The 72089-nt window shown below is 37.7% G+C and overlaps 3 protein-coding genes and 1 long non-coding RNA gene across 5 annotated transcripts in view; 2 read left to right on the forward strand and 2 right to left on the reverse strand.

Moving 5' to 3' along the window:
* The window catches only part of LOC18779407 (probable LRR receptor-like serine/threonine-protein kinase At5g63710), a 7837-nt gene extending 2824 nt beyond the window's left edge, over positions 1–5013 (reverse strand). Inside the window, exons 1-10 of one of the 2 annotated variants that reach the window (XM_020562783.1) lie at positions 4634–5013; positions 3465–3631; positions 3023–3155; positions 2837–2908; positions 2359–2502; positions 2078–2137; positions 1871–1936; positions 735–805; positions 504–647; positions 1–225 (exon numbers count right to left, since the gene is read on the reverse strand). The exon at positions 1–225 is cut by the window's left edge and continues 117 nt beyond it. In XM_020562783.1, coding sequence (XP_020418372.1) covers positions 1–225; positions 504–647; positions 735–805; positions 1871–1936; positions 2078–2137; positions 2359–2502; positions 2837–2908; positions 3023–3155; positions 3465–3573 — 1024 coding nt within the window. In that variant the 5' untranslated portion in view covers positions 3574–3631; positions 4634–5013. Of the gene's footprint in view, positions 226–503; positions 648–734; positions 806–1870; positions 1937–2065; positions 2138–2358; positions 2503–2836; positions 2909–3022; positions 3156–3464; positions 3632–4633 lie in introns of both variants that reach the window. The other variant, XM_020562782.1, reaches the window with a different exon arrangement.
* On the reverse strand, positions 22356–30877 carry LOC18778660. Its single transcript, XM_007211734.2, has 12 exons — positions 30224–30877; positions 29586–29911; positions 29373–29465; positions 29176–29266; positions 27668–27761; positions 26998–27083; positions 25689–25758; positions 24308–24411; positions 23964–24080; positions 23573–23649; positions 23396–23440; positions 22356–23265 (listed from the first exon to the last, which is right to left on the reverse strand). Exons 1-12 carry the CDS (start codon positions 30587–30589, stop codon positions 22746–22748), a joined length of 1989 nt encoding a protein of 662 aa, XP_007211796.2. The 5' UTR covers positions 30590–30877; the 3' UTR covers positions 22356–22745.
* LOC109948461 lies at positions 32388–34901 on the forward strand. The gene is made up of 2 exons (XR_002271088.1): positions 32388–32983; positions 34330–34901. It is a non-coding gene; the product is annotated as an uncharacterized LOC109948461 (long non-coding RNA).
* LOC18781130 (MACPF domain-containing protein At4g24290) lies at positions 61848–68466 on the forward strand. Its single transcript, XM_020561599.1, has 7 exons — positions 61848–62506; positions 62637–62875; positions 62977–63178; positions 64175–64240; positions 64712–64904; positions 66673–66839; positions 67514–68466. The coding sequence occupies exons 1-7, from the start codon at positions 62210–62212 to the stop codon at positions 68201–68203; spliced, it is 1854 nt and encodes a 617-aa protein (XP_020417188.1). The 5' UTR covers positions 61848–62209; the 3' UTR covers positions 68204–68466.

Below are 72089 nucleotides of genomic sequence, written 5' to 3' on the forward strand. Positions count from 1 at the left end.
TGAGTTGTACTTCTCTCAAGAATGCAGCCTCTCCACCAGGACTGTTATAATCTGTAAGGCGTTTCACTGCAACCTTTACATTGTCTGAGAGGACACCTTTGTAAACTCTTCCAAAGCCCCCTTGTCCAATTATGTTGCTTTCATCGAAGTTATCTGTAGCAAGCTGAATTTCACGCCAAGAAAATCTTCTTAACTGGCCAAAGGAAATTTTGCACTCATCTTCACCTAAAATTACATTAAAATAAGAAAAGGGGGTGGAGTAGATGTTAGTTTGACAAGATTGTGTAGCTCGTGATGCGACTTCAGGCATTTGGACTTTTGAATACAGATTAAATGAATACATAAATCAAACTTGGTAAGTGATTATTTACACATCTGACTTACAAAGGGTGGGGATCGATTCTAACTTAAATAGGTTGAGATGATTTCAAATTTAAATTTCCATAATGATGCATAGTACAAACTGAAAGTGATCTCAAAAGTAAAAGGTAAGGAAAATTTACCTGTAACATCAACAAAGACATCATGTGTTAGTTTGTGCATGCGATAATATCGATAAGCGAAAAGAGCCCCAATCAAAAGAATTACTGTTACACCACAACTTGCCGAAGTTATAACCGTTCCAAGTTTTGATTTCTTGGTTGAAACTGCCAAATTTTAAAATCTTAGGTTATTCCTAGGTAATTCAAACATAGTTGGTAAACTGAAATAGTAGAGTTGTACAAAGAATAAACCTCGGAGAACAGAGCCAGAAGCACAAGGCTGCTTCAAGCTAGAACCACAAGCAAGACGTGCTCCTGTAAAACTGTAAGGATAAAACAATTAATAGCAAACCATTAAGGATAAATAATATAACTACTGGACAAGTATACAGTAAGTTGCAAATTATAGAATGTAGACGCAATGCTGAAGGAAAATATTATAATAACGGAAAGGTCATCTAGAACCAAATTACACAACATTGGAACCAAAGACGCCATTTTTTATTATAATAAGTAGGAATTTAAGCATTTGAAAAATAATATATATACATCCAAAATGACACTCGTGCTTGATGAAACTATTATAAGTGGCAGTCCAGAAGTCAGATCCTATACCTCGAACTTACTGTAATAGAAGAAGAACTAAACTCGTCTCTTAATGACCATAGCACCATTTCATGATAAAGACATTATCATACATCTTTAGTGCTGGAACTCTCTCAAACCTCTTAGTTAGAATTCTAGATTTTTAATGGGCTGGTCAGCCCAGTCCTACACCAACAGTAGGGGTGGGTGAAACCAGACTGAACCAGACCGAACCGGCTGGTTTGGTTAGGATTTTGACAAAAATTAAGGTCATACGGTTCAAAACCCAGCTCAGTTCAGCTGGTGGTTTCAATTCCTTCAGGAACAAGAGAACATAACCGAATCAATTCCCACTCTTTTTATTAATTCTACCCATATCCCTCCTATAAAATCATCTTTTTCCCCTAGCTCTAGCCATATAAACCTATCTCTCCAGTAAAGGAATTAAACAAAGTCATCCTTCGCATAACTCCTTTAGCATGCAGACAAACACAAAACAAGGATGTATTTAAAAATAATATATATTATGAGTATGATATATATATATATATATCCAATTTTCTATAACAGGGTTAACCGTAATTGCGGATAACCAAGGTCGCCCGGCCAGTGCATGTTGGTAAACTGGCCGTGCAAAATCTGGTTATCCACTAGTGTGGTTAACCATATTATAGAAACACGGATATATATAAGTAATCCCCATTAACTCTCTTACAATAAGAATTCGTAATTATTGCTGATGCCAATACATCAATACAAGGGAATATAAAAGGAAATGAGAATCAGAGTTTAATGGGATTTACTTGAATTTTGGAATTGTAAAGAATTGCATTGGAACTCTTCCGGTTAACTCATTCGATGAAAGATCCCTGCCCAAAAAAAAAAAGGAATTTATAAATGGTAAAGAATTTCACACAGTGTGCAAGCTCAGATGGGCATGCAATTATATTTAGGCAATTAGTCAAACAGCAGGATTGCGAAAAAAAGGAATTGCTTACAGTTCAGTCAACCTGCTAATATTTGAAAGTGAATCCGGAATATGTCCAGATATGTGGTTACCCCTCAATACCCTGAAGCACAGGTGAGATGATTAATTTTTCTTTTCTGGAGAACAGGAAAGTGTTCACAAGATAGTACTTTCCAATATAAACAGTTGTAGAACACTCAGATAAGACAACAGCATAAGTAACTGCTACAGATCAAGGCAATTCCCCAATACATACAAGAACATTTTACATATATAGACGAATAAGAAAGTTGGAATCTTTTAGGAAGGGAAATGCAGCCTTACAAATGCTTTAAATTGGACAGTTGACCCCAGGTATTGGGTATAGGACCTCTGAAATTATTGTTTGCAAGATTTAGATTCTGTAGATGTGTCATGTTGGCAAGATAAATGGGTAACAGGCCCGTTAGACTATTATCCTGGAAGTCCCTGCATAAATAAAGTTATTTTATCAAAATTCATGACTGGATGCAAAAAAATATATTCTTCAGAATTAAACAAACAAGAACTACAATTGAAGGCATTGGTATTATCTTCCACTTTTTTCTATGACTCAGTTGACAGTATGTAAAGTTACAATGATAAAGGGAAAACTTAAATTCTCCCTCTCTCTCTCTCTCTCTCTCTCTCTCTCTCTCTCTCTCGGTAGGTACCAGAGCACAAACCAGTGATCCAAATCAGGTTTCAGCCAATGGAAATAGTTATGTTACATTTTCTGACACCATCAGCCCCAGAATACTAACGCATCAAGAAGTTGACTTACAGGCTAGCCAAAAATTTCAGTTTAGTAATCGAAGGAGAAAGCGTTCCAGAAAATCCATTTGATGCCAGGCTCCTGCAAAGTAGTACATTCACAAACTCAATGTACTGCAATGATAAATGATTTTCAAAGATGGCGATATTAATAAAATATATATTTTTCATGATCATAAAATTTAGTTTAACTTACAGGGATATGACATTTCCATTTCTACAAGTGACATGAGACCAGCTAAAACAGGGGCTAACGAGATTATAATTCCAATCTGTTATTCGGCCACTGGAATCATTCAGTGCCCTAAGCAAATCGATCAATGCTTCACCTGCACATTATCGTAAGTGAAGAACGAAATTGTATGTAGAACCATAAATGGCTGGTGAAAAGAACTTTTGTTTATATTACAATTCTGATAAATGAAAAATGAAAAATGAAAAATTCTTGGATTTTTTCATATATGTCATTCACTTAGACTAGTTATCAAGATTGAACAATATATGACAATGCTCTTAACTAAGTAGTGAGAAAAGTATCACTTAAATCATATCCGCATTGATAATTTCAGAACCAACCTCATTTTACAACCAGAAATATATCTTGCTTAAAAACAAATAATAGTTAGATATCACCATACCTTCAACATCTGGATCTGTAGATGCAAAACTGACTCTTAGCAAAATGAGTAACATTAGCCAATTTAAGATTGGCTTTAAAAGATGCCAGCTAGAAAATGCTCCAGACATGCCTCCTGAACTACCGACGATTATTCACCCAGACACCTCTAGCCTCTTTATGGGAAGACTGCATAAATAATTAAAAAAAGCATTGTCAGTTGAGAGTAGAAGAGATTCCTGCCTGGAAAGCAAAGAAAAAAAATTTATAATTGTACAGATGGAACTTAATACATCTACTACAATGAAGGAGAGGGAAAATAAACATGTTTTTGGGGTAAAATCCACAACAGAATTAATAAAATATAAAATCAGCGCATTATGTTTTGGGGAAAATACACATTTTTTTGGGTTCATTCCTGTGACAACTACTTCTGTTCATGCTGTTGGCATTGCTTACCCTCATAACTTGTAGGGCCTTTTCTGGACCATAAGCATCTGATCAAATACTGACTTGATTTTGGACATGGAATATGATGTAACAATACGATTATGAGAATTTTATCTTTTTCTATAACTTTTATGTTATACTGATTTGGAATTTTTTGTCCATAAGTTTGCTATTATAGTAATTTGGTTTTGGACATTGATGTACTAACTATGTAATAATAGGATTGCATGATCTCCTTTCTACAAATTTGCAGTTATAGTGTTTGGGATTTTCTAAATGTTAATTCTCTGCGTGGGAGTATTTATGAGACTAGGAGTTCTTGCAGTGATCTAAACTCACTTCAAAGAAATGATGTGAACAGAATTCCAAGTAGTTCACCTCAAATTCACTTAGAAACCCAGAAAATTAGAAATCATTTTGGTATTCAACCCCTGAGATTAAAGCTTCCTCGAAGGTGAATGAAATTTTCATATACAACCTGAAAAGAAAACCCTTTTGGAATATCATTGCCTCTTCAGACAGAGTAACCTAAAACAGTCATTCTGGACACCGCCAATGTCTGTTGGCTGAAGAGGAGAATATGAGTTTTTACAACCAGACCCAGTCCCAATTTCTAATACAACCCAACCAAGATAATTGAAATATAGTTACAATATAAATAAATGAAAAACAAAACAAAACAAAACAAAACAAAATGGAACATATAAAACTAAAAAAAAGTGAAAGAAAACAAGAACTTACTAGTTTCAGCCATGGCTGTTGCAACCCACCAGGAAACAAGATAACATGGCTCAAGAAGGAGAAGAAGTTAAATAATGTGATTATTATTATTATTGTTGTGATCATGATTGATTGTGAAGATATGAATTGAGTGCTGCTGGGTTTGTGCAAGGGTCCACAAGGCACTGAGAATAAAAAATAAAAAAAATAAAAGGTGGGAAGAATGGAGAAAGAGGAATTTGGGAAGGCCAGTGGCAGAGAATAATATGAGAGAGAGCTACTTGGGGTTGGGGTTGGGGTTGGGGTTGGGTTAGGGGGGTTGTGCTGCTGTAGAGTGTGTGGAGTTTGGAATGTGGAATAAGAATCAGAATCCCACTAATTACTGGGTCACTGGGTTTTAAAGTGATAACAACCATTATCTTGTTTTCTTTTATTCAAATAACAGCCATTTGGCCTTATCAGAATGTCTTTTAGATGCAATTGCAGTGTTAAGTCACCTCGCACGATTGTTTGGTAAAGTCGTTTTTACATTTCATGGCAATGTAAAATCTGTTCAATGTTTGTGCAAGGGAAATTACCCTTATACCACAAGTCCTATATGTTCGAATGTGTCTTCCTCCGAAGATAGTGTGTCCGCCTCCTTCCAAAGTTCATCACGTAAATTAGACTAGTTTAGTATATTATCGCTTTTACTACACAGTTTTAGTTTTTTAAAGTTTAATCATGGGCTCTTGAGAGAAACCGCTCCCCAACTTCCGTTTTCTCCATCTCTCCGTCGCATCGCATCCTCTTCCCCGACCCAATTTTCCCCTCCCCATCGTTTTTCCAGTCCAACCCTCTCTCTTTATCCTTGTCCGCTCCCTTCCTCTCTGTTTGTTTTGCGTTTTTCAAGATTTCATCTATTTTAACCACCACCATTTCTATCGATTGTTTTATTGGGTTTCATCTTTTTTGGCGACACCGGCCAAGGAAATTCCTACAAGAAGTGTTGGATAAAATTGAAACTCTAAGAGTATTTGCTTGCTTAAACGTTGAACACAAAAGCTATAGCTAAAAGCTTCAAACTTGATAAATTCAACTAAATGTAAGAGTACACCTTAAATAGGAAAAACAAAGCTACTACGGCAAGTAACATGATCGTTACTTAGCAGATTTTGTGAAGCCACAATCCACGATTAAAAGCATGAAAATAAACATAGTTACCCACACTAACCATGACTCCTACAAACTAGGAATTCTCCTATAGTCCACTAATCTCCTAACCATTGGCAACAACTATTATTAAATAAATAATTTTTTAAAAAAAATCTTAACACCCTCCCTTAAACTGATTTCTACATAAAACAATTTAGTATTTAATGCTGCAGTCCTGATCTCTTGGACTACAGGGGTCCAAGAGATTTGTGGTCACTCACCGTTGGATGTAAATTCAATGGTTCACTCACTCTTGTACTCCTTTTAAGAAACTTTTTTGAACTATTATATTAATATCCAACGGTAGGTAACCACAATCTCTTGGACTCCTGTGGTCCAAGAGATCGGGACTGTTTAATGCTGATACCCTTCCATGAACAACGACATGTGAAGAGCAAACTCCAAGTCTGCTTTTGAGCTTCTCAAACAATGGCTGTTTGAGAGGTTTCGTCAGGATATCAACAGCTTGATCTTCACTCTTGCAAAACTCTAACTAAATCACATCATCTTTGTAAAGATCATGAAGAAGTGATAACGAACATCTATATGTTTGCTTCTCCCATGCATAACTGGATTCCTTGAAAGCTTTATGGCAGAAACATTGTCACAAAATATTGTTGTTAGACCTTGTTGCTGATGGCCAAGAACTTCAAGCATCTTCTCAGCCAAATGGCTAGACAAGAACACGAAGCGACTACAACAAATTCAGGTTCAGTAGTGGATAGTGTCACGATCTGCTCCATCTTTGAGGACCACGAAATAGCACCTGAACTCATCAAGAACACATGCCCATAAGTGATTTTTCAATCATCAATATCACCCACATAATCACTGTCAGTAAATCTGAAAAAACTTGGTTTTCACCTTTTTGTAAAGAACACCAAAATAAGATATTCCCTTTAAGTATCGAATGATTCTATTGGCTGCCTTGAGATGCATCTCAACAGGATTCTCCATGTAACGACTTATCATACTAACAGTATGCATGATGTTAGGCCTTGTTGAGGTCAAGTACATCAGACTTCCAACTATTTGCTTGAAGTAAGTATTGTTAATTCTCTCACCATGGGGATCTCTTGTAACTTCAAACCAATTTCAGTTGGTGTTCCAAGTAGATTGCAACTCATCATCATGAAACCTTTCAAGCACTTCAAGAACATATTTCTTTTGACAAAGAAAATTTTCAGCACCTGATTGTACTACTTCTATGCCAAGAAAGTAGTGCATCAGCCACATCAAACATCATAGACTTTTTAAACTCATCAACATAAAGAGACACAATGAGCATTTTACCTTGATCACCAACCTTAACATACAAAGTATGTTCATATGGACACTTTTGGAAGCCTTGTTTGACAAAATATGCATCTATGAGGCTGTACCAACCTCATGGTGCTTGTTTTAGCCCATAGAGTGCCTTCTTGAATCTCAAAACTTTCTCCTTTTTTCCTTCATGTACATAGCTTGGAGGTTGATCTACAAATACTTGTTCTTGCAATTCACCATGTAAAAAGGCAGACTTTACATCTAATTGAAAAATAGGCCAAGAGTTTTGGGCAGCTAAAGAGATTACTAAACGAATTGTTTCTTCCCGTGCAACAGGGGCAAACACCTCTTTATAATCAACTCCATATTCTTGTTTGTGTCCTTTAGCCACCAAATGAGCCTTGTGCTTGTCTATTTCACTTTTCTCACTCAATTTGGTTTTAAACACCCACTTCACTCCAATAGTTTTCTGACCTTTAGGCAAATTAGTCAGCTTCCATTATGATTCTTCTCAATAGAATTGATTTCAGCCTCCATTGCCTTTTGCCATTTTGTATCTTTGACTGCCTTTTCAAGGGACATAGGATCCAAATCTACAAACAAAGCAAAATGAGCAGTAGTGTCATCATCTGAGAGTTATCCACTTACATAATCAATCATCCAAGTTGGCCTCTTCCTTGGACGTTGGTTTTCGGGTGGCTGCTCATTTGCCAGTGGAATTGGTGAAGAAATGGGCAAGTGTTCATATGAGGACTACATCTGTTGTTCAGTCCTATTTTTTGTATCTTCAAAATCAGCTGGAATTAGCTTATGTTCTTTGAATTTTCCACTCCAATCCCACATCTTTTCTTCATCAAAGATCACATCTCAGTTGGTAATCACTTTCTTAGTAATTGGATTGTACAATTTGTAGGCTTTGGAGTGTTCAATAACTCCAAGAAACACACACTCCTTGCCCTTGTCATCGAGCTTTTTTCTCTTTTCATTTGGAATGTGTGCATATGCTATGCACCCAAACACTTTGAAGTGATATACGGTTGGCTTCCTTCCACTCCATGCTTCCTCAGGTGTCATAATTTTAAAAGAAAAAGTAGGACATGTGTTTAAAATATGAATGGATCACAGAACTGGTTCAGGCCAAAAGATCTTTGGAACTCTTCCCTTGACCAACAAGCTTCTAACCATGTTGAGAATGGTTTGATTTTTCCTCTCTGATACACCATTCTGCTGAGGTGTAGATGAGGCTGTGAGCTGCCTTCTTATGCCTTGTTCATCACAAAAAACCTCAAACTCCTTTGAGCAATACTCTAGGCTCCACCACGATCTGTTCGAAGGGTTCTAATCCTTCTTCTAGTTTCGTTCTCAACAAGTGCCTTGAAACTTTTGTATGCATTAAAAGCTTCTGATTTTTCCTGCAAGAAATACACCCATGCCTATCGACTAAAGTCATCGATAAAAGAAACAAAATATTTCTTTTTACCATTTGAAATTGGATTAATTGGGCCACATATGTCTGAATGCACCAAATCTAACAGATTATAAGCCCTCCACGCCTTTCCTTTTGGGAATTAATCTTGATGTTGCTTGCCAACAATGCAATCTTCACAAATTTTGGATGGTGGTGTGATCATGGGAAGGCCAGTCACCATTTACTTTTGATGAATTTTCCTTAATCCATTGAAATTCAAGTGACCATATCTAAAGTGCCATAGCGATGATGGGTCATCTTCCTTAGTCATCAAACAAGCTTGAACTGTCTTTATCTTCAGCGGAAACAATCTGTTTGTTGTTTGTTGTGAAATTATTGCAAGCGCACAATCCACACAAGTGATATAGAGATAAGTGAAGTGTCGTTCCCACAAAGACTATAATTTCCTTTTAAGTACCAATTACGATTCATTCAGAAGCTTATTTGAACAATTAATTAATGGGAGTAATTGATTTATTAAACTAAATTAAAACAAAAATGAAAAATAGCAATTTAATTAACAGTGGAAAATCAAGTTGATGAGACACTAGAGCATCCGATTTTACGATAACCAATTCCACTTAATTCTTATAGCCAATTAACCCTAATTAATACCCATGTTGACAGTTGGTCTCTCATAATTCATTCGATATCCCCTCTCGAGCTCAACCAAAAGTATTCTTAATCAACAACCCATTTTGTGTTGAGCAACGGATTTAGAAAATCAATAACCCATTAAGTTCTATGAGAACCTGCAAGAAAACTACATGAGTCATGTTAGTCCTTCTCGGGCACTCATTCAAGACATGGTATTTGTTACGAGAAGCAAACACTAAACATCTTTGGCAGATGGATTTGATCTTTGGATTCTCCACAGCAACATGTTTGTAAGCTCAAAAAGCACTGCAGCAGCAAACTCTTGGCTCTCTCTCTAATATATATTTTTGGGTGTATGAAAGTTGTATATGGTATGAGATCGTCCATGGAGAGAGCTTAGGGTGACCTTATATAGTATAAAACAACTAAACCCTACTCTAAAAAGGTATAGAAAAACTCTCCTAAAGCAAAACAAAATCCCAAACAATTAAGGAAACAAACTAGGAAAGAATCCTTCTTTGACTGGGAAACACGTCAGCCAACTTACATGCACCTTTTGGGGTCTTTTTACTTGCTATAAAATTATGGAAAAATATGAGAAATGTAGCTTAATCTCTAAGCTTTCCAAGAATATATCACATGCCACTAGGAAAAATCGAAAAAGTATTCAAATCTTCAATCTTCAGCAGTAGTGCAGTTCTGACTGGATTTCAACTTAGGCTATCTTGACTTGCATGTCTGGAGTTTTTGGCTTGGTAGAAAATTATGAAACTTTGACACAAAGATCTTCAATGTCTTAGCTTTCTTCTCCAATTGGCCTTGCACAAAATTCATTCGAAAAGTTAATTTTAAGTCGAAATCCTTCCAAGAGCACAGAATAGCTGAAAATAAGGAAAGTAAGGTAATAATGCTCTTTTTAATTTACTTTCCCTACAAAAACCAAATATAAGAGGTATAAAAATATAGAAAATAATGCACTTATCATTTTCATTTGAACAATAATGCACTTATCATTTTCATTTGAACAATGGCAATGGCACCCCTTGCTGGATCATATATTGCACATGCACCTTTTTGAATTGTTATAACAATACCCTTATCTTGTAATTGGCCAGCACTCAACCGGTTAGTCTTCAAATCAGGAACATAAAACACATTCGAAATTGTATCAACAAGTCATTTTTCGTCCTAATTTGAATATCACCTTTTCCCGTCATAATTACTGTTGAACAATCCCCAAAACTTACAGCAGTACGAAAGACTTACTACCACTTATATGGTTGCTGCAACCTGTGTCAACATACCATACATCTAGCTCAGGTTCCTCCTCGGCATGGAGGGCCATCAAACTTGATAAATTGAACTAAATGTAAGAGTACACCTTAAATAGGAAAAACAAAACTACTGCCGTAAATAACATGATCATTACTTAGCAGATTTTGTGTAGCCACAATCTACGATTAAAAGCATGAAAAATAAACACGGTTACCCACACTAACATGACACCTACAAACTAAGGATTCTCCTATAGTCTAGGTATCACTAATCTCCTAACCATAGGCAACAACTATTATTAAATAAATAATTTAAAAACAAATCTTTACAACAAGTGGTGTGGTTTTTGCCCAAAGTATGATCTATCAAAGCAGTTCTTGCCGATTTATTGTGCAAGGATACAATTTGTTGGGTGGCAGTTGCTCAATCAAGGAGTGAAAAATCTTTTTGAATGAACGTTTGATTGTTGTTTCTGGGTTTATTATCGCCGGTGTTTGGGTTCATTTTGTTGGTATAGACAATTGTTCCATCTCGCTGTGCTGTTACGCAATTTTTGGTCTGTCACGTTTTACTGTTGATTGGTTTTGTTTTATTCTTTTTTGGTGGCATTTCTCCAAGAAGTGCTATGGTTGTTGTACAAAAGCTTGATTGGTCTTGGAGCAGTTATTGATGGTTTGTTTGTGCATAGATACAGTCGTTGGTTTACATGTTTTATAACACTGATCTTCCCTCTACTTTTTCCTTTTTCTCCGGTTACTTTTCGTTCTTTCTTCCTCTTTTTCTCTTTTCTCTTCTCTCCTCATTCCTTTTCCTTCTTTCTCTTTTCGTGTTCTTTCGTCTCCTTCTTTTCTCTTCTTTCTCTTCTCTGTTTCTTTCTCTTTTTTCTTTTTCCTTTCTCTCCTTCTTCCTTCTTGTTTTTCTCTCCTTTCTTTTTCTTCTTTCTCTCCTTTTTACTTCTCTATTTTCTATCCTCTCTTTTTCCTTTTTCTTTTTCTCTCTCTTTTTTTCCTTTTTCTTTTTCTTTTGTTTTTTTCCTCCTTGTTTGTTTCTCTCTACTTCTTTTTTTTCTTTCTCTCTTTTGTCCCATGGCTGTCACGTATCATGGATTTCATTGCTGAATTTTGCAATTGTGTTCGAGTTGTTGGTCTTCACGGCCATGTCCTTCTTTAGCCCAGGGAGTTGTTTATCTTTCTTAGTATTCCTTCATTTCATTTATTTTGTAATGAGCCTTGATTTTGGTTTAGCCCAAGTGTTTTTTTTTTCCTACTTATACTTATTTTATTTTTCTTCTGTTTCAGATCCATGTTGACGTTGGCAATGCTCATTTGGTTGCAAGTTTCTGGTGCTACCAATGTTTTGTTGATGTGCAGATTGAAGGGACGTATAGGCTTCATATTCTTTCTTGTTTCCCCTTGAGTTGTTTAGGCATGAGTCTTTTTTTAAAAGATCACGCATTTGTTCCTGTCCCTCTCATGCTTGGATTTTGGATAATATTGGTTGTTTCAATACTATCTTTGTACACTCTTATGGTGCATATTTTTTTTTTAATAAAACATCTATTGCAACAACAAAAAAAAAAAAAAAAAAAAAAGAATTTGTCTTCCTCCAATAGAAGAAATTGCTGAAATACCTTCGAATTAAAAATTTATCACATTTTTTTATCAAAACAACCAATTTGACTTTTGTTAGCGATATCCTAGCTTAATTAGGAGATTTATTTTCTAGTCTATTAGGACTCTATTTCTTTCCTTTTTGTACAGATATTGTGTAATTATGATTTTATCTTATTTCCTTGTATGACCCTACTATGGTTACAACCTTGTATTCTAAATACCTCCTTTTAGAGAATGAAATACATCTGAAAATATTCTACCCATATTGTTTGACTTGGTATTAGAGCCGACTTTTTGGTGACCTGTGTGTTGTGCCCACCCGTGTTCTAGCCTTATATTTTTTTTTTCTACCTGTGCCGTATGTGCCCTCTTGGGTTTGTGTGTTGTATTGTAGTGTTCGTGCCTTTACTGTGTTCGTGCCATTCCTATCTACATGTATCTGCTGTATTTGTGCATCTATTGTGTTCCTCTATGTACTCTTCCGTGTTCATGCCTCTACTGTGTCCGTGCATGTCTTCGTGCATTTGTCGTATTTGTGCCTCTGTTTTGTTTCGTTGTGTACTCTGTCGTGATCTGTTGAGTTTCTGCTGCAATCATGGGTGATAACTCCATTGTTGGTGTGTTGCTGCTGCTTTTGCAATTTTGTGTGTTTCTGACTATATTACAAGTACTGACTCCAATACTCAGATAATTGACACGTGCTTCTGATCATATGACTTACGATGCTAAATTTTTTGATGAGTTGTCTAGTAACACCTATGACCCATACATAACTAGTGCTAATGGCTTACGATGGCACAATCTCTCTCACTCTTACTCTGTCATTGTCTCGTGCGTTACTGGTTTTCAATATCCATTGTAACTTGTTATCTGTTGGTCAATTAGTTGATACACTTAATGCTTCTACTACTTTCTATCCTAGACATTTCTCTTTTTAGGATCTCAAGATTCACTAGACGAGTGGGCATGGTAAACGGATATGGGGGTTATATTATTTGACATTGCCTTCTGCATCAGTATGTGATTGTGTACTTAATACAGTTCAAAGTTGCAATGTCAAAGACAAACAACAAATTTGGTTATGGCATCGTCACTTGGGACACCCGTCTTTTGGCTACCTTAAGTGTCTGTTTTCATCTTTATTCCGCTCTTATGATGAGTCCAGTTTTAAATGTGAGACATGTATTTTGGCCAAGAGCCATCGCACTGTGTTTCCTTTGAGTGACAGTAAAGCTGCAAAGCCTTTTGATTTTGTGCATTCTGATGTGTGGGGTCCGACCTACGTTACTGCGAACGGATTTCGTTGGTTCGTCACATTTATTGATAATTGTACCCGACTCACTTGAGTTTTCTTGCTGAAAAATAAACATGATGTTGCTTCCATCCTTCCAAAGTTTTGTACTATGGTGTCTACTCAGTTTCAGGCTCGGACCAAAGTATTCTGGACTGATAATAGAGGAGAATATGTGAATAATATTTTGGCCTACTTCTTTCGTACTCAAGGTATTATTCACCAAACGACAATCCCTTTTACTCCTCAACAAAATAGTGTGTCTGAAAGGAAGAACCGGCAATTGCCTAAAGTTGCTCGCTCATTCATATTTGATATGTCTATTGTCCATCATCTTTGGGGGCATACTGTTCTGTCTCTACCTATTTGATTAATCATACTCATAGCCGGGTTCTTGATTTCAAGACTCCGCATGATATGTTTGGTGAACATGTTTCCCCTGTATCCGTCTTCAAGTTGCCCCCTAAAGTTTTTGGTGTGTGTTTCCATGTTCATGTCTACTCTCATCAACGAAGTAAACTTGATCATGTGCTCTGCGTTGTGTATTTATTGGCTACTCTTCTACTCAAAAGGGTTATAAGTGCTATCATCCACCTACCCAGAAGGTGCATATTGTTTGTGCAAATAATCGCGCGAGAGAATATTCACTTCTCGATCCTTTTCCCTTTGATCATCTTTCTCTCTTCTCTTCGATTCCTATAAAAAAGATCGGAGTAAATAGACCACACCCGGGGGGTTGTTGGCCAAAGGTCATCCGATGTCAATGTTAGTTCGATTGAATCTAGGTGAAACAATAGCTAAAAAAAGGGTACGAAGATTTCTCTACGGTCAGAACCGGGCGGCCGGAGCTGTATGTGGGGGCTGGAGCCGTATGGAGATAAGAGAGCAATGTGGGTAGCGATAATGGGGTTGCCGCCGGCTAGGGGAGAGAGGAGAGAGAGATCTCGGGTATTTTTGTAGGGTTTTGGAGCTAGGTTTAGAAGTACCTTGAATGATGAATGAAGCCATCTATTTATAGGAATGAGTTTATTCTTTCCCCAAATTGTAGAGATTGAGTCTATTATGGATTTGATTGGTATCCAAATCTCCTAATTTGATGATGATTATATCTCCTTATTAGGATAATATCTAAATTAATGATATTATCTTATTAAATAAAGATAATGTCCTATAATTAAAATATTATCCCAAATTAATTAATTGGGCAAAGAAATTGGTTCAATTAATTAATTTAAGAGATATTCTTCTTTTCCACGTGGCATGCTATAATTAGAGACGAAAATATTTGCTCCTACAAATGCCCCCCAACTTCTGCATGGCGCTTGTGTAGCATGTAGGAGATGAACTTATTTTTCAAGCTCTCCAACTATGTCTGGGCTTTCTTCTGTGAGTTGGACTCTTTTTGCAAATTGGATTCCCAATTGGAGTGGGCTTCTAACTGATCTTGGAGTTGGGTTCCCAATTGGAGTGGGCTTTTGACTTGCCCCCTAGTCAAGGTAAGCATATCAGTATTGTGGAGGATGTCGAAGGGTCGGTAGCTGATGATACTGCAACTGAGGAGGATGATGCTCCGGAGGGCTTATCTGGTGAGGTGGCGACAAAGGCCGTGGAGCAGGCAGCTGAGGTTGCTGAGTAGGTGGCTAAATAGGATGGGGCACTGGCGCTAAGCAGGCTGCTGAGGCTACTGAGCAGGTGACTAGAGCTACTAAGCAGGTCGTTGACCAAAGGCCACCTGCTGGGATAATTGGCCTCGGTTGACCATCTTCTGTTTGTTGAATTTGGTGGGTTGGCCACTTTAGTACGGAATTTCAGTTGCTTTTTCTAAATTCAATTCACATAGTGTCTTGTGAACTACTTGAGTGTGTTTAGGTTGTGACATGTTTGGTCTACATCCGGAGGCGTGCCGATGAGAGTGGCATGTTTGGCCTACATCCAAAGACGTCTATTAGTGCGGTCCGTTTAGACTATGTCCGGAGACATGTTGATGAGTATGGCTAGTTTGGCCTACGTCCAGAGACTTGTTGATGAGGATGGCCTATTTGGCCTACATCTGGAGACGTGTTGATTAGAGTGTGGCTCGTTTGGCCTATGTCTTGAGACGTGTCGATTAGTGTGGCTCGTTTGGCCTACGTTCGGAGACGTGTTGATTAGTTTGTGGCTCGTTTGGCTTACGTCTGGAGACATGTCAATAAGTGTAGCCTGTTTAGCCTATGTTCGGAGACGTGTCAATTAGAGTGGCTCGTTTGGCCTACGTTTAGAGACGTGTCAATGAATGTTGCCCATTTGTCCTACGTATAAAGACGTGTCGATTGCTCTCGTGAACACTTTGTTGGAAAGAACAGCTCGAATTTGAATTGATGTCTATGTGACTACATTACTTTATTGAACGAAAGAGATGAGTTGCATGGGTAACATCAAAAGTATTTTGTCTTCAATGGAGGTGAGGTTGGCTTGGCCGCCTGCTTGGAGCCAAGCTGATAGGTGATGAGCTTCATGGATAGTACCCCCGAAGGTGATGGGGATTCCATTGTCTTAGAACTTCCTTCCCTTGAAAAATATTGACATGATCGTCTTCCATGACTAGGTAGCTGGTTGTGGCTTGGGAGACGAAAATCACTTGCTTGATCTTTCTCTTCTGCTCCCTGGTGGTCAACCCAGACTCTTGGAATTGGCTAGGATCGTGTTGATCCGTATAACTTTTTTCGTGGAGGCTTATTGGCAGCTGCGTCACAATCCTTGATTTGCTAGATAGCCCCCTTGCAATGAATTTCGTGCAATGGCCATCTCTGACTAGCTCTTCGAGGTGCCTTTTTCGGGCAAAACAGTCGTTTGTGTAATGACCGTGCCCTTCATGGAATGCGCAATATCTACTGGTATCCTTCTTGGCTGGGTTTCCCTTCAAAGGCGATGGTTTCTTCAACCACGGCATGTCCTTTACTTGAGCGAGGATCTGGTATATTGGGATAGTAAACTTGGTGTAGCTCTCAACTGTTGGAGCACCTCCCTGAGGCTGCGATTTGTGCTTGCCTTCATCCTTGTTGTTGAACTTGCTGTTCCTTTGGCTTGCCTGATCAGTCGGTTGATCGGCTTGCTTGGCAACCTTCTTCGCAGTGATATGGTCGTAATCTCAAAGTGTGTAGCGCTCTGCTATTGTGAAGACTTCTAGCAATGTTTACCAGGGAGAGATGGTCAGCTCTTTAAGGCAGGAAGACTTCTACCAACTCGTACTCAGTTGGCAAGCCCCCTCTTGAAGGCAAAGGATGCAACTTGGTTCATCGGACTTCTTGTGCAGGTTGAACAGGGGGTTCTTCTTGATCGTTCGATAAGAAGTGTATTCTTTGGTGTATACGTAAGCTAGCTCTTTAAAGCTATTGATCGACCCTGATAGTAGGGTGTGAAACCAATCCTGGGCTACTCCTCGTGAAGTCATGACAAATACTTTGCACATTAGCGCGTCATTGGCCTTGTAGAGGATCATAACACTTTTGAAGTGTTTCAGATGGCTCTCGGGATCGGAATCCCCTTTAAAGTATGTGAATGAAAGCGTTGAGAATTGCTTTGGGGGAGCAGCCTGCTCGATTTCTACTGTGAATGGTAAGGAGTTTGCTTGTTCCACCTCCCTACGCAGAGCATCTTCGAAACCTTCTTCGATCTTCAAATCTCGAAACTGGTTGTTTACAGGCTTTTAAACATCCTCTGCGCGCATGGATTGTGGGTCACGTGGGTAAGCTTCATGATTTGGGCGATGCTGATTGACTTCCTCGTTGGCTCATAAAGGTCGACCTTCTCAGTTGTCCCACCTAGTCTTTGTGTTGGTGGACTGTGCTTGCGAGGGATTCCATGTATATTGTCGACGGGAATTGGTTCTTCAGGAGTGGGTAGTGGATCGTCTTTCTTCACGATCCTCATTGTGAGAGTCATCAGGTTGACCTCCTTGAGGGCCTAGACTTTCATGAGTATTTCCTGCGGGCCCAGGCGAGGGCGGATATCAAGTCGCCATCCCAGCCTTTCACATGCGGTGGTCCTCAAACTCAATCTAGATGGGAGGCTTCGTCTGCTATGAGTATGGCTTGCAGATGCTTGTGACATGTCAGCAAGCTGACAACGTTATTGTCCTTCTACTTGTCTACTTACTCTTGCTCGACCTGCTTAGGACCTATCGAATTGCCCATTAGCGCTTTCGTCCATCCTTCTCTCTTCGCCCTGTTGTTCAAGGCCAAGGTTTTGAGCCAAGTTTATTTGGTTAAGGAGCTGCCTCACCAAGTCATTTTGGTCGTCCATTCTCTAAGTTAGTTGGTAAACTCTCAAATTGAGGACTACTTGACTTCGTGGACCAGGAGGAGAGAATTGTGTGGAGCCCAATTGCACATAAGCTAGGGTTTAGTTGGAGGTGTACACGGGAGCATACTTGGAGCTCAGAGGCAATGGAGGGAATGATTGAAGTTGCTCCAGGATTAGGCCAGAGTCGGTGATGGTAGTCAGTCTACCGTGATGAGTGGTTTCACCATGTTCGGCGGCAGCGCCGTGATAGTGGGCTTCGGATCCAATCGCGATGCCGCGCGGGGGATTGCTAGATCCCGTCGCATGGTGGTGTGGCAGCAAGGGCATGGCGTTGGATCCTTGAGGGTGCACGTTTGTTCCAACCATAGGTCCTTGCAAGGTAGATCCGGTTGTGGGGCTGTGACACGGTATGATGGCGGCAGGGGCCGGTGTGGTGGTCCTAACTACGGTTCCAGTAGGTGGAACAATGGTTCCAGCCACACAGGGTGGCGACTGTGGTGCTGTAGCAAGGTTTTGGGCAGTCGCGGGATCGTGGGAGGAGTGGCTTTGGGCAGTCGTGGATTGAGCCATTGCCACAGTCTTGCTCCTCGTATGTTTGCCTCCGGCCATTGTTGGTTGGAAGGCATTGATTGAATGAGAAGATGGAGGAAATAAATTCCTTTGATTTAAGAGCACACGTTGAGTATAACTCGTGCTCTCAATGAAAGCACAAAATGTTTGTACAAATAATCTCGCGGGAGAATATTCGCTTTATGATTCTTCAACCTTCAATCTTCCTTCTCTATCTTCTTAGATTCTGGTAAAAAAAACCCAGAGTAAATAGACCACACTTTGGGGGTGTTGGCCAAAAGCCCTCCAATGCCTAAGTTAGTTCGATTGAATTTAGGTGAAACAATAGCTAAAAAAGAGTACGGAGATGTCTCTAGGGTGAGAACCGGGTGGCCAGAGCCATGTGGAGAAAATATGGAGATAAGAGAGCAATGTGGGTGGTGGCAATGGGGTTGCCACCGGCAAGGGGAGAGAGGGGAGAGAGATCTCGGGTATTATTGCAGGGTTTTGGAGCTAGGTTTAGAAGCACCTTGAATGATGAATGAAGCCATCTATTTATAGGAGCCTCAGAGGCTAAGGTTTCGTAGGGAATAAAACTTTTATTAGGAAGGAGTTTATTCTTTCCCCAAATTGTAGAGATTGAGTCCATTAAGGATTTGATTGGGATCCAAATCTTCTAATTTGGTGATGATTATATCTCCTTATTAGGATAATATCTAAATTAATGATATTGTCTTATTAAATAAAGATAATGTCATATAATTAAGATATTATCCCAATTTAATTAATTGGCCAAATAAATTGGTTCAATTAATTAATTTAAGGGATATTCTTCTTTTCGGCATGGCGTGCTATAATTGGAGACGAAAATAATTGCTCTCACACATGTTACTTTGGACATGACTTTCCATCAAGAAGTGTCTTAATATGTTTCTCCCTCCTCTCCAATTCAGGGGGAGAGGGAGAATGAATTGGAGAGTCTTGGATTAGAGAATCTTAGACTTGAATTGGATAATGATGTGTTTGAAGATACTGCTCTCGTGAAGGAAACGACCGGTCGCACTGAAGCAAGCGACTGGTCGCCTATATCTAAAGATGAAACGACCGGTCGTCCTTTGGAACTCAACCGGACGCCTATATCTGGAGATGAAGCATGTGCTCTCGGTGTCAAAACGACCGGTCACACTGAAGCAAGCAACCGGTCGCCTGTATATGACAATAGTGACAGTGATTCTTGTATGGATGAACTCGATGCAATACCCCCTTCTGCCCTGCCAGTACCCCAATCCACTCATGGTAGTGAATCAAGTGCAGTAATTTTTGATGATCTATATGTGTCAACTTATTAGTTACCCCCACGAACCACTCGTGGGAAACCTAAATTACAATATTCTCCTAATATACATGCTAAGTCTAAATATCCCATTAGCCATTATGTGTCAACTCATCGTTTGTCTAAGTCATATGCATCATATTTGTGTCAATTATCTAGTGTATGTGTACCAACTAAGCTGTAAGATGCTCTTTCTGATCGCAGATGGGTGGATGCTATGAATGTTGAAATGGAAGCTTTGAACAAGAATGAAACTTGGGATTTAGTCCCTTTACCAAGAGGGAAGAAAGCTGTTGGGTGCAGATGGGTGTTTACTTTGAAGCATAAAACTAATGTTTCCATTAACCGTTACAAGGTTAGATTGGTAGCAAAAGGTTATACTCAGACCTATGAAATGGATTATTTGGAGAACTTTGCTCCAGTAGCAAAGCTCAATACTGTACGTGTGTTCTTGTCCCTGGTTGCTAATCTTGACTGGCCCTTATTATTACAGTTTGATGTAAAGAATGTGTTCCTACATGGTGACCTTAAGGAAGAAATATACATGGATCTTCCTCCTGGTATTCCTGGGACCTACAAGGAGGGCGTTATGTGTAAGTTGCGAAAATCCTTATATGGATTAAAGCAGTCTCCAAGAGCATGGTTTGGGAGGTTTGCAACATCTATGAAGAAATTTGGGTATGTGTAGAGTCACTCATATCATACTTTGTTTCTAAAGGGTCATAAAGGTAAATTAACAGCTTTAATTATTTATGTTGATGATATGATTGTAATTGGAGATGATCAGGCAGACATGCAAAATCTTCATAAGTATCTGGCTTCCGAGTTTGACATGGAATCATTGGGTGATTTGAAGTACTTTCTTGGAATTGAAGTTGCTAGATCTAAACATGGTATCTTTCTGTCCTAAAGAAAGTATGTTTTGGATTTATTTGCAGAAACTTGAATGTTGGATTGCAAACCAATTGATACCCTTAGTGAACAGAATCATAAGTTGGGGTTGTATCCTGATCAACTCCCTACTGATAAAGAGCATTATCAACAACTTGTGGGGAAATTGATTTATTTAGTTCATACACGTCCTGATATTGCATATGCAGTGAGTGTAGTGAGTCAATTTATGTATTTTCCTAGTGAAAATCATATGGGTGCTGTGATGCGTATTTTGAGGTTTTTGAAAGTAACTCCTGGTAAATGTTTTCCAAGTATGGTCATACAGATAAGGAAGGGTATACGGATTCTGAATGGGCTGATTTAGTCATTGATAGACATTCTACGTCTGGGTATTTCACATTTGTTGGTGGTAATCTTGTTATTTGGAGGAGTAAAAAGTAAAAAGTGGTGTCTCGGTCTAATGCTGAAGCTGAGTATCATGGGATGGCTCAAGGTGTGTGCAAGTTATTATGGTTGAGGAGATTGTTGAGAGATCTTAGGTTTGCGCCCCAGAAACCCATGGATTTGTATTGTGATAACAAAGCTGTAATTGCAATTGCTCATAACCCTGTGCAACATGATTGTACAAAGCAATGGAGGTTGATCGACATTTTATTAAAGAGAAGGCGGATGCTGAGATTGTTTCTTTTCCGTTTATATCATCCGAATGTCAACTAGCAGATGTACTTACAAAAGCTGTGTCTACTACTGTCTTTCTCAACTCGTGCATCTTTACTCCAACTTGAGGAGGAGTGTTAGCGAGATCCTAACTTAATTAGGAGATTTATTTCCTAGTCTATTAGGACTCTATTTCTTTCCTTTTGTATAGATATTGTGTAATTATGATTTTATCTTATTTTCTTGTATAACCCTACTAAGGTTACAACCTTATATTATAAAAACCTCATTTTGAAGAATGAAATACATCTGAAAATATTCTACCTATTTTGTTTGACTACTTTTGCCGTTAATTTTTTCGAATTTCATCTAATTTTTCTATTAAAAAAATAACATGCTTGGCATATGATCCATATTTTTCTTCATTTTAAAATTATAATTAATTAATATAAAATAATAATAATAATAATAATAATAATAATAATAATAAATGAAAAGTCCTTGAAACTTCCCCATTGAAGAAACTCCGTAGTGTGCTTATGGCAGTGGAAGTGATATCATTGATGGGCAAAATTTTGGTAGTATTATCAATTTCAGAGACTAGAGTTACTTCTTCCATGGCCAATGATCCAATATTTGGGGTTTGTTATTCCTCACATGTTCCATCATCCAATTCACACTCTCTGCGTCATAATTGGTTTGCTGGGTTTGTGTGTCACGGGCGCGCGTGTTTTTTTTTTCCCTCTTAATTTTTTGGGTAAGGGTATAATTGGATTTCAAAGATTTAAAAGTTTTGTTGGGTTAAGGCCCAGTTTGGGATTGTTGTCACTTTTATAAAAATTAAAATAAAAATAAAAATAAAAATAAAAAAGCAATCCCAAACGGAGCCTAACTCAAATGATTTTTGGGTTTGAACAGAAAAAACTATTTTCCTAATTTATGAGAAAATTAAAAGAGAGGGAAAAACAGCATCCACTAGTGCAATATGTCACACGTACATGTAAGGTATACACAATGGAGATTTACACTAACACCCCTTGAGATTTTTGACTTTTTCACAAAACTCGGAGGTTTTAGAAATTACACGAACACTTCCCTGAGATTTTAAATTGTTTTCACAAAACTCTTTTTCATTGATTTTTCATCCAAAGATTGATGATTTTATACCAAAAAATTTATCCGAATGACAAAGTTTGCCTTTGAGATTAGATTGCATATACTTCATTGAGTTTAATTTTGTCATTTGCATAAGTTTTTTTTTTTTTCAATAAAATCATTAATTTTTGGACAAACAATCAATGAAAATGGATTTTGTGAAAACAAACTGAAACCTCAAGAGCGTTTTCATGTAATTTTTGAGACCCGAAGGGGTTTGTGAAAACACAAGAAATCTCAGGGGATGTTAGTGTAAATAACTCATAAATAAATGAAGAAATAAAACTTACAAACGATGAACATGTAGTTTGCGCAAACTTAACCTTCTTCAGCTCTATACACCTCATCGAGGAAAGTAGTCACAAACAACTCACTGCAATGACACACTATAAGCATGGTGAAAATATGCACAGTAAATGTCCCTCGAAGTGGTACAATTTCAAAGGTAAATCATGCTTAGCCCATTTAATTCGATGCCGTGCACCCAATATCACCAAAATGAACGCCCTTGCCGCATGTACTACACTTCCAGTGGATTTACATCTATAACACTCTGTAATTCATCTATGTGAGTCCACTCTATCAATTACATCCAATGCTTTTTCCTTATCAATACCGAAATCAATGACAGGAACCCCAGAGGAGAGCCTACTGAACGGTAACAATTTCCTGCTTCCTCGCCTAGGTGAGTAGCTGTTACTCTTACTCAATCTGTTGTGCTCCGTCAAACTAGAGTTCACAGTGTCAAAGTCCTGACTCTTACTAATTCCTGGAATCCGTCTTCTTTTACTGACATCCTGCAGCATCTCCTGATCTTCAGTTGTTAGCACACTTGACTGAACATTGATAGGCAAGTCCTTGGGCTGCTTATTTGCCAACGGGAGGGGTGTGCCAGCTGTGGACTTGACAGGTGACCTCATGTCCCCATTATTGGCGGCAGACTTACTTTTACAAGCCAAATGGTGAAGCCACAAGACTAGTTTGAGTATACAGACTTCTGTTTTCTCCTTATTTGCATGGTGGAATGTCTCAATTCGAATCACATCAGTCTGCAAAGCTGCCTTTCGGTTCGCCCCAGAACTGCATAACCGAAAATATGGTTAACTAAAAGAACAGTAAAAACCATCAAAAACCCCAAAAGAAACAAGAAAGGAATAAAGGACAAATGATGAAAGTCAAAGTAAGAAACAAGCAGTATATTGTTACTCACCCACTACTCGCCCACTCTCCTACCCAGCCAAAACCATGATGAGCTCTGTTATTAGTTTTTGCAACCAAATCAACAAAATGATGATCAATAACAAAGAAAGTTGTAAACTACAGCTGCAAAAGAGTTTCACAAACACAAAAAGATACAGGTGTTTTGCAGAACAGCTGGCCATCTTACTTGGCTGTGTTTGTAGCAACTGGAACAAGCCAGTGTAAAGTTTTCTCCATTTCAGCTTTGATTTCTGCAATAGTGAGCTGCAGAAAACAATTTAGTCGAACAGTTTAGTGGATACAAATTCTCTTCAAAGAATGTTTTGCCACAAAACCCAAAGTACACAGCCTGTCCGCAACAATCAAAAGTCTGTAATTCACATTCTAGGTCATATTATGAAACGAGATATAGGACTATAGGGTAATGTTCTCTTGCATACAAATACTTCTGTTACCGAATTTGAACATTCAAACAAGAACAACCTGATCAATGGTCCAAATTCACAATCTGGCAAGAGAACATTTCCTTAGGAATATATTATGTATATATAGCTAAAGCTACACAAATGAAATATTACCTCTTCTTTAACATGAAAAGACTGTAATTTGGAGCGTAAAGATGATTTTATATTAGGCGGCAAGCTCTGGTATAATGTATCCCTTGTATTTGGAGGCATAGAACTTGACCGGGCTACCTAAATGCACCAAAGCAGAATCAGAAAAAATCAAATTTATGCTTTAGGGAAGACCAACAATTTCATCCCCTTGCCCAACATTGTTCCATGTTAATTTAAATGCCCTCAGGTTGAATTAGAATACGTCAAAACAACCAGAGTAACTGTTGCAACAGTATAACTTCATATTTTCATTAATATTATGTAAAATGCACAACGAGAAAAAAGAAGAGAGATAGTACACTCACAAGACTATCGATTTGGAGGACGATATTTGCATAATGTAAAGAAAGTCCAGCTGGTCCCAATCTTTGATAACTGTTCATAGGTCCCTCCACTGGTTTATGACCATCTGCATATGTAAATGAATAAGTCTCCTAATACTAGTTCGTCCAAACAACCTAACCAAATTAACTCTCTGATGGGCTTGTTTTTCCATCGAAGTAAGATGAAATTGAACCACAAACTTAACTATTAAAACAACGTAAGCAATAATTCTTTGGGCTTAACTAGATTTCAAACTTCGCTCAAACTCGATAAATATAACAAGCACAAGCTTAAGAATCATTAAGCTGAAGCAGGGTATTAAATATTGATGTCAGCGGAAGTTTGAAATAAAGAAAAAAATAGACAATACTTTCAAATTTTCTGACAGAAATATTAGGAAAAGATACTGAATAAATCTTCAAAAGTTTATTTAATCAAATTATCTACTAGGTCAATATATATATATATACATATATTGTACAATTTAAGTGCGTAATAGATTTATATGATTTAGGGTAAAATACAATACATACCGACAAGAACTGTTACCAGGATCAACAATCATACTCTCTAAAATGAATAAAGTTTTGAACTACGTCTTTCTAGCTTGTGCTACAACTTGTGTACCCTATATAATATTGGACACTTGTGTTCAAAAGAGATTGTCTTTGGCAATTGGTTTTAACATTGTTTGAATTTATCAATGTACTGCTGAGACAAACAGTATGAAACAAGGATTAATAGACTTGCAATTTTAAGAAAATGCAAACTTCCAAAAACAACATATCATAATAACCTAGCAAAAAAACGTGGCAAAAGCTATGTTAAAGTTAGAGCATGCAACGCAAAACCAATTGCAAATGGGTGGAGATGCCCAGGATATTATGTCTTGTGGTGCAAGGCTTGAAATACTCAATGTGAGATTTATATTCTCAGCACGCCTCCTCACATATGGCCTGGCTGAACCAAACACATGGATCAACTATATCAGGTGATGTGATGCACACATGTGTGGCCAAACAAGGTCTAACATAAGGATGAATTGTGCGCTCTGATACCATGTTAAAACTAAGAGCATCCAACCAAAACCAATTGGCAAGCCAGGATATTGTATATTGTGGTGCAAGGATTGACATACCGGAGTTGGAATTTGTATTCTGAACAAGCTAAAATAGAAATTGGGATTACACAGTAGTAGCAATTCTTACATATGAATACTCTAAATCTTATATATGATCGTGAATTACATGCTAAAGTACTTAGAAATGCTATTGGAGCCTTAAACAATATACTGTTCAAAGATGAAGATGAATCATGTAACAAGGCTATATGCATAGTTTAAGACCTTTAACAGATACATACCAGCACTACCAAAGGCAGCATGTATCTCTAGATGTAAGAAGTGGACGATATCAACAAGCTTCTCTATCACCTGTATTTCAAAATGTTAGATTTTACAGAGTATAAACTGTTACTTGTATGCTATTCCTTGTTTCCTTACTCAATGTAGTAGTGAAATAGAAACCAAAAACAAAAACAAAAATAACATCATATGGCAAAGCGATATTAACAATGCAGTGCCAAAAAAGATGAAACCAAAAACCCAATGGCCACATATTTGATCTTTTCAGGCAGACGGAACTTTTGGATATGTGCTAAGATTCCAATTTATAATCATTCAACTATCTTTAGTATAGCTTTTTTCTCATTTGTTCTATGCTCTGGAATGCAATTAGCAGTCAAAATTTATGGTACACAGTATATCTGCGTTTACCTAAAAGGGGGGAAATAGTCTCCCCAGAAAAAGAAATGTTAACAGATAAGCAATATTCTTCTGGGAAAATTGCATAATACTGCCTAAAATTGTGGGCCTCATTTGGTGGCTCAGATTTGTCCCTGGATACTCTTTTGGATATGTGCTAAGATTTCCAATTTATGATTCAACTATCTTTAGTAGAACTTTTTTGTCATTTGTAATGTGCTCTGAAATGCAATTAGCAGTCAAAATTTATGGCGCAAAGTATATCTGAGTTTACCTAAAAGGGGGGACAGAGTCTCCCCAGAACAAGAAATATTAACAGATAAGTCATACTCTTTTGGGAAAATTGCACGAATACCACCTAAAATATGTGGTATGCCCAATTTCCACCCTCAAAAGATAAATGACTGTTAGATCCAAACTCTGAATTTTGTCACAATACATCACCTCGGTCCGTTTCTATTGACATTTTTGTTAAATCAAGCCATGTGCCGCACATGTCAGCTTTTGTTGAAAGAATACTTCATCAATGTCATTTAAATTTAAATAAAGGAAAAACAAAATAAAAACATATACACAGTACAAAACAAAAGGCCTAAGCCCAGCTCATACTGTCTACTCTGGGGATTAGAGTACTAAATAATTTTTTCATTTCTGACAAATAAAAGAAATATCTTAGGAAGTACACTCATATTTTCCTTGTCATATATATTTATTACCAAAGGATAAATTATCAATATCATTTTAGCATTGCACAGATTGAAACTTTTAAAGATAGTAGACAGTGCATAATAGGAAAGCAGCAATATATAAATGCAATAACGGGAAAAGACAGGTCACGGAAAACTAAAGATAGACAAAATAAAAATCAGTGTCTAAAATAGCAATTAAATGAAGTTTTTCCATGGTTACCTCTTCCAAACTTTTGGACCAAAGCGACTTTTTCTTTAAAGTTTTAACCACTTTCCTTTGGCTTTTTAGTTCTGCCCTCAAGTCACCTATGAGATGAACAGAAAAATTTTAAAAATTAATATGCCTTGCTTAAGTGACTCTGCTACAATAATCAATATTGAAAACAATGACCACTCATCAGAGCCTAAATCATGACTTTCACATGCACACAGAAAGTAGCACATGGTGATAGAATCTAGGGTCTCAAGTATAAGATTCATCTCTCTTTTACATATTGCACATAATACAAAGAAAACAAATCCACTAGTCACTTTTGCGCTCAAAGTAAATGGAAAGACAGAAATAGGAGACAACAAAATATGTGAAAAGAAATAAATTTTACCTCTGTTCAAGACCTTAATGACAATGGGCCAACAAAGACATTTACTTATTTTAGGCTGCTTATAAGAATAAAATTTACTTTTCTAATGTAGTATTTTGGGAATTTAATTTTTCAGGTTTAATTATAATGTCTTGCAGTATTTTGTCATTTTTGGCATTCTACTGTTTTGGAATGCCTTTCTAACTGATTTTAACTCCTCAAAATGATCTATACATCTAGTCAGTTCTGCAACAGTTCAACCTGTACAAATAAATGTCCAAAAGATAAGAATAGGAAGCATTTCATCACCTCTTTGAGTAGAAAGTGAATTATCCTCCTCCTGGCACTTGCGATCATAGTCTTGTTCGAAACGGTCCAATGAATGAAACTCATGGTATAATTCCTGCATTTAAAGCATATTGATGTTTTGCTTTTCAGAAATCAAATAACATAAAATTGAACACCAAGCTCAATGTTGGATACAGTATTTGAGGATGAAAAGGAAGAAACATTCTTAAAGTACTCATTTATTAATTAGAATAAAAAACCCCATACCTCAAATGACCTTTACAGATGCTCTAATATCTCACTATTAGTGAGTAAAAACATCTAAAACTGGTTTCTCTTAATTTGAGCTAATTGATAGTTACAAACCATCAGATTCTTAACTTAAGAAATTAGATTATTAGCAGCCAACACTCACGACAGGGCAACAAACATAAATATGCCCTTTAAGTGCAAGGGTTGTGGCATCTTACAAACAATGACTAGTGATGATGAACTAGTTTCTGACCAGACGGCAGCCGCGGATGGCTGAATGAAAGAAGAGCATCTTTCAAGAGAAAGGAAATAAACATTTCTTGGAAAGTAGGGCAACATGTATTTATGTTTTTTTTCTCTATAAGAAACCAACATTTTACTGATAGAATGAGAGGAATATACGTGAAAGATTGGCGAGAGGTCAATCAAATATAACTTAAGATCCTCGAACAAGAAAAATATATTACACGGTACAGAACTCCCCCAAATGAAGAAGAATTAAATGAAAAGGAAAGTCTTTAGAATGCTGAACTGCATGAAAAGCTAAAAATTTAAACCCATCCCAAAGTAACTCCATTTCCTCCTCTGAACCCTCAAAAACCCCTTATTTATTTCCAACCAAACAATCCAAAACCTCTAAAAATACAGCCCAAATTTGCCTATTGAAACTGCAATGTAAAATATATGGTCAGCGTTCTCACCCTCCTATTTACACGACACACCCCAATGTGAAGATAAGCATGCAAAGGCTCTCCTTCTTTGATCAAGTCGCCCTCCTATGTCCCCTTATTGTTTCACAAACTTTTGTTTTTCCTTGCATCCTGTTAAATGTTTTCATGTTTAATTATCATAGACTGGTTTGTTGCATTTACTTGAGTTGGTTCACCTTTACTCAAATTAGTACATTGGTTGGTTTTCAGTATCTTTTTTTTCCCATTTTTATTTAGTGATTTTACAAACATATGTAAAATATGCTATAATTATTTATAAAAACAAATAAATATAACAATCAAAACCAAAATTCAAATCCAAAAACCAAAAACAAAAGAAAAGAGGTTGTAAATGGCATATTTGCTCATTCCCTTGCAAAGCAAGCCCTCCATCAATAGCTCATTAAATCATCCAAACGATTACAGAAATGCAAACTATTTTTCTCTATTTATTGGATTGCTCTAGTGATGTATGTAACTTTAATAACTCAACAAATCAACTTCCATTCTGCAGCTCATAAAGGAAATACAAATTGCTCTGTCCTGGTGAAACAAGATGATACTTACAGCAGTACACTGGACTAAAGTCATGAGTTGCTGAATTATCGAGTTTGCATCATCCGTCAGATGCTTCTGAGGAGTAAGTTGCCTGCTGATTCTGTAGAACAAATTAGATGTCACCAAGTAATAACATGGCTCATGGATATGGCATTCCATAAAAGAAGTAAGGTGCCACAAAAGATAATGTGAGGCAAGTATATTACTTGTCAAAATATCGGTCCAAGTTGTGCCACTGGGGATCTTTGCAGCGATTTCCAAATCGAACCACTTCCCCCGAAAAAATTTGTAATTCTTCCCTATAAATGAAGGGTAAAGTTCTATTATAAGGTAGAATAAGGAAATAAAAAATCATTTGAAGCTGACTCATTTGCAGGACAAAATGAGATGGTAAGTATTTGGCACTATTCAGTATCCACCTTTTGTCAGCTGCAACAATCCTTAACAGTTCATCCATATCTTTCGACACTAAATGCTGCACACCTTCTGAAGGAAGCACCACTTCTTTCAAATGCCTAATACTTCTTTTTGAAAGGGATTGCATAAGATTGGAACCCTTAACGATAGTGTTGGCAATCTCAAACGATATAATTGCGATTTCGTTGCCTTTGGCAGGTGCTGCAGCAACGAAGCCGGTGCCAGAATTCAAATTTGTCATGCTGCTCCCAAGTGTGTCCAAGACCTGCACTGCCTTTCCAAGGCCAAGAGTGCCAGCTCTGCCCAAACGTGAACTCACCTCAGAAACCTGCAATATTGTAACAGCTATATAAGGACAAGGGCTTCTTCTACAAAATTTATGAGAACCCATTACGGGTTTTCAACATTACAACATTTATGTAAGTAAAATGACAATATTTTTCTAAAAACATTTAAGTGATTCCACAGAGAGTTAATAGAATCATTAGCTAAGAAATAATGGAATTAAGTTCCCATTTGAGCCCCTATATGCCAAAAATGCGCAGCAGCCAATCAGTTTATTTATATAACAACACATATTAAGTGAGTAGTAAAGTAAGCTATGGGTTGTGAGAGAATCAGAAATGGAGGAAGAAACAACCTTAGCGACGGCGGCCTGCTTAGAGCGAACAGAGCCGGATTTGTGGGAGAAGGAGGTGGGATAGCGCGGAATGCCATCATAGAAATCATCGTCAGACTCATAAAAAAGAGGATTCTGATTGTCGTTCTTCTCTGAAAACTGTTCTTCTTCTTGTTGTTGTTGTGGAGGTGGAGGCGGAGGCGGCTCCTCCTCCGCTTTGTGTTTCTTCTGCAAATGAATATCCATGGGCGGCGGCAGAGTCACACTCACATGGTTGGTCTTCAAACGGGAATTCAGATTCTGATTCTGATCAAATTGCCGATTCACATCCCAACCCGCGCTCTCCACACTCGAACTCCTCGTCTTCTTCGAACAAAGCCCTCCCATTTTTTTCTGCTTCTGATTATCACCACAATCACTAGCAGCAAAAGAAGCTTCTTCGATTGGGATTGGGATTTTGATAGATGATGAAGTGATCAAACCCCAATTCCAAAAGGCACCAAAGTAAAAGTCCACCAATAGAAGCAGAAGCAGAAGCAGCAGCCAGAGAGAGTAGACCGGTTGGCTGGCTCTTGTTGCTTTAAATTTTTTATTAGAAGTTGGAATAATTAAAATTAAAAAAAGGAATACAAGAAGAAATGCATAATTCGGTGGAGGAGTTAAAATTCAGCAGACGTCTTCTCTCTCTCAGAGAGGGACTTCGGACAGTCAGTCAGACCGGGAATTGGTCAATATTCAAACTTTGCGCGCTGACTAATGTTCATGGCCCATCTGCCCTGCCCATTGGCTGGCTTTCCAAATAATCTATATATATAAAGCAAAAGGTAGAGAATGGTGAAACATTCAAAATACCAGAAAATGTCCATGGTTAATGCAAACATTAAGAATTGAAATTATTAATTAAATGAGGATAATATGGTAAATTCACAATTTTTCGTATTAAAAAAATTAAAATTAAAAGAAAATTCAGATAATGGATCCTATTTTTATGAAACACAAATATCCATTATCTTTTTTAATTCTAAAATAAATTTAAATTTTTTTTTAAAAAAACCTCTTGTATGCACGGAAGCGCGTGCAGAGAGGCTAGTATTAATAATAGGACAAATTATATAAAACTATAGGGTGATTTTCAAGTTCATATCCAATTTTAGATATATTTACTAGCACATACTTAGTACATGTTTACATATCAGTAATGGGTATGAGAGGAAAGGAAATAATTTTCATTCCTGACTTCCCCTTCGTTTACTTGCAATCAGAAATGAAAAAATAAGTAGGTTCCACCTCAAAATCCGTAATCACATCCCCTCAAAATTAAGTATCAGATCAACTATGGGAGAATAGTCGATACGATTCTCATTCTTGTTTTCTCTTAATAACTTTCAAAAATACCCTTACCACTTTACCATAATTCCAAAACACTCCAAACCCTTAAAAAAAAATAAAAACTCACACCAAGAAGTTCCAAGACGCTCCAACTTCTTTTTCATGTTAGCGTTGCAGACACAACCTCCCAAAAGAAGCAACAACGCCTTGTGCTATGTAAGCCATTCTATCTATCTATCTATCTATCTATCTTCTTCTTCTTCTTCTTATATCTTCTGTTTTCACATTCATCACAAAACAAAATACAGTCATGGATTAAGACTTTTATGGAGATTATATATCTCTTTTTTAGGTAGTATGAAGATTATGTATTTAATCATATGAAGATTATGCAGGTTATTATTATTTGATTGTTTACTAGTTACGTAGGTGAAAGATATATATTTATTGGAGTTTATTTTTTTGTTTGAAATTGATTCTAGACAAATGTGTTATTAGCATTATCATTGAACTGGGCTCTTACTGTTCATATTGTTCAGCATATTGAGTCCTCATGCTTACACCACCTTACTGGTTTGCTACGGGATTAGTTTGGCCTCCTTAATCAGTTTGAGAATTATATGTGCTGTGGTGAAAATGTGCGGGGCATTTCAGTAATCAAATTAATTTCGATTTTGATTCATGAAAATTAGTAAACAATAACAATGGGAATCAACCTCATTCCTTTGCTAATTCCAGATATTTAGTAAACAGCTTAATGGAAATGATTCTTTCCATACCGATTCAGTAGTTTCCCGATTCCTAAATTCTCTAATTCCTTACTTTCTCCATTATTGATACGTAAACATGCCCTTAAACTCCCGGAAAACCTACAAATTATCCCCTTCATCAATCAAATCATTAGTGAATCTGTTAAATACTGATGTGGCGAATGTGGGTTCTATTTTTTAATGACATGGACTTACAGGTGGACAAATAAATAATAAATAATAATTTTTAAATCATATTAAAATCATTAAAAAAAATTAAATTTTTTAATAAAAAAATCTCCTCTCTTCTCCTACCTAGCCTCTCCCTCCCGACTCAACCCCACCTCTCAGCCACCTCTCTCTCGTCGCCCACCCCAAACCCTACTCTCTTTCTCTCTCCTTCTCCCTCCCAACCCACCCCAACTTCTCCAGCATAGGCCCAACCGCAACCTTCGATCGCTCTGTCCTACAAATTCTAGCTCCCAATAAGCGAGTTGTGTTGGGTGAGATCTCCAACTCGACAAACAACGTCGTTTCCACCCTGAACTCGACTCCAAAGAAACCCAAGAGTAGCTTCAAGAAGAAGAAGACGACGACAAAGAGGGAAGAGGAGGCCCTCAAGACTGAAATCATTATGAGATCTATTGATCCACGCAAGTCTGATCATTCGCCTTCTATATATTGCTATCTTCTTTCATAGGAGGTATGAATTCTCCTGTAGAGATTTGAAATTCGATGTTTGGACTGGTGAATCTTGATTTCCATTTGTGTTGAGCTTTTGGGCATTTTTTGTTAGTTGGTTCTGGAGTTATGGAATGGGTTCTGGACTGATGGGAATTATACTGCTTTTAATGACGCCAAAGAGGATTTGAACCATACTCTTCTCATGGAAGAGACCTTTCTTTTGGCATGGAAATGTGGGGTAGGTTCTCATTCCACCTCACGAGGTCTCAGCCTGTAGTACAATATGTTTTTTAGAGTCTTAATTCCTAGGCCAATGATATTGATTGCGTTATTGATAATGGCTGGTGGCTGGGTCTATGCTGGAGAAGTTGGGGTGGGGTGCGGTGGGGTGGGGTGGAGAAGGAAGAGAAAGAGATTTGGGTTTGGGGGTAGGGGTTGGCTGTAGAGGGGTGGCTAAGAGGTGGGGTTGAGTTGGGAGGGAGGGAGGGTTGGCTGGGTAGGAGAAGAGAGAGGAGATTTTTTTTAATTTTTTTAGTGATTTTAATATGATTTAAAAATTATTTTTAACATGTAAATAATTTTTTATTTGTCCACATGTAAGTCCGCGTCATTAAAAAAAAATGGAATCCACATTCGCGACATCAGCATTTAATAGATTCATTAATGGTTTGGCTAACGGAGGGGGTAATTTGTAGGTTTTCCGGGGGTTTGAATATGTACTCGTAAATGTCTCTAAAATTGGGTATGAACTTGAAAATGACCCTATAGTTTGGGGGTTTTATGTAGTTTGTCCTTAATAATATTTCTTCAACTCAATTCTTGCCGTATCAACTGTTTCTTAACGTTTAATCACCAAATAAAATGTATAGGTCCCGCAGGGGGCTATTATTAGGCGAAAATTCGGTGGTACATTGATGGTGCCAATGTAGTCATTTATCCAAGGACTGAAATTGGATTTTAAAAATTAAGGGCTAAGATTGAATGACATGATGACTTGTTTAGCCATTTCTTATTAAACATCACATGAGTCACATATGACTGTGAGAAAGGAAAAGAGATCTAGACTCACGAGATGGAGGTCGTCCACGAGAAAACCTAAGACGCTTGCGACTGTCTGCCTCATCCAATCCTAAGCGAGGTCCTCCAACACTTCTCTCTACTTGCCCAAAACCCATCTGTATAAAGATACAATTCATAGGCAAAACCTCACTCAATTAGGCTATACCTTTCTTAACGGGGCTTCCATTTCATCTAATGCTCAACGAATTAAGAGGTATTTAGTTTAATTTGTTTGAAGTGTCAACTGCTACTTCAACAACATCAATCGATGAAGCTAATAAAGAACTTCAATCTCACACATTGAAGGGTGGCATCGGCCCGACCTGATATCGCCCATTTCTCGATGTTTATATGAGCTTTGAAGCCCATTCCAGCCGTTACTACATCAAATCGATCTACAATACTCAGTCTCGAACTCGAGAAACAAGAGAGGATGGATGCCAGATGAGTTTGACCGTTGACGACATCAGCGGGAATGGATTTGTAATAGTAGCTATGAGTTCCGAGTTGACGAAAAAAATAGCGTCGTCGTAAAGATTTCGAAGATTTACAACCTCCTTGGCTTTGAATGACGACATTGGTTCCTCATTTGAGTTGTTTGTGAAACAAAGTTGAAGGAGGAGGAGTTGAATGTTTGGAAGCATCAAGTAAGAGTTCAAATGACCCTCTTTTTTGGGTTTAGGAGTTGAATGTATTTTGGGTCATGAGTTCATGCAATTGTATGTTTTTTGTTGCGAAATAGTTATACCGGTGTGCAATTATTATCGTGACTATGTGCAATTTCACGTTGAGATTATTCATTTGTCTGAATTGAAGAGAAAGTATGTTAGCACTTAAATTATAATGTAATTTTAGTTTGAATTTATGTTTCTTATGCATGGAGAGGTCTGCTAAGATGGGCAGAGGCATAGAACATCAAAGGGTGGTTGTAGTGATTCGGAGTATCTGGGTGGTTGGGAAAGGTCGAGTCGCGAGGCACCGGCAACATAGAGTGGGCATATGTTGACCAAACATCGAGGTAGTCAAAGTAGTGATTATAATGGTGTTGACATTAATGTACCGAGAAGATATTATGGGGAAAGAGTTTAAAACGATAGAATTAGCGGAAGAATATTATATGAGTTATGCAAAGGTCATTGGATTTAGCATGAGAAATGATATATTGGTTCATAACACGAAATGGAAAGTAAGTAGGAGATAGTGGTGTTGTTCTAAAGAAGGCTCGAGAAATGAAAAGTTTAATGAGGTATCAGATAGGATTCAGCTACCGAAGCCAATTACAAGAGAGAATTGTCCGACCTTTTTTTGGTAAGTTATGAGAAGTCATGAACTAGTTACCCCACTTCACACTACTACAAAAAAGCAAAAAGACGACGGTAAATCACCGTCGTGTATTCGGTTTTTCAATGGTCGTGGAATCCACCGTCATCTTTTCCCTCATAAACCACGACGCTAAATCACCGTCGTTGTTAAAATATACAACGTCATCAACAAATACAAAACGACGTCTTTGTACTGCAAAAGATCTAAAAAAGCAGTCGAGGATGAGAATAGACGACCAACTCTCTAAAAAAACCGTCGTTAAAAAGGAAAAATATGACACATATTAACATAACAAGGCCGCAAGATAGACATACAACGACGAAAATTAAAATAAGATGCCGTTAAATATCATTTTCACGACAATAAAAAATATGACGTCTTTAAATACATTAGAAGACGACGTTATTGATACCTACTACGTCGCCTATATAAAAAGAGACGTCGTAAAATAAATTTTCCACTTCGATTTTTCTATAAAAGATGATGTGGAAATAGTTGTCAGTGTCATTATTTACGACGTATGTATTTATAGAGTAGACGTTGAACAACGAAACAACGTCGGTTACAAATATATGAGAGTCGTATTACAAAATTTATACGTCCTATTTTCAGAAACAAACAACGACGATAAATATTAGACGTTGTTAAATAAAACAACGTCGAAAACAAATAAAAACAGACGTGTTTAGTCTGCTAAAGTTCTAAAAAATAGTCGAGGATGAGAATAGACGACCAACTCAAACAAATCACCGTCGTTAAAAAGGAAAAATATGACACATATTAAAAGAACAAGGCCGCAAGATAGACATACAACGACGACAACTAAAACACTACGCCGTCAAATATAATTTTCACGACAAGATAAAATATGACGTCTTTAAATACATGAGAAGACGACGTTATTGAAATCTACTATGTCTCTTATTTACAAACAACCGTCGTGAAATAAATTTTCCACTTCGATTTTTCTAAAAAAGATGACGTGGAAATAGTTGTCAGTGTCATTATTTACGACGTATGTATTTATATAGTTGACGTTGAATGCGAAACAACGTCGGTGGCATTTATGTAGTCGACGTTGTATTTATATGTATTCATTACTCACGACGCACTTATTAATATAGACGACGTTGAACTTCTAAACAACGTCGGTTCCAAATAAATGAGAGCCGTATTACAGAACATATAGACGGCGTTGATTATGATGAGAGCCGTATTACAAATAACGTCGTTTAATTGATATTAGACGGCGGTTATAATGAATTACCGTCGGAATTCATTTCGTTCCTCTTCGTTTATAAAAGAACTTGCGACGTGGAAAATGTATGATGACGTCGTATTTTTTAACGTTCAGATTATATATCTCGTTTTTTAGACGTCGGTATTATGGGATTGGAGTCGTGTTATTTTGAATTACATGGCGGTTCTTAATCCTTCCCCGACGTGATATCCTGTATAATTGCTTCACAATAGCGTCGTGGTTCTTCATTGTTACGTTGCTTTAAGACGTCGGTAAATATGCTGAATAACTGGTTCACAATAACGTCGTGTTTTATTTGAACGTAGAAAGTGAAGAAATCACATTACAATATATTACAAAATTAATGTCTTACACTGCCAATTACATAAGCATCATTCAATCCATATATCTTCACACCCATCTCGAATATTTTGACCGCCTAACTCACCCACTAGTTCATCAAATGTGTCAACATTTGGCATCCCTCTAGTAAATGGCTCACACTCAATTATCACATCACCTAAGACTTCATCACCAATAACATCATTATATTCTCTATTAGGCATTGATAACACTACCGACCAACCACGATGCATCGGGTCGTCAACAAAAAATATTTGTTTGACTTGAGAAGCCAAAACAAATTGGTCATTCCTATGTCCAATTTTACTCAAATCTACAAGGGTAAATCCAAGTTCGTCGACTACAAGACCAGAACTATCTATCCAATCACACCTAAAGACTGGGATTGTAAACTTTTGGTAGTCAAGGTCCCAAATTTCTTGAATGACACCATAGAAACCCATATTTGAGAGAATTGGGTTTTTATCCTTGGCACTAGCAACTTGCATGGTATGTGCAAGTAAATAAACTCCACTATTTTGAGTTGTCCACACATCATCTTGTGCCTTGATATTGAATTTAATACCTTTAATAAGATAGCTCCTATATAATGGCACTGACATGTTTGGACCAGCTGCTAGCCACCTTAAATTTTCTGATACGCCATGATTGTCTTCCTCAAGTTCACTTTGAACCTGCAAATTAATCATATATCTTAATTCAATCTAACATAGAAATAAGAAGAAAATTAAAAGAGAAATATGTTATTCAACAACATATACCTTGAAGCGTAGCCATTGAATGAAAGTGCTATTGTGCTTATCCTGCAGCCACTTTGTTCTCTTTCTAAATTTTGGATAAGCAGTCTTGATGTGGATCATATGTTGCCTACATGACACGAAAAATTCAAGCATTACAGTCCCAAATATAGAAGATAAACATAAGAAATAATTTAAAATCAATAAGTTAAAGAATAAAACTCATACGTACTCGATATAAGGTAGGACTTCCTCCGTATTCTCCAAGACATATAGATGTGCTTGATTCAACAGGTCCTGATCAACTACGCTCACTGTGCAACCTGATAATGGCTTTGAAAGTCCCATCTTTTGGCTTGAAGGCACTCCAACTGTACTAACATCAGATAAATGCTGAGTACAAAACTCTACCGCTTCTTCAGCTATATACCGCTCAGCAATGCAACCTTCGGGACGAGTACGATTCTGAACATACCCCTTCAGCACTTTCATATATCTTTCAAACGGATACATCCACCTAAAATATACTGGCCCACATAGACGAACTTCTCTGACAAGATGTACTACTAGATGAACCATGATATCAAAGAATGAAGGGGGAAAGTACTTCTCAAGCAAACACAGAGTAACTACTACATCTTTTTCCAACTTATCTAGCTTGGAAACATCAACAGTCTTTGCACATATAGCATTGAAGAAGAAGCACAAACGAGTTATTGCATACCTTGCAGGCTTCTCCAAAACAGAACGAATTGCCACAGGGAGCAATTGTTGCATTAAGGTATGACAATCATGTGATTTAAGGCCAAGAAGTCTTGAATCTTGTAAAGATACAAGATTTTTAATATTTGAAGAATAACCTTCAGGGACCTTCATACCATAGAAAGAATTGCAAACCTCTCTCTTCTCTGCTCTTGACAAATTCCAAGGCCCAGGAGGCAAACGAGTACGTCTTTCTCCATACTCGGGTTGCAAATCAGTTTTGACCCCCATGTTCAATAAATCTAATCGAGCAGCAATCCCATCTTTATTTTTTCCAGGGATCTCCAGCAATGTACCAATAATACTATCGCAAACATTCTTCTCAATGTGCATAACATCTAGGGCATGCCTCACAGGAAGGTATTTCCAATACTCGAGATCAAAGAATATTGATTTCTTCTTCCAACAAACTCTGTCACCATTTTCAACCATATGCAGCACTTCTTCTCCGGTTAATGGCTCGGGAGGTATGCCATATTCAGGTTTCCCATTAAAAGCTGCACGTTGCCTCCTATATGGATGATTGATTGGTAACCATTTTCTATGCCCAATGTAACAAATTTTGTGGCCATTTTTCAACCTGTGACTAGGTGTATCATCGCCGCATATTGGACAAGCTTTATATCCTTTAACAACACAACCAGATAAGTTTCCATAGGCGGGGAAATCATTAATTGTCCACATTAATGCAGCTCTGAGTGTAAAGTATTCTCCATTATGTGCATCATACACTCTTCTAATCCCATCCCACAAAGATTTTAAATCATCAATCAAAGGCTCCAAGTAGACGTCTATATCATTTCCGGGTTGTTTAGGACCTGAAATCAATAAGGTTAACATCATGAACTTTCGTTTCATGCACAGCCATGGAGGGAGATTATATGTAACTAAGATAACCGGCCAACAACTATATCTGCTACTTAGAGAACTGTGGGGATTGAATCCATCAGATGAAAGAGCCAATCTCAAATTTCTCGGCTCATTACCAAACTCAGGCCATTTATCATCAAGAAGTTTCCAAGACGGGGAATCCGCCGGATGAGACATCTGACCGTCAATTGATTTTTTAGCAGCATGCCAAGTCAAACTCTTAGCTGTCTCATGTGATTGAAACATCCTTTTAAACCTTGGAATTGGAGGAAAATACCACACCACCTTCGCTGGCACACCCTCTTTCAAGATTGAATCTTTGCCTTCCTTCCACCTTGAGATACCACAAGTAGGACAGTTAGTTGAATCCTCATACTCCTTCCTATACAAGATGCAATCATTGGGGCATGCGTGCATTTTCTCATAACTCAGCCCCAATGCACACAAAGTCTTTTTAGCCTCATACATAGAGGTTGGTATTGTATTTCCTTCTGGAAGCAAATCGCCTTGAAGTATCAATAATTCTGTAAAACAGACATCACTCATCCCATGTTTTGCCTTCAAATTATACAACTTCACTAATGCCGATAACTTCGTGTACTTTCTACAACCAGGGTACACTGGTTGATCTCCATCCCCAATCACATTGGCAAACTCATACGGATCGGAACCAAAATCACCAAAATCATTATCATCCATATCAATTTCTTCAGACACAAAACTGTACCTACTATGGCCATCATCTTCTTCAACATTTCTACTAGCATTAATAGTTGCTTCCCAAGGTTCTCCGTGAAATGTCCAATTCTTATAGCTTTGGTCAATTCCATTAAAGTATAAGTGATCCCTTATAATTCCAACCCCAAACAACTTCAAATTAACACATTTAACACATGGACAACGGATATGTGTTGTAGTTAGAAGATTTTCTACAGCAAAGTTCAAAAATGCTTCCACCCCAAACTCATATGCCTTCGATCTTCTATCCGAGTGCATCCATGACTTATCCATCTCCGACACTATAACCTATTATCTATAATAAAGTGAAAATACAGGCAATAACCATCACTATAGCAGATTATACAAAGATCTAATAGCAAGTAATACACAACAGAGACGACGGGTTTTAAACAAAAACAGACGTATTTGGCATATATAGACGACGGATTTTCAACAGACGTCGTCTAATATAAGTAATACAAACGACGGTTTATGAAAAAATCGTCGTGTATAAGTAATACAACGACGGTTTTTTCATAAACCGTCGTGTAATCGTCGTCGTATGCCTAAAAAGGCGTCGTGTCTCAGTTTATTTTCAAGAACCCAAAACCCATTAAGAACACAACATATATATGAAACCAAGCAAGAAACCAACATATACATGAAACCAAGCATGAAAACAATAAATCCATTCCCAATTCAACATAACATAGGGTGATTAAAAGATCCGACAAAATTAAAACCATTCCCAATTCAACATAACAGATAATGTAATCCATGAACCCATTAAACAGAAAATCCATGAACCCATTAAACAGAAAATTCATGAACCCATACCTATAAGCACATTATTAACAGATCGCAAAGCATATACCTAAAACCCTTTAACAAAACAACCTAATATCATTCAATGAATTTACAAGGGGAAGATAGGGTTTGTACTTACAGGTTGGACGAGCTCACAGATTCGACGGAACCTGGAGAGTGCAACTTTTAATTAGAGCAGAAGTGAGAGAGCGAATGTTATGTTGCGTGAAATCTGAAAATTTTAGGGTTCAGGGTTAGAAGTATAAGAATAAGAGCCAAATATAAAAAAATTTAGGGCGCGCGAAAATTTTTAGAGCGCGCGCTCTTTAAAACGTCGAAAGAAAAACCATGGCGAAAGTTTTACAAGAACCGACGTAAATGTAATATTCCACGACGAAAACACTGAACGTAACGCCGTTTATTTTGACGTTCATTTTTTGGATTAATTTTAAATTAATTTTGAATATTTTGATATAAAGACGACTGAAAAACCACGTCGAAGTTAAGAAATTGAAAACGTTGTAAATTATAATAGACGACTTACATATTAAAATGACGTCGTTTAAAGCAGAAACCATGTCGGATATTTTACTGCACGACGTAACATATGTATTCCACGACTCAACCACCGTCGTTAACAATTAATACCCTAAACCCTTAAAACTAAATTATATAATTTTAAAAATTAAGTTTATAAAAGGGTTTATGGTTTTACAGCCTAATATATACCCTAGACTACCCAAAAATTATACTTTAAAAATAAACCCCAATAAATAACAACCCTAATCTCTAAACCCTAGACTCTAAACCCTAAACCATAAAACTAGAAGTGATTTTATGACTCATCAAAACAATTTTGTTTTGGATGGTTATTTTAAATTTTTGTTATTAAAAATGATTTTTTTCAAGGTTTAGGGGGAAGAAAATATATCAATGACTTCATAGGAGTTGACTTTGCATTTTTCTGATTTATTTTAAATTTATTTTGAATATTTTGATATAAAAATAATAAAATATTCTTATCACAACAACAAACCACGTCGGTGTTAATAAATTGTAGACGTTGTAAATTGTAATAGACGACTAAGTTGTTAAAATGACGTCGTTTAAATGAGAAACCATGGCGGATATTTAACTATCCGACGTAAAATATATATTCCACGACTTAACCGCTGTCGTTACAAAGTACTACCCTAAACCCTTAAGAAATTGAAGACGTTGTAAACCATAAACGACTCAATTGTTCAAAGAATGTCGTCTAAATATCCTTTTACGTCGGATTTGTTTAAAACGAAACAACAAAAAACGACGGCTTTTGACTTTATTACGTCGTTGGCAAAGTATTACACGTCGGTTACGCAATTTGTATGTTTGTTTTTTTTTTAATTTAAGAAAACCTCAACAAATTTTTACATTATATATTATGGACAAAATTTGTACATTATACATAAATATCAAGTGTTCAATAATTCCCCTATTCCAGGTGAAGGCAAACAAACTCTGACCATTCATTCCGGACTTCATCAATTGCTTCTTGGGGGTATGGCGCTTCCTGTTTTCCCTTGGCATACTGCATAAACAATGACTATTAGGGTTTATAAATAAAAAGAAATTGAATCACAGACGACGATATTTTTCATAACCGACGTACTATATGTATTCAACAACGGTAATTTTACATGACCGTCGTTGATAATACAAAAAACGACGTAAAATGTATGAAGGCAATTTCTTCTTACCTTCTTCTCAAACCCCAAGGAAGGATCCATGATGATGTCCCTCATGAAGCGCATCACATAATACCCGCATTCGACATTGCTGGGTTGCTTTGGTGTGCCTGACAGAGTTTTCCAAATGACTGCCTTGCGGCCTGGTCTGGCTATGTGAGAATTATAAATTTTTATAGCACTGTTCACAATATTTTTGGCCTCTTCATCAACCACACGATTTCCTGGCAGAGGATCCAGAAAATAGACGGTTTCTCTCTTTGCTCTTACAATCAACAAGATCCAATGACGGCTGCACAAAATTAATATAAAAACGACGGTTATTTACAAAAACGACGTATTATAATATTTCACACGACGAAATAAAGTAGCAATCGACGACATTATACATTTATCACGACAATAAATAACTACCGACGTGGTTAGTAGTTTCAAACGACTCAATAAAATAAAACACCGACGTGGTTAGTTTATACGCTGTCATTTATTGAAAATCATAAAAACAAAATCGTGTTAAGGAGACTAACCCTGGATTGTAAGGCATCAGGAAAATCTGTTCACCGTCAGTCCTCTGAAGTCGAGCTGCTAGTAGGCGTGATCTGTCAGCTATTGTGCCAGAGCTGGCACTAACTGTAGCAGGGTCGATAAAGCCAACCATGCTACACATATTAGCTCGTTTCAAAACATCGTGTAAGTACCTAAATATATAAAATAATATAAACAAGTCAGCACAAAAAAACACACGACGGTTATGTATAACAAAACGACGTATTATAAAATTTTACACGACGTACTGAAATAGACAACGACGTTATAATATATTTATCACGACGGTACATACTAACGACGTGGTTAGTTAGTTAAGACGACGCAATAAATAAACCAACGACGTATTATTTTAGAATGACAAACCTCATATATACAAAAAAAACACACGACGGTTATGTATAACAAAACGACGTATTATAAAATTTCACACGACGTACTGAAATAGACAACGACGTTATAATATATTTATCACGACGGTACATACTAACGACGTGGTTAGTTGGTTAAGACGACGCAATAAATAAACCAACGACGTATTATTTTAGAATGACAAACCTCATATATACAGCAATGACAGTGGCTCCTATTTCTTCCATGCCTGCAAATTGTGTAATATCTTCAGGCAGGAGGAAGGTATCGCGCTCTAGACCAAACACCTCCTTATCAATTGTAAAGTGCAGGGTCTTATCCTGAGGCACGAGTGTCGTTTCCACATAACGACAAAGGGAGTTTAAAGAAGATGGCGCCTCCATATTTGAATAATCAACAACTTTAATAACCTGTTTAAAGAAATAAAAAAAATGACGTGGTAATTCAATAAAAACGATGGTTTAAGGAATAAAACGTCGTCTGAAAAGAATTTAAACGTCGTCTGAAGAAACCGTCGTGGTGAATAATTTATTACGTCTTAAAAAAAATTCCGCCGTCTAAGTTGTAAACAAACGACGGTTTAAAGAAAAATATCGACGTCTGGAATTTTGAAAAAAAAATAAAAAAGGCAAAGTTATATGAACATACCTGGTCGTCATCTTCTTTCTCCTTTTCATCTTGTTTTTCTTCTTTATTCTCTTCATCTATTACGTCGGGAATGACTAACTCCGTCGTCTAAAAACCACAAAGTTTGAAAAAAAAACGACGTTTAATGGCGTGTAAAACAAGTAAACTAAATACGACGTGGTATTGAAATACAAACGACGGTTTATTTTTAAAATTGTCGTGGTATGTATTTCAAACGACGGTCTTATAAATAATAACGACGTCTAATGGTTTTTAAAAAAACAGAGAATTCAAAGTTCAGATATGTTACCTTTTCTTCCTGATGTTTCCCATTTTTGGCAGTATCATCCTCAAAATGCTGGGATCTCACATCACCTCCAGAGCAGCTTGCTTTGTCCGACATTGGATTTTTGGGACTTTGGCTAATTCTGGGTTTAAGCATGCTTGGATCAAAATTGGGAATTAATTGGGAAAGCTGACTCAGGAAATGCTCCCTCTCAGCCTCTACCAATTGTTTCGTTCTAGCCTCCATCCTTAAAGCCTCTTCCCTTGCCTTAGCTTCCATCTTTTTAGTCTCTTCTTGAAGGAGAACTCTTAAACTGTCCTTCAAACGGTCGTCAAAGCTCACTCTCTGTGGTTTGGGTAAATTGAAATATTGCTTTGGTGAGATCCCAGCACCTACTCCTCTCAATCTGCCTGGATGCTCGGGGCCCAAAGCCATGGTCAGCACATCATTGCTGCCAGAAACAGTGACTTTGCCTTCCGAGACTTGTTTTTGCAATTCATCCTAAAACAAAGATATATAAAAAAGTAAGAACAAAAACACACGACGGTTATTTATATACAAACGACGTATTATATAATTTCACACGACGCAATAACATATAAATCGACGTTATTATAATTTATCACGACGGTAGTTTTTAAACCGACGTGGTTAGTTTTTAAAACGACGGAATGAATAAATCACCGACGTCTTATGCTTTATTTACAGATAACAGAGGGATGATTCAATATTCACACCTTTAACGACCTTGTTTAAAACATTTCGACGTAGTAATTCAATACAAACGACGCGAAAATGAACCACCGACATCTTATGCTATAATTATAGAAAACAGAGTAGTGATTCCTGATTTAGACCTTTAACGACGTTTTTAAAAAAAATTCGACGTGGTAATATCATTCACACGACGCAAAATATAACATAAGACGTAATAAGAATTATTCACAGTTTAATAAAAATTTAAAACAGAGTGAGTAGGCTTACAATTAATTTTGCTTTCTCTGCCACCTTTGGATCCGGGATGTTACCATGTTTGTCCTGTCTAGCTCTCTTCCATAAGGTAGATCGATCAATTTCTACCCCAGGCATGGTTTCCTCCAATTGATCCTCCAAACCAGCATATCCTTTTCGAGACAATCGATGATTGTACTCAAGTTTCTCCCTAATCTGTGCATGTTGAGAATGCACAGACTCAAAATCTTTGGATAACCTTGAAGCTACAAAGGCATCCCATTGTGCTTTCTCTATGAATTTATATGTTTCAGGGGGTTGGCTTAATCTTTCCCTGTCATTGGTGTATGGAAGGATATATTGCCTCGTTAGTGTAGACTTGAAATCTTTCCATTTCTTGGCAGCAGAAGCTAACACAGAGCTCTTGCCCCCTTGACCTACCACAAAAGCAAGGTCAACTGCTTCCCAAATCTGCTCCTTTATATCCTTGGGGATTTGAGCCCATTTCATGTCCACAAGTGGAACTCTGGAGCGTGCCAACACACCAATGTAGGACTGCATCTCACTATGTGCTTGGCCAATTCCTTTCCCCCTTTTATTGTACTCAACAATTGGCCTCAGTTTCTGAAGTTTTCTCTTCACAACACGAGGCATTGTGCTCATACCTCGACCAGACTTTGAATCATCAGAGATTGTTGTCGTGCTGGTTCGTTCTGTCTCAGCAGATGATGAAGCAAACTTCATCTTCTTCGAAGGCTTCACTTGAGGAGGTACCATTCCAAGGTCCTTACCTCCATTTTTCTTGGAGCCAGAATCCTTACTTTGGTCTTGGTGAGAAACCATTTTTACAGACAAAACTGCAAGTGAAAATATTTCAGGAAAAGATTAAGAACACAAACGACAGTTATTAATAAAATACGACGTATGATATGATTTTAAACGACGCAATGAAATAATCTCAGACGTAATAAATGTTTAAAACCAAGGTAATTAAACAACGACGAAATAATTAACTATAAACGACGTGATAATTAACTATAAACGACGAAATATTTATATAACGTCGTGGTATTGATGTTCACACGACGTCAGTCGTAATATACCGTCGTCTATATAAGGATCCAAAACCCTTCTTTCTTTCTCTGTGAATGTTTGATTGCAGATTTGATTTTTCTGAACCATGGTTTTTGTTTTCTAATTTGATAAAATACAAGGCCAAGAAAGAAAGTTTTGGAATCTTATATAGACGACGGTATTTTAATATGACGTCGTGGTATTAACATTCACACGACGTAAAACAATAAGATACTGTCGTCTATATTAGATACCAACCCTACTTTCTTTTTCTTTATATTTTATCAAATTAGGGAAAAACAAAAACCATTGTTCAGAGAAATCAAACCTGCAATTAAACAAGCAAATAAAAAAAAGACTATAATTTTAAAAACAACTTTGTCAATTTTCAGACGACGCTAGAACGACTGACGAACCGTCGTGGTCTACATATTTAACCACGTACATAAGAAGCTACCGTCGTCTTATTTAGTTGAGGTAGTTGTCTTCAAAGTTGGAAACTTTCCCTCTTTGTCTGTATATTTTATCAAACTTGGAAAGAAGTAAAATGATTTTGGCTAGAAAAAAGGTAAAAAGATTTTTCAAACAAAAAACGTATGAGCATGCAAAACAGCAACCAAAATAGTGAAAATGAAAGCTTACCTTTTGCGTGCAATGAAAGCAAGAGGAAGATTATGTTTAAGTTCAGAGACGACGAAGAAGACGAGAGGAAGACGATGAGATACTCTGACAGTGCTCTGACAAGGACAAAAGTCTAAAAGTTTTCTCTGGGAGATTGAACTTTTTAATCGGGTTTGGAAATAGCGCATGTGTATGTCAGGTAGACGAAAAGTTGCTTACATATAAAACCATTTCAAAAAAATAATACGGCGGTTACATATAACTACGACGTATAAATTACAAAATACGACGGTACATTTAACTTCGGACGTGGTAAATAAATACGACAGTAGTGTTGTAGGTACCGTCGTAGTAAACTCAAAAATTAAAGTACATAAGTAATAACTCGCGTCATGGTAGATTATTTAACACGTCGTTTGTATTAATTTACCGACGTGGATTTCTGTAATATACGTCGATCATACCGACGTTGATTTTACAATTTAAACGGCGGTTTTTTTGTAAGGACCGCCGTTGGTTTTAAAAATTTATTCTATAAATTTGTCGCTTTCATTCATTTTCAGTTTACATTTAGGGTTCCAAGTTCTTCCTCTCTCAGTCTCTCACGTCTCAAAGACAATAATTTGGATGTCTTTCTCAAAGAGAAATTGAGCTTACTCGCATCAAATATATGTCCACAAGAAGAAGCTTGTCAACTAGCCTTCTCACTTCCTTGATCAAGCCTGATAGGACACTTAGTGCTTCTGAATACTCCTTGCTTTCCATCAAAAGAGATGCAAGCCTGGCCTCCACTCGCTGTCGAAGGAAAGTTCGCTTCTCAGATAAATCTGTTTGATTTTCTTGGCTAAGAAGATCCGTCAGATTTGTGATAGCCTCTTCCTTTATCCGTAGAGCTTCAGAAGAAGAAGATGGGTTTCAAGAATGCGATAAAGAATAGAAATGGCTTCAGATGGCCTCTAAAGCATGAGCAATCGAATCAGTAGTTGCTGGGAGATATGATGAAGACATTGTCAATGCTTTGAACTATACAAGTCCTGCAGAAAGATAAAGGACCAAACTGTTAAAGAAACTGAAACAACGGCGGTTTTCTGTTCTACCGTCGTCTTTTCTCGTCGTCTATATTAAGGTAAGATGGCGGTAGATTTATAATTACCGACGTAGATTATTTTGTTAAACGTCGTTAAGTGTACTACAACCGACGTGAATTTTATTTTTAAATTATAAATAGAGTTTTTTTTCCCGAATTCTTTCAGTTTTAGTTTTCAATTACAAAGCGTGATAAATAGATTTTTCTTTCCCGAGGAAATTTAAAATGAGGAAAATTCATGTTCTAGAATTTGTAAACTAACACGACGCAATATTACTAACCCGAGGAAATTATAAATAGATTTTGCTTTCCCGAATAAATTTTAAATTAATTCAGTTTGAAACAACGACGGTTTTTTGTTATGACGTCGTTTTTAACTAACACGACGCAATATTTGTTTTGCGACGTGGAATCTTTTCATTTAACGTCGTTATATTTATAATTTCCGTCGTTGTACATTAATTTAATACGGCGATATTTTGTATTTTAAAGCCGTGGATTTGTTTGTAATTATACGGCGTCTTATACGAAAACCTCGTCGTGTTATTTTATGAGTAAAAACAGCGGTTTTTATTGAAATCGTCGTCCTTACTTTCTACGTCGGTCGATTCATAACTTCTGTCGTTCTTTGTTGGCATTGATTTTACACTACGGAAATCTGTTTCAAATAGACGTCGGTTGTTTAATTATGTACGTCGTTGTTTTTGAACAGCCATTTGAATCTCCATTTTTTAGTTGTCTAAGGTTGTATTACACGACGGTGTTTTTAGAACCGTCGTCTTTTTAAAAACCACGACGGTTTTCACTTAGACCGTCGTTGTTTTCTGGTCGTCTTTTTCACTTTTTGTAGTAGTGTCAATAGCCATATCTCTGATGTAACCGTGTTGTTCGAAATTCCGATTTAGCACTAGCAGTGGGAATGCGAAGAGCATTGGTCAGAACATGTCATACATATGAGTATATGGTCGACCAATGTGGCAGGTATTTAAATGTTGGTTTTCAAATCAAAGATCTGTACAATAAGTTGGAAGCATCATGTAGGGAAATCTTGTTTGACAGTGACACAGAAGCTGCACTCTCTTACTTGAAAGTGAAAGAAGCAATCGATCATGATTTTTTTTGTAAGTTTAGTGTTGACGAGGAAAATAAGCTTGTTAATTTGTTTCGGAGAGACTCTACTTCACTTTTGGATTACATTGCCTACGGAGACGTCCTCATATTCCACAACACGTACAAAACAAATATGTATGACAAGCCCCTAGTATTGTTTATCGGTTCAAACAATCACCATTCCACTGTAATGTTTTCTTGCCCATTATTACTTGACGAGACATTTAAAACTTACAAGTGGGTATTGAAGACATTCATGGCATCCATGAAAGATAAGAAGCTAATATCAATATTAATGGATGGTGACGAGGCGATGCGTAAAGCCAGTGATGATATGTTTCCCATGTCTAACCATCGGTTGTGCTCATGACATGTGTCAAGGAATGCACAAAATAACTTGAAGGATGATGAACTGATAAGAGATTTTCAAGCATGTATTTGGGAACCATTTGCATTGTACGAGCTTGAGAAAAAATAGGAGGTTTTGAGAGAAAGAGCCAGTACTCCAAAACAGAGTGAATGGTTGGAAATGATGTATGCAAAAAGAGACGCATGGGCTTAATCATGTCTTAGAGGAAAGTTTTTGTAGACTACTCAACGCATGGAGTCTATGAACAAGTTCGTGAAGGATTAATTGAGGAAAGACGTTAAGTTGTTTGAATGCATTCCAACAATTGATAGGGCCATGTTACATGTTCAGACTACCACGACGAATTATGGTTTCAATGCAAAGTACTCAACACTAGTCCTTAAAACCGCATTGACAAAACTCGAGCAACAAGCTTCTCATATTTACACGTATAGGTACTTTGTATTGGTACTTCATGAGATCGAAGCTTGTTCAGCACTCACCCATGATAAGGTGATGTATAATTTTGGAGGTCTTGTATACATATTGTCAAAATATGGTTAACCGCATAATAATTGAACTTATGTGTACCATAATGGGGAAAATATGTTGATAGAGTGTGGATGCAGGAAATATGAAAGTGAAGGGATCCCGTGTTGTCACCTGTTTTATGTAATAAGTGCTAGCACCGTACTGAATTCCTTCATCGCTCATAATGAAAAAATGGACAAAGAGTGCCCAAAGTGATGCTTTCAGCAAATTCATGGGCAAAGGCACTAGCAAGGAAGTTGTAGAAATGGTGAGGTACGAAAGTTTAAGTGCTATGTCAAACAAAGTTTGTTTTTATGCATCGAAGAGTATATATGGTTATGTCATGTTGACGAATGAGTTTAGTAGATGAGAGGGAATATGTGAAGGCTTACGACAAAAGGAAGAAGATACAAGTCTTAAATTGAGAAATGTTGGGCAGTGTTGTAAAAGATCCAAATATCGTTAGGACAAAAGGCACTCAAGCAAGCCATGGTGGAACGAGTCTACAATGTCACTTGTGTCGCAGATATGGACTACAAAGCGTAATTGTTCTTAAAGGAACTTTCTTTCGAGGTAGAAATGCAGTTGTGAATATGCCTTCAAGTAGTCAAAGCTCAGTTTAGTAACCAGAATGGGCCGTCTCTAGACATTAGCTACAGTTATGCTAGTGAAACAGTTTCTCAATCCCGAGCCAACTATGTGGTTGATTTGTAAGGTTCTGATGGTTTTTCTATTGGGTCAACCCAAAACAATTGATGAACCTATTTCCTTATCTACTAGTTCAACCCAAAACAATTGTACTTTTGGAACTTGGTTTACATGTAACAATCAACATGAAATGTAGATTTAGTGATGGACAAGATGCTTTCATATATGGTTTATTTCTTATGTGTACTTTGATATATTATTGTGCTATGTATCTATTGTTGGGAATGAGTTTTATAACTTCTATGTGGTGCTTTGATGGAAATTTTACATTGGTGGCGGTCATCATTTGCATCGAAAACATACAATTGCACGTAGGTGGTCATCGTTTGGGTTTACATATTTCTACTTGCACACAAGCAGTCAGGGTTTGCATTGCAAACATGCAATTGCACTAAGTACCATACAATGCAAGAGTGTCTACGTGCAAACGAAAAGAAGACAAATTGGTTCATATTTTATTTTACTCACATAATTGGACATATTTCTTACTATAAATCACAAGGGGCAATTATCCAAAATACATAGTATCACAAACGGTAAGGGGCAATTATCTAAAAATATTAGAAACATTAAGGAGCAATTAGCTAAAATAAATAATATTAGAAATTGTCATTTACTGCGAATAACATTCCAAAATATATCCCCAATTTCGTAAACCATAATTTGGTTAATCCCAATTTTTAATCATAGTCATAGGATCAGAATTAAGTGGTACCTGATTTCTTTCTCTTCACGCTATACCTTAATTAACTTCGCATTTATGCTCCGTGCAGTTTGCCTATAGGCAATCAGCGTTTTCATTGCAAACATGCAATTGCACAACGATGATGCAATGCAAGAGTGGCTATGCGCAAATGAAAATAAGACAAAATGGTTCATATTTTATTTTACTTGCATAATTGGACATATTTTTTACTATAAATCGCAATGGGCAATTATCCAAAATACATAGTATCACAAACGGTAATTAAGGGGCAATTATCCGAAATACATAGTACCCAGAAGTTTCCTAAAATTCACTCTACTACCCGGAAGTTTCCTAAAATTCAAACTTTGGTACACGAAGCTTTTTTTGGTTTGAGTATCATGCCTAAACTTTGATTTTACTACTACTTTCATACATTCGTTAGTTTGATTGTCAAGTTATTCGATAAATGATGACGTGACACGTTGACCCATTGGATTTTGTGCCACGTGAATCAATAATGAAATAAATAATATTTTTTAAACAAATATAAAATATAAGTAACTAAATAAATAAACTTAAAAATTAAAATTATACAAATATCCCACTTTTTCTTCGCGATAGTGATAGTCTAGAACCCCAACTTTGCCGCATGCCTCCTCCATCCATCCACCACCGCAATGACCACCATGACCACCTCCACTTTTAAAGTCACCCCTCGGCTCTCTCTCTTTCGTCAATCATACATGTATCACGCACGAAGACTAAGACCTGATGAAGTTAGGAGCCTTGTTAATGGTGAGAGAACTAGTTCTAGTGGGCATACAAAGAGTTGTGCCAGAGGCCATTGGAGACATGCTGAAGATTCAAAGCTGAAAGAACTTGTTCCCCAATATGTTCCTCAAAACTGCAACGTAATAGCTGAGCACCTTGATGGCAGAGGGACAAGCAATAGTACAAATTTCAATCATCACTCGAGAGTCGAAACCCAACAACCCATCAACATTTATCTGCCAAATACAACCATTCACATAGCCAAAACCCATAACAGTTTCATCTCCCCAAACCCAAATCAAATTTAAAGAATCGTGGAATAAAAATCAAATTTACAAATTGAATTTTTAAAGGAAAAAATTGATCTGATAATCCATTATCTTCAAAAAAAAAAAAAAAAAAAAATCATTGTCTACAGTAGTATCATCATCCCACATCCTTCATGAAAAAACTGGTGCCACCCTTACAGTGTAGTGAAGCGGGAAGTGATTGCACTAGTAGCAGAAACGATAGATCTAGGTGGCAAGTGCAACCATCTGTAATGCAATCCTTGAAAATACACTGGATTTCAGTCAATTAGTCGATCCATGTCTTGCAGTGCATCTCTTGAAAATACAATTTTTTTTTGTGGGTTTTGGGGTTTTATCGGATTGAAATTGGAATTTGAAGTATGCCTTTTTGGTGAGGGAATAATGGTGAGCTAGGAATTATGGTTGCTAGAGGGGGGAGAGAGAGAGAGAGAGAGAGAGCTGTGGTGAGGGAAAGGGTGGCTTGGTGGAGGTCGAAGCTATGGAGAGGGTGGGGGCTGCAAGGGAAAGGTGGTGCTAGGTCGCAGCAGAGGTGGTGAGGAGGGGTGGTTGGCATCTGCGTTAGGGTGGAGGTACTGTTTTGAGAGAGAGAGAGAGAGAGAGAGAGAGAGAGAGAGAGAGGATTTAAAAAATATATATATATATATTTTCTTTATGTTTTCATTGTTTTATTTTCATTTGTATAAAATAATATTATTTATTTATTTATTGGTCCACATGGCACAAATTCAGTGGGTCAACGCGGAGCTATGAATGCCACATTATCGTTTAACGGAAAACTTGACAGTCAAACTAACAAAGGTATGATAGTGGTAGTAAAATCAAAGTTTAGACATATGACTGATACGAAAAAAACTTTTTGTAGCAAATTCTGAATTTCGAAAAACTTTCGGGTAGTAAAGTGAAATTTACCATTTGGAAAAATATTAACAAAATGTATTAACTCCCCAAAACTAATTGCTACTTCCAAAAGATCATAATCAGTGACAACACTTACGACTGCATGACTTTAAGACGGTAGTGAATATTACACAACATTGTTTGAGATCATCTCCTAATTGGAACCATGTCGAGAGAAAATAATACTGAGGCACACAAGTTGAAAAAACATTCTCTATATTTCATGCAATAAATATGATATTACAACAACGATATCAAGAACGCAGGTGCCAAACATATTCTAATTTGATTTCATGCATATTGGTTGCTGAGCAAAATAATGAGGTATTTATAAATAAATAAAATCAACAATCTCATCCAACTAGTTCTATTCAAGTTTTTTAGGTGAATTCTAACTTTGTTGCAAATCAAGGTGAGTGAGGAAGGCTAATTTAGGAAGTTAACATGTAATCTTTGAGAAAAAAATTCTTTTTAGATCTCTCTCTCTATGGTAGTTTAGTTGACCTGCTTCTTCTCACGCCCAAACCCCAGTGCTCTGCTCCGTAAAATCATTAAATACAAATGCGAGAATCAAGAAAGCACACAAATTCTCTATATTTTTATCTCACAGTGACTCAAGAAACTTCCAAGTTTCAACCCTAACCCTCCAACTCTCTCTCTCTCTCTCTCTCTCTCTCTCTCTCTCTCTCTCTCTCAAGCCATTTTAGAAATCGAAAAAACCCCATTCAGCTATAATTGTAAGGGACATTTATGCAGAGCCAAGGGCCCCTAACTTCTGAATGTGTAAAAGATAAGGTAAGGCTAGACTTTACTTTCTGTTGTTGTTGTTAAACTAATTTAATAACTTCATAAAACTATGTATTAACTCTAATTTTCGAAAGTGTGCATGGAAATATACGTCGAAACCTAATCAAAAGCTTACAACAATTCTAATTTCTAAAAGAGTAAAGTTAGTCATGTAACTTCTAAATACAAAATTTGAATTTAACCAACATAACCCAGGAGTTGAGGGCCATACCGAGATCTTCCAGGCTGTATTGGCGGCAAATCATGATGCATGCATGAAACTTGATATGGAAGGCAAATTTCATCTTTACTACGCAATCATAAACTGGAAAGTTAACGTCCAAATGAGTTGGTGCAGGCAAACACAGACTTCATTCGTATGCTACTTCAAGATGGAGGATGAGAAGTAATAGTGCTACACTTCTGTGTGCAATATCACCAACTAGAGTGCTTGAATCTATTGGTGAAAAATCTGGGAGAGGACATCGAATTCCTCAACTTAAGCGGCAGATATGGTATCACCATCTTTCAGCTACCTTTGGCGCTAAGTGTCACGGCCCGCAAGTTGAAGGCTCAACCCAACAACTATTGGGTCAACCTAGAGGATCCATTTGTAAAGGTCAAGCCCAACAAAAGAAGCTTAAGGCCCGGCCCATCGAATGGATCATTCTAGATCTCTTAGTCCACATGTCTAGATTCAATGTACAGTAGTGGTAGATTCCGGATCATTAGATTGTTTTGGGTAGTAGGCGAGCTAGGATCTTTATATAAGGAGTGTGCCTCATTGTGTATCCTCACCCCTCAACTTGTAAAGCATTGAGTAGCAATACAAGCATATATTCTCCCAAACTCTCTTGAGTGGTCTTGAGTGTTTTTATCGTTCTAGCTCTTGTTCTTGTGTTCTTGCTTAGTTTGATCTTATTTTGCAAGAAGGAAAACTAATTTAGCTTGTTTGAGAGGCTACAAGTCTAAGACCGCACGGAAGGAAGACTTCAAAAAGTTATCTCATGACAGTTGGTATCAGAGCGTAAAGCTCGAATACTTCTAAGAAGCATGTTGAAGAGCGAATCCAATGTGGAGGTTGATATGTCCAAGGTCAACTTAGATCCTAGGGGAAATCAAGGAAGGACCGATCCAAAGATGTGGTAGCAACGATGGAGAAACTACTTTCAAAGATGGAGAATGCTATGGCCGAGTTCGATCATCGACTCGAAGAGGATGTCCTTACGAAGGTAGGCTTTGAAGCTGTGGTGGAAGAGCTTCAAGGCCAATTTCAGGGAGCCCTCAACTCCTTGCTGGACACAATCAAGCTGGATGTCCAAACCAAACTAGTTCATTTCATGGTAGAGTTTACTACACTTCGTGATGAAGTGAAGGATGTGAAAGGAGATTGGGCCTTGTGCAAAGAAGCTGTCTTGAACAAGACTCAGACTCTGAAGGAACCCAAGGTGTTAGATACTTTCAAGCCCAAATCCTTTAATGGGAAGCGAGAGGCAAAAGAGCTGGACACGTTCTTGTGGGATATCGAAAGGTATTTCAAGTATCTCAAGATGGACGATGATGAGTCCAAAATCACTACAGCAACATTGTTTCTCATTGACAATGCTCTCATGTGGTGGCATTGTCGATCCATGAAGATAGATCAAGGTAGATTTACATTTGAAACTTGGGATGCATTTAAGAAGGATATTATGTTGCATTTCTATCGAGAGAATGCCAAGTATGAGGCGAAGGAGAAGCTGAGATGGCTAAAGCAAATGGGGAGCGTGAAAGACTATGTCACCACGTTCACCAACCTATTGTTCAAGGTGCCTAGCATGACAGATGAAGACAAGCTCATATACTTCATGAGTGGCCCATAAAATTGGGCCAAGCTGGAGCTACAAAGGTGACACGTCCAAACCTTGTCAGAGGCAATTGTTATAGTTGAGTCTCTTGTCGAGTTCAAGAAGAATGATCAAAGAGACTCCAAATTCAAAGGAAAGAAAGGTAACAGTAGATCCGGTGGGGGAGACAACAAGCCAAAAGAGAGTGGCAAGTCAAGCGACAAGTCTAACAGTCACAAATCATCTGCGAAGAAGAATGACAAAGGTGACAAGGGGAATGACAAATCAAAGCTAGCCTGCTACTTGTACGATGGACCATACATGATGCGGGATGATCCATAAAAGAAAGCCTTAAATGCTATGAACCAAGAGAAGGAAGAGGAGGCCAACAGGGAAGCAGGAATGGGGGCCATTCACCACTTCAATGCCCTATAGGCCAAAGTCTATCAACCACAGGTTCAAGCTAAATGAGTGATGTTCGTCGACACCATGGTGGATGGCAAGACAACTCGTTGTCTAGTGGATACGGGTGCCTCACATATCTTCATGTCAGTGTGGGAAGCAAAGAGACTTGGGCGTCGGGTCTCAAAGGAAGCAGACAGTATGAAAACAGTGAATTCAACTGCCAAGCAATTGATGGAGTAGCTCGTGACGTGAAACTTCACATTGCTACTTGGAAGGGAGTGGATGACTTCTCTGTGATCTCAATGGATGATTATGATGTTCATGGATAAGGTAAAGGCATTTCCTATTCCATTTTATAATGCTATATGCATAGCACAGGGTAGAGCAATGCATGCATGGTGCCAGTGGTGAGGCAACAAAGCGAGTCAAAGCTTTTGTCAGCCATGCAACTTTCCAAGTCTTGGAAGAAGGGTGAACTGACTTTCCTTGCAACGATAAAGGTTGATACAGTTGAGAAGGAGGTCCAATCAGTCCCAAGAGCTGTAGAGGCAATCCTTAAGGAGTTTGTAGATGTCATGCCCAAGGAGTTGACCAACACCTTACCACTCAGGAGAAAGGAGGATCATGCCATTGAGTTGGAACTGGGTGCCAAACCCTCTGTCTAAGCGTCGTATTGGATGACCCCTCCGAGTTGGAGGATTTGAGGAAGCAATTGAAACAGTTGCTAGACGTTGGGTACATCCAACTGTCCAAAGTCCCTTAGGGTGCCCTAGTCATTTTCCAAAAGAAGAAGGATGGGACACTGAGGTTGTGCATCGACTACCAGGCACTAAACAAGGTAACCATAAAAAACAAGTATCCAATCTCTTTGATTGCAGATTTGTTTGATTCGTTGGGAGGAACGAGGTACTTCACCAAGCTGGACCTACGCTAAAGATACTATCAAGTAAAGATCGCACCCAGAGACGAACTGAAGACCGCATGTGTGACAAGATATTGGTCTTATGAGTTCCTTGTCATGTCATTCGGCTTGACTAACACCCCTGCAACCTTTTTCACTTTAATGAACAAGGTGTTCCATCCTTTATTGGACAAATTTGTTGTGGTTTGCATCAATGATATTGTGGTGTATATCAATTCCCTAGAGAAGCACCTCGAGTACTTGCAGAGGGTGTTCCAAGTTCTTAGAGAAAATAAGCTACATGTGAAGAAGAAGAAGAAGTACTCTTTTGTCCAAAAAAAGGTTGAGTTCCTTAGTCACAAGATACGGGGTAGACAATTGCTAATGGGGGAGGGTAAAGTGCGAGCCATTCAAGAATAGGAACCACCAACCAAGATACCTGAGTTGTGGTCTTTTCTTGGATTGGTCAACTATTATCACAGGTTAATCATGGGATATTCAGCCATTGTCGCCCCCTTGATGGATTTACTGAAGAAGAATAAGACGTGGCAGTGGACTCCACTATGCTAACATGCCTTCGACGAGTTGAAGAGGTCACTTATGGAGGAACCAGTGTTGAGACTTCCTGATCTTAGCAAACCTTTTGAGGTACACACTAATGCATCATATTTTGCTCTTGGTGGTGTACTCATACAGGATGGACACCCATTGGTTTTCGAGAGCCGAAAGCTTAATAACACCGAACGGAGGTATACTGTTCAAGATAAGGAGATGACAGTCGTAGTGCATTGCTTGCAAACTTGGAGGCACTACATACTTGGTTCTCTGTTCGTGGTCAAGACTGACAATGTTACCACAAGCTACTTCTAGTCCCAACAGAAGCTGTCACCCAAACAAGCTAGGTGGTAAGACTTCTTGGCTGAGTTCGGGTACAATTGGAGTACAAGAAAGGAAAGATGAATGTTGTTGCCGATGCTATAAGTCGAAAAGTCGAGCTAGCAGTAGTAGTGTGACTCCAAATTTCTCTCATGCAAAGGATACGAGAGGGCTTGTTACATGATCCCCAAGCCAAGAGTCTGCCGGAGCTTGTCAAAGATGGGAAGACAAGATAATTTTGGCTCAATGATGTTGTTCTCTATACACAGAGAGATGAATCTATGTTTCAAGGTGGGACAATTTGAGGAGAGAACTACTGAAGGAGTGTTACGACTCGAAATGGGTGGGACACCCAGGCATTCACCGAACTTTGGCATTGATGAGTGATTCTTACTACTGGCCACAGATGTGGGAAGATGTAGACTTGTCTGTGTGGACTTGCCTTGTATACCAACAAAACAAGACAATGTAGAAGCAGCCAAGTTAGTTGTTAGAGCAACTTCTTGTTCCAATTAGACCATGGGAGAGTTTATTTATGGACTTCATCATGCGTCTACCAAAGTCAGAAGGGTGTGGCTCAATTTTGGTGGTGGTCGACAGGTTCACCAAGTATGCTACCTTCATCTCTGCATCAACGGATTGCAACGCGGAGGAAGCTGCACGTTTTTTTTCTGAAGCATGTGGTGAATTATTAGGGGATTCCAAAGAGTATTATCAATGATTGTAACACTTGCTTCGCTAGCAAACTCTGGACGGAGCTTTTCAGGCTACTTGGCTCACAGTTGAACTTCTATACCAGCTTTCACCCACAGACAAGCGGTCAGACGAAACGGGTGAATACATTGTTGGAATTATACTTGCGGCACTATATGAGTGCCAACCAACGAGACTGGGCAAAGTTGATGGATGTTGCTCAATTCTCATACAACTTGCAGTGATCGGAGTCTATAGGGTCAAGTCATTTTGAGTTGGCAACAGGACAAGAACCTTTGACACCAAACACAATGGTGTCAGGCTACATAGGGAGCAGCCCTATTGCATACAAGACGGCTAAGGACTGACAGGTGACCAATGTGTTAGCTTGGGTTCAATTGGAGAAGGTAACTTGGAAGATGTAGAAATGGGTGGACAAACATTGGCGAGATGTTGTATTCAAATCAAGTGACCTGGTCTTTGTGAAGCTCAACCCTCTCAACACGAGTCCACTAGAAAGGTACACAAGGCGTTACTGAGGAGATATGAGGGTCCATTTTCTGTCCTCCGAACAGTGGGAAGAGCTGCTTACTGTGTTGAACTACCACCCCAATTGAAGATTCATCCGGTCACGTGATCAATCTCAAGCCCTACCATGCTGACCCCAATATATATATACTAAAATGTTTTATGAATCTACAGTTTATCTTATATTTGATGTTACAACTTTGTGTACAGATCCTAAAATTCCTACTTTCACTCCCTGTTATAAAGATAAGCAATTCCTGTCAATAAGAGTATTGAGCATGGTAGGTTCCTTAAGCACAACTTAATCAACTCTAGGAGCCTAGAAATCCACAAGATTTTGATGGAGGTGAAAGGAAATAAAGAAAATCATCAACAACCCCCATTTGGTGTTGGAAGCATAGAGGTGAAAGAAAAAGGAAATGCAATTTAGTCTACTAAATTTATTGAATTCTACCAATAAAAGGGTTGGCTGGAAAATTCACATGACATGTTGATGCTTGGCTCTACCATTATAGCAACTATGACTTATTAAAATGTCATGAACCCACCAGGAGGTCTTTTGCAAGAAACTACAACAGAAGGTGGTCACAATCTAGATGCACAATGCTCCAAAAACGACCCATGTTTTGCTGGCACTGCAGTCTTAGGCCATGCGAATTGGTCACAACATCTTTTCTCCAAATACATGCTTATTAATTCCATATGTGTTGTTCATATATGTTGATGATATGGTGGTTACTGGTGATGATGATGATGAGATGAAACATTGCAAAAGTATTTTGTGAGCGAGTATAAAGACTCAAAAGATTGTTAGGCCCTCTAGATATTAGTTTCAACAAATTGTGCAAGGTTGGGAAGGTTGATCTACCTTTCTCATATACAAGGCCTTATATACCATATGCAATAAGTGTGGTGAGTCAATTTTTACTTAATGATAGTGAGGCACATATGAATGGGTTAATTTGAATTTTGAGGTGTTTGAAGTCTCTTTCCGGTAAATGGTTAATGTTCTCAAAGAATAAGCACTTAGATGTGGAAAGGTATAATGATGTTGACTAGACAGGTTCTATTACTGATAGACGTTCCACTTATGGGTACTTTACTTTTGTTAAAGGTAATCTAGTTACTTGGAGGAGTAAGAAGGAGAAGGTGGTGGCTAGATTGTTAAGGTCAAATAAAGAGGTATGTCTAATTGTGTGTGTGAATTACTTTGGTTGAAGAAATTATTGAGATAACTTGGATTGGAACTTAAGAAGGCTATGAGTCTCTGTTGAGACAATAAGGCCGCCATTAAGATAGCACATAATCTAGTGCAACATGACTATACTAAACATGTTGAGGTTGATCGACACTTCATTAAAGAGAATTAAGAGACTGAGTTTATTTAGTTTCTAGTTGTAAATTATGAAGATTAACTTGCAGATATTTTGACCAAGGCATGTCCAGTAGGGTGTTCGATGACTCAATTGACAAGTTGGGCATCCGAGACCTATGTGCACAAACTTTAGGGGGAGTGTTGGCAATAATATATTTTTTTGTTTCCTTTCTATATATTTTTGTAATTAGCCCTTTGCATAGTCCTATTTTAATTAGGATTTCTTTAATATAACTCTTTTAAGGGTTACCGCTTTGTACATCTTTATAAATACATATATATTAAAGAAGAATACATATCAAAAAAATTATCATATACTTTGTTTGGCAGTTCCTTAGTCCAATTGCAGTTTTAGTCCTTTGTTTCTTTGAGTTTTAATCACACAAGTGGCATATTGAAGTCCTTAACAAACTAGTCATAGAAAAGAATCAATCCATGCCAATTTTCCACTTAGAGCACAATGGCCTGGTGAAAAGTTCAATTTATTAAGGTGCAAGACATCCACTATACTTTATGTCTGAATCACTGTTTTTCTATTGGGCTTTTTAGTACCAATAGTGGAGTGCCTATAATCAAACTGCACATTACATATTTGAGCTCATTCTACGACCCAAATAACTTAAAAGAATATTCAAGTGTTAAAACACGACCACGCTTTTTGGAATGAACACATACTAAACTAATTAGACAATAACAAATGGCTAATTGAGTTTTTTTCTCTCTCTCCAATTAGGCTATCCAGTTGTTTTTGTATCAAATATATAATTATCATGGTGTATTTATTTATTTTTCTAATTCACTATAAGAAAAAAAAGAAGGGAAAAAAAAAAACGAGTGTAGGTTTAGAAAAAGGTGGCTAGAAATAGATGCAGCAGCCAGCCAATGGGAAAATAAATGGGGGGGAAAAGAAAAGGGTGGAAGCTAGAAGACGAAAGGCATGAGGTGGAGTTTGATGGCAGCAGCAGGTTCCCAGAAGTAGACGCCAGCACTCAAGCTTTGACTTCCTCCCCAAATACCAGTTTTTACCTACTCTTCCTCAAACAAAACAATCCCAATCACATATTTTTATTTTCAATATATATATAATTTTACATATTGGAGGCCTTGCTATATAAAAATGCACAACAGGAACAATAGTAAATGCTTTGCATTGACCAGTCTTCATAACACAAAACTAAAAAGAAAAAGGAAAAAAGAAGAAAGGAAGAAGAAGAAGAAGAAGAAGAACGAAGACTCAAGACTTGCTTGTGTTGCTGCTTGGCAATCGTAGGGGTGTTTGGTTGATGGGAAAGTGAGAGAGAGAGAGAGAAAAAGAGAGATGAGTAGTCGAACGAGCTCGAAGAAAGCAGCGGCGGAGGCGGCGGAGGCAGCGATACAGTCGATAGGGTTGGGATACGATCTGACGGTGGACTTGAAGCTCAAGTACTGCAAGAGGCAGCAGTCAGCGGTTGGGGTTGGGGTTGACTCTAGCTTGATCGCCATCGACGACGACCAAGTTCGTGAAATTGCAATTCCAGGCGCCGGTGGGCTTTGCATACCCAATGTCCCCAAATCCATCAAATGCGACAAAGGCGAGCGCATGAGGTTCGGCTCTGATGTTCTCTCCTTTCAACAGGTCCGTTGTTTGTTGCTTTCATCATTTGTCTTCATATTGATTTAAAGTTTTATACTTTCTTCATTTTTCATTTTTGTTTGTTGGTTTAAATACAAATTAATATATGAATTGTTGGGTTGGTTTGATGTAGATGTCAGAGCAATTCAACCAGGAATTGACTCTGTCTGGTAAAATCCCAACTGGGCATTTCAATACTGCATTTGAGTTTACAGGAGGATGGCAGAAGGACGCTGCCAACACCAAAACACTTGCTTTTGATGGAATCTCCATCACACTCTACAGCGTTGCTCTTGAAAAATCCCAGGTTGCCTTGCGTGACCATATCAAACAAGCTGTCCCCTCATCTTGGGATCCTGCAGCACTCGCAAGGTTTTGCATATTAGTTCACATCTCATCTAACTGATCATCTGATAAATGCTCTACTCAACTTCACGAACTGATTACATTTTCCTCTTAATGTTTTCTTCCAGGTTTATTGACAAGTACGGTACACATGTCATAGTCGGGGTGAAAATGGGCGGAAAGGATATGATATATGCCAAGCAGCAGCACTCATCACCTCTCCAACCTGCTGATGTACAGAAAAAATTGAAGGACATGGCAGATAAGATGTACATAGATGGAGCTGGTCAGTCTAGTGTGAATTCTGAAAAATTCTACGACAGAGACAAGGTTTGAAGAATTTCATTTTTATGCTTAATACCATTCAATTCAAATATCAATGGGTCTTTTTGCTAAATGAACTTTCTGGTCATACCCCATGTTACTGAAATTTAACATACCAGTTTGTCTATGTATAGAGATAATTTAGGATTGTTTTTGCACAAAGCACACTTTTGTTTGGTACACACAGAAAATTTCACTAAAAACCCATGTGCTATTATCTATTCACTTAGAAGTGCTTCCTACGGAATCTCTTAGAGACTGTTTGGGAGTGCTTCTGTGCGAAATACTTTTACTCAGTAGCATGGTGCTTTTGTTAGGAGAAAATACACAATTTCTATATATGTTTTAGTCAGTAGCCTAGAAACCCAAGTTCTATATATGATCCTTGAAGGAGAATCTGAAAAATGGACATTTGTGATCATTGGATTGCTATGGCTGTTTCACAATTGAGGAAGAAGTATAAATTACAATAAGTTTTTTTCACTCATTTATTACGATTGTAAAAGTCCAATTTTTTTCTTTCCATCTGTAAACTTCAGCAGCTATATGTTTTTTCTTGCAGTATATATGTGGTATCTTTTTTTTTTCAGAAAAAAAGGCTTTCTGATGTTGATACGATGAAACTTTTCTTGAAACTTTCTTTGGTCCATTTTTTTGTACTTGTACCTATTTCGTGAAACTTCATCTGGTTGTTTTTAGAAAAGCTCTCATGTATGATTTCCCCATTGAGTTATCTTGTTTGTTCTGGTGCTTGGATGTGTCTCATTCTTACTTTATTAGAATTGAAGTTTTAATTTAAAATTGAGTCCTGTTTTTAAGCTTTTTATGTTACTGTGGTTCAATAATGTATTATGAAAATTGGCCCAATTTAGATGATAGATTACTCTTTTTTGGGTTATAGCAGACATTACTTTTGCCACTTTTATACAATTGAAATCATGCCAGATTTGTATCGTGGCATATCGTATAGCTACCTTAACGTCTGTCTTAATTTCGTTTCAGTTGGTCAAGGAGCGCGGGCGAGCTATCATGGACACAATCCCTTCCAGTTCGTACTCATGTGTAGAGGTACACTTTAAGAAAAGTCAGAACAAAAATCTCTATTTTAAATGTAAATTATGTCGGATCAAAGCTCTTTCTTGGTACCAATTAGATTAAGTGCTATGGAACTTTATGAATTCTGATCGTTATTGAATGTTTCCTTAACTGTTTATATCAGTAGTGACGTTGTGGTGCTTACCAGTCATAATTTTTTTTTTTAAAACATTGAGTTATTGAACATTTCTTTAACTGTTTGTATCCTTATTCTTTAGTGTTCTTTTTCTTATACTTTTGTCTTCTGTTGGTACGATTAATTGAAAATAGAGCCATAAAATTTTGAGATGTAGGAAATTAAATCCTGGAGTTTTCTGAGGTTGAAACTGTCTGTACTTGAGTGGTAGATGATCTTTCTAGCTTACTGGTTTAATGTTCTCAAATGTTTAATTTGGAGTATTATCAAACTATAATATTGAAGCTCATATCTCTTATGTACTTTAGGTGCAGGATATTAAATTCATGTGCAAGAGGAAGGGTGGAAGCTTGTATAAAAATCTACCCTACAATGAGTGGTGTCACACAGTTCAGATTGAACCTGATGTGATCTCAATGTCATTGGTTCCTATTACATCGTTACTGAGTGGGATTCATGGGAGCGGATTTTTAAGTCATGCCATTAATCTCTATCTTCGTTGTAAGCTGAATCCTTCTCTCATTAGTAAATTAGTTTTCTAGACTTCTAATTACATGCCTAGGGAAGAAGTATCCTCTAAAACTAATATCCAATAGTTTCCTTCCATTGCACAAAAACAATGTTATATTGTTGGTTTCAAACAGTTAAGAACATTCAATACAACAACACAATTTGCTTTGTATGAAATTTTATTGTGTGTACCCTTGTACGGAATATTTTCCCTTTTATGCATAGCTTTTATGAATATCTATCGTGTTGTGCGTTACCTCTGAATCCAGTACTTAAATGGAGGGGAGTTTTTATTTAATTTTTTGAAAAGGAAAAATGGAGGGGAGTATTAATGTGTCTTGTTGTGTGGTAGACTGAATGTACTTTGTTGGGTTTGCCTTCTAGCTTTTGTACTAGCAATTTTATAAGTATCATGCTTTATATAAGCGTATCTTACATGAATATAGTCTAGAGATTAATCTAAACAGTCTGAATGTTTGGATTTTGCATTTCCCTTGGTTCACATATTTTGTCTACTTTATTATTTTGTGTGTCCCAGATGTGTTCAACTTAAAACCTCTATCTGAATTCTGTCTGTTTAATAAGCAGATGGAGTTGGATTCAAGGATAAACATTAATATAGAAAAGTTTTGATTTATTTAAGGACTAGTCAAACCTACCATTAACCTTCCATGAATTGATGCAAAACTTGTGGTTGTGGGTGGTTAGTTATTGGTCGGAAATGAACTTCAACTGAGACCTTTTGGTTATGCCACCCTAATCAAAATGGGCTTACTACACTATAGCAATAGTTCTTAAATATACTTATAATTTAAGTAATAAAATCCAATAAATGTGATATTGACGGTTTGTTGGCCGGTGATTATTTGTATAGCCATGTTCATGTTTCATCAGCAGACTTATGAATTTTATAGATTCTCTCAGGTCACAACATACATATATATCTTCCTTCTTTTTTTTTTCTTTTTTTTTTCAGTTCTGAGTCCATGCAATAATCTTTTTAGATATCTAGTTCCATCAATCATATTGGGCATATGAGCTGATCTTCTCCCACTCTATAATATATATTTTTTTCTTTATGGTTCCTGGTGGTGGGTGTCACTATGTTTTTTTTAATGCAATGTGCTTGTTTATTCTTTTCATTATTTTGCCCTTTTGACAGATGTCTATTTCAGACCCCATACTTATGGTTCCTGGTGGCAGGTGTCACTGTGTATTCTTTATGCAATGTGCTTGCTTATTCTTGTCATTATTTTATAACTAACCTTTTGACAGATGTCTATTTCAGACCCCATACTTATGGTCTCTTGTAAGTTATAACAATAATAATAGATATGTTCACCCCATCTGCTTTCGTCCTGCAACTTGCAGCCGCAAGTTCATTTCTCTTTGCATTGAGAATTTGGCATCATTAGTGGATGATTAGATATGTCGTTATGATGGAACCTTAAGTTCATAGCAGGATTGGCATTTGTATCTGTTTCACCTATTTCACCAGTGATTTGCCTAATTTTATCAGAATAAAGGGTAACCTACATCATTGACTCCTTCCTAAAAATGAATAAACATCCAATTCTGTAAAGGTGCACTCTCATCTATAATATTTTCCCCAAGTTCGTACTAGCAAACCGACGATCTACCATTTTTATGCCTGCCCAATTTTCTCTTATGTCTGCATAAACTTACTAGAAACATAAGGAAAATGTTAAACGATTCTTTTCTTTTATTTTTTATTGTTTGCAATTTTTATCAAGTGCAGATAAGCCGCCAATTGAAGAACTGCATCAATTTTTGGAGTTTCAACTTCCAAGGCAATGGGCACCGGTGTTTGGTGAGCTTGCGCTTGGTCCTCAGAGGAAGCAGCAAAGTAGTGCATCTTTACAGTTCAGCTTCATGGGTCCTAAGCTTTATGTTAATACAACTCCGGTAATGGTATTAGTATTGTGTTTTCTTCGGAATTTGTCTTACTATTGCAGAAGAAAATGGATGTATCGTATTGGTAGAAGAGTAATTGTTCCATTCCGTTAGTTAAAGTTGAACTCAAATGAGACTTGAAATCTGAAGTAAAGCTTATTTTTCTAACTAGTTGATCTCAATGCGCTACTTGTGCGAGGGTTAATAGACAATAGATTAAGCTTTAAGCAGGTCCACAAACAATTTAGTGATGTGTGATCATTCAGTTTTGTTAAATGAGATCATGCTGGGAAGAGGTATGAATAACAACTGATGATATGTATCCGCGTCATGTTCTCTTAACTATGAGACCTTCAAGAGGAAGGTTGCGAGCAATGAGTAGCTAAATAAGATTAAGTGGCTTAGACTCTAAATACCAAAACTTTAAGATATCAGCTAGTCTGTCTTGTTTTCCCTCCCTATTCCCTTTGATTTACTATACTATCCCCCAAAATTTTTTGGTTATGATATAGGGGAATTGGGTTAAATAATTTCACAGGAAATGACATGGTTAAATTCTTCATGGTGGTAAATTTTGTTTTCTTTGCTGGTGTTTTGGGGAAACATGCATTTTTATTACTACTTGTGTTTAAAATGAAACTTATGCATTCTAGGATCGTGATGATTTCTGATGAATTACCTGATAGGTTGATGTGGGTAAGAAGCCAGTGACTGGTCTCCGATTGTATTTGGAGGGAAAAAGAAGTAACTGCTTAGCAATCCACTTGCAGCATCTTTCTTCGCTGCCAAAGACCTTCCTACTCCAGGATGAAGTGAATGGCAATATTTCTCATCTTTCATCTGACCGGAGATATTACGAAAAGGTTCAATGGAAGAGCTTCTCTCATGTATGTACAGCTCCTGTGGAGGCTAATGATGATTTCTCTGTTGTCACTGGGGCTCACTTTGAAGTTGGAGACTCTGGCCTGAAGAAAGTTTTATTTTTACGGCTTCTCTTTTCTAAAGTTACTGGTGCAACTAATGTTAGACAAGCTGAGTGGGATGGTTCCCCTGGCTTGGCACAGAAATCTGGATTAATTTCGACCCTTATCAGCACGCGTTTCTCGAATGCTCAGAAACCACCTCCTCGGCCTTCTGATGTGAACATAAACTCCGCTGTGTATCCCGGGGGCCCTCCAGTGCCCACACAGACACCTAAACTTTTGAGGTTTGTTGACACAACAGAAATGACTAGAGGACCACAGGATTCACCTGGGTATTGGGTTGTGTCGGGGGCAAGGCTTATGGCTGAGAAGGGTAAAATATCTCTACGAGTCAAGTATTCTCTCTTGACCATGATTTTACCTGATGAAGAAGAGATGCCAGATAATTATTGAAAGCGGATGGCTAAAGAGTAATGAACATGAGACAGAGGAAAAGATAATTACATCAGGTTTGTGGTACATTCTCGATGTTCATCATCACAGATGGAGAGATTCTGTTCAAAATTTAATGAGTTTGTTGTATATAACTTATCATAATATGTGCTTATATGTAAAATTTTCTTCATTTGTTGTAGATTAACCTTTCTGGTGCTGATATTTGAATATTTGAATTGGATGAGTTAATTGACGAAATTTGTTGTGATTTTTGAACCTCTTTTGTTGGATAGCAATTTCTTCACTTATCGATGCAATCCTTCTGTTTTTTCTTTCCTTTCTGAAACCAATTTTTATTTCCTTTTAAGCAGACAGTTTATACTGTATGAATACTAAATTGGACACATTATGGACTATATCAAATATCATGGATCTTATGATTGACTCATTTGGTTAGTTGGTGATCACCTTATGTTCTCTCTGGTAAAGTGATTTACAGTTTAGTGTGGGGCCCACTAATCCATTTTATCTTGTTAGTCAATTGAGCTTGTTTTGTTTTGTGTTCTTTCTTAATCTCTCTTCGGGGCCAACTAACTCCATTGAGCTTGTTTGTGTTGGAGCGTTTGGGTGGAGAGTAGTTCTCCCCAATCGCATACACCCCCTCTAGGATTTGAAGCTCTCTTTTGCACCTACTGTAACTATACTCATGGATCTGAAAGCTCTAGCTGTACTGGATAATGTTGGAGGTACGCTCCATAAAATTCAACCACGTTCATGACAAGAAATACCTTGTGCTTACCCATTTGGTCAAGATCAACCCTCTACAACCCTTGAATCAAACACACCTTTTTATTTAATATTTTTTGGTGTTCGAACCCGAAGATTTTCTCATTGTAGAAATAGCACGTAGAGATTGTAACCCATAAATTTATTAATACAAAAACTATTTTGTATACATGTTTTTGTCTAATTTATTGCAAGAAAATCATGTTTACAGCCTCCTAATCTCCTCCACCCCCATGTTCCTATTTTTTGTGGTCACCATTTTGTTGAGCAGAAACTTGAGTTTTATGACAAAAATGAGCTATATTTGTATGGAAATACACATTTAAAGTTGGTCACGTGATGATATGTGACCAAAATTGACAAAAGTTTTGTTGAAATGCGACAATAGGGACCAAATTGATTTGTAGGATCCCATTGATCGATTTGAGAGTTTGAGGACTAATTCTAAAATTTTTAAGAAGGTCATGGACCACTTGTGATAAAGTAACGTATAAAAGAAAAGCAAGAAAAGAAAAGAAAAAAAAAAAAAAGGCATTTTAGGCTTTATTTTTTGGGTTCAGATCTTTGATAAAAAGTTTTGATGGTTGTACTTGATGCTTATAAAAAGGATTTGGGGTGTGATTTTTTGAGAACTTATTTATAAATAACAAAACTATAAATAAAAAAAGCTTAATCTTTTCAATTGTGAAAGGAATTTGCAAAACCATATGTATAGAAAGATATTACTAGATTGGAAAAATTAACATATTTCAGTTGATTATTTGGTTATTAAATGTAAGAAAAGGAAGGTGTTTTTAGTCTGGTTTGAACGCATAATTTAGTCCTGAGCACTAGTTGTACTTGTACCAAGACTAGTGGCGGTGTTGATGAGCAGATAAATTATCATTTTGAGTATAGACATGCAATTTCCGATTGTCTAATTGCAGGAGGAGCATGAGTGTGATTGTTTGTGCAAATAAGAGATGACGCTTGTGTGGCATGTAAGAGATGAAATTATTTTTCGGGCTCTTCAACTGTGTCTGGGCTTCTTTGTAGATCAGATTCCTAATTGGCGTAGGCTTCTGACTGTTCTTGGAGTTGGATTCCCAATAGGAATGAGCTTGCAATTCCTTCTTGACCCGGGTTGTCCAACTTGTATAAATACAGGGCTTATCTTCACTCTTTCTCACATCATAAACTTAACTTCTCTACTTTCTAGCTTGAGAAAGATCTTGTAGAATTTGTACTGCTTGTCGAAGAGAGGAGTTGTCGTGCATCCAAAGGTAAGTAGAGCATTTATATTTTTTTCTTCGTCTTCTCTTTTTCACGGCGAGGACTAGTTGGGTGGGACTAGGTTGGTTGATGTTGTGACTGGCGGCCGAAGACGGTTGGAGCGGCGGTGGCCTCTAGTTGCTGCTGAGCGAGTATTGAGAGAAAGTTGGTCGCCTGCCCCCTGCCCAAGGTGTTGAGAGATAGAAGCAGAATGGTTCGAACTCTGATGATCCTCTAAAAGGAAGGCTGATGTCAAGTCTTCAAGAAATGAAGCTGCGACTTCGCTATTGAGGAAGAAGCCAAGGATCCCTTCTGCTGAAAAGACTTAAGTAAGAGTTGTTCCTCTATCATCAGCTAGAGTTAAACATCTCATTGGTGCATATAGCAAGGGATGTTCCACTCATGCCTCTTGCAGACACGCTTGGAGACTGTGATCTGCTCTGTGAAGTGGTCCGTGCGTGATCTAGTTCACTTGCTGGGAGGCAAAGAAATGCATATGTTCTTCTCCAAAGTTTGGGTCGTCTGCACCAATCAAAGGATGAAGGTCAAACTGGGAGGTCTGCTCATCTACCCAACCATCATGATCCAACTGTTAAGTGACGAGCAGTCAAGCTTTGAGATGATTCATCGTCGTTGACTCATTTGGAGGTGAGGATGCCAGCGGCCAAGAAGGCGAGAGAGTCATCTGCCTGGGCGAAAGGTTCTTCTGCAACATTAGCGGCTGATTCCAAGGTGGACGAGTCCAGCCCTGCAGGGGATGCAGGTGTGTCTGATCTGCTGAAGATGAACTTCCTGTCAAGCCCGTCTACTTGCTTCAAGCTGGTTGATCATATCCATCAGGCTGATGATCTTGATACATTTTCAAGTTTTTTTCTTGGAAAAACAAAGGGAAGCAAAATTTCATCTGCTTCAAAAAAGAGGTGGTGGCAGATGTCGCGGATCAGGCAAGTGGAGTTGCTGAGAGCGTGGCTGATCAGGCGGACGCAGAAGAAACTGCAAATCAGGGATCTCCTGCTAGCGTCTCGGAGTCGATGAAGACTCCTTTATTTCTTTTCAGCTTTTGTAGTCTGCTCTTCGTTTAGAATAATTGGTCTTGTTTGACCATTTTCTTTTTGTTGAACTTGGCGGTTGGTCACTTTACTATGGAAATTTCAGTTATTATTTTTTCAACTTCAATTTGCATATTGTATCGCGAACTGCTTGAGTCACCAGCTAGTGTATGGGCTGTACATTTCCCTTAAGATTTTGGCAAAAGCCAAGGACCCCCTTGAGGGACTCTAGATGTATTCTGCATTTTTCGGAGAAAGCTTAGGACGCTTCTGGTCGTTACCCTGTGTCTCCCTTGGGACGCTGCTTATGGACAACTGTATGACTATCTTGCCCTCTTAGGAAATGGATATGAACCTGGATACCTCCCTTAGGAAATTCTTGGCGCACCCTACGTTTTCCTTAGGACGCTTCTTTGCGGGTTGCGTCTCCCTTTGGACCTTGCTTATGGACGACTGTATGACTATCCTGCCCCTCTTAGGAAACAGATAGGAACCTGGATACCTTCCTTAGGAAATTTCTGGCGCATCCTGTGGCTCCCTTAGGATACTGCTTTGAGGGCTGTGTCTCCCGAAGGACGCTTCTGGTCGTCGACCTGCGTCTCTCTTAGGATGCTTTTTATGGGCAACTGTTTGACTATCCTGCCTCCCTTAGGAAACGGATAGGAACCTGGATACTTCCCGCAGGAAGTATAGATACCTCCTTTTAAGAAATTCCTGGCGCACCCTATGTCCCCCTTAGGACGCTGCTTTGTGGGCTGCGTCTCCCTTAGGACGCTTCTGGTCATCACCATGCGTTTCCCTTAGGACGCTGCTTATGG

The sequence above is a fragment of the Prunus persica genome, chromosome G4 (genome assembly GCF_000346465.2).
Source record: "Prunus persica cultivar Lovell chromosome G4, Prunus_persica_NCBIv2, whole genome shotgun sequence".
In the NCBI taxonomy this organism is placed as follows: domain Eukaryota; kingdom Viridiplantae; phylum Streptophyta; class Magnoliopsida; order Rosales; family Rosaceae; genus Prunus; species Prunus persica.

What these genes read in the sequence shown, in the direction of transcription:
- LOC18778660 (XM_007211734.2), bottom strand. Translation starts at nt 30,589, where the DNA reads ATGGGAGGGCTTTGTTCGAAGAAGACGAGGAGTTCGAGTGTGGAGAGC. An exon ending in ATTGTTGCAGCTGACAAAAG is followed by an intron (nt 29,466 to 29,585) that starts GTGGATACTGAA and finishes CTTCATTTATAG; the next exon opens with GGAAGAATTACAAATTTTTT. An exon ending in GTTGCTACAAACACAGCCAA is followed by an intron (nt 23,441 to 23,572) that starts GTAAGATGGCCA and finishes AACTAATAACAG; the next exon opens with AGCTCATCATGGTTTTGGCT.
- LOC18781130 (XM_020561599.1), top strand. Translation starts at nt 62,210, where the DNA reads ATGAGTAGTCGAACGAGCTCGAAGAAAGCAGCGGCGGAGGCGGCGGAG. An exon ending in AATTCTACGACAGAGACAAG is followed by an intron (nt 63,179 to 64,174) that starts GTTTGAAGAATT and finishes ATTTCGTTTCAG; the next exon opens with TTGGTCAAGGAGCGCGGGCG. An exon ending in TTTATGTTAATACAACTCCG is followed by an intron (nt 66,840 to 67,513) that starts GTAATGGTATTA and finishes ATTACCTGATAG; the next exon opens with GTTGATGTGGGTAAGAAGCC.